Source organism: Molossus molossus, unplaced genomic scaffold, assembly GCF_014108415.1.
Source record: "Molossus molossus isolate mMolMol1 unplaced genomic scaffold, mMolMol1.p scaffold_m16_p_12, whole genome shotgun sequence".
Lineage (NCBI taxonomy): Eukaryota > Metazoa > Chordata > Mammalia > Chiroptera > Molossidae > Molossus > Molossus molossus.
The window spans coordinates 43,752,141-43,824,229 of NW_023425347.1; the positions used below are offsets into that span (position 1 = coordinate 43,752,141).

A 72,089-nucleotide genomic window follows, 5' to 3' on the forward strand; every position below is an offset into this window, starting at 1 on the left:
GATAAGACAAGTCTTCCTCAGTGCCGTCATGTTCCCAGCTAACCCACCCCCTCTGGAACTGCTCCTCCTTTTTCTTCCTCCCTGTGTGGTCTGTCATTCTCCTCCCCACCGCCCAGGTCTCATTGCCTGCTATAATCTTGTCTCTTGTTGGCCACACATACTTAACATGGTTGAAGTAATGAAATGATATTCTCGCCTCTCTGGACATACCGTCGTGTCATTTGAGCCTGCAAATGACCAACTGAGACCAATTACAGATATCAGGTACATCACTTGGTCATTTTAAATGATGTGTGAAAACAGAGTAAACAGGGACTGATTTTTATATCCCACTTTGATTCTACTCAGCTGCAAATTTTGACAAAACTTGTTTTGAATAGAGAACTAGGGGAAGATGAGACAAAATCAGAGAAAGACAGTTTGTAACGTATTGGTGCCTTTATGTATATACTTTTCCCACCACTGGCTCATCCAAGATACTTTTAAAATCAAATTATATCGCTTATAACCTATGTGTATGAGGTAAATATTTTACACAGTTTTAACTTCCTGTCCCATATATGCAAATGTTTACATCAGGATGTTTGTAGCTATATTATCATAGAATTTTAGACCTGGAAAAGAGCTTAAAATTAATCTTCTGAAGTCCAAGCTTCTAATCTTACTACTACTAAAAAAAAAATCTAAATGTTACAGAAGTAAGGAAATTAACTTCAAATCACAAAGTGATTTCACAGTCCTGAAACATGTTGACTCAGTGCCTCCAGATTTTAACCCTGCCCCTTGGGCCTCCAGAAACTCGCCCAGCACTCTGCACAGTGGGAGGCGCGTGGACAATTGTCGTGAGGGATGAAAGGAATCAGTTCTCTTGAATACAAGTAGGAGTGCATTCCTGTAACTTAACATTCACGTGGTTTTCAGGATAAACATATTTTCCATGCATATTGGATGCATAGAAAACGTAGTAGCCCAGATGAGTGCTTAAATGTTACAGACAAAATATGCCTGGAAGGGGAGCAAAATTAGAGCAGTACAGGAGTGACTCTCAAAATCCCACAGTCTGAGACCATTGAAGAATATCCCAACTTTGTGGAGATTACAGAATAGTTGCAAGTCTCTAGCTACTGAGATCTTGGAACGACGGAGGCATGTATGTTGAAATGCCTGTCCTTGACCTTGCTATGATGTGCTTAGACTGTGTCATATTCATCCAAGCTGGGCTCTCCATACCCCGATCCACATGCCTAAAAGGAACCGCCTCACTATCCCAGCAATCACTGCGGCCAAACTTTGTGCTGAACTGACCTTCCTAAAACACTTGAACAGATCATGGCACATGAATTCTCAATAAAAAGTGTTGCTCATCAGGTGAACTAACTTTACCCAGAATACTGGAAAATTTGCAATTTGATACACCGGGAAATATGTAGATTGAAGCTACAGATACACATGGCCAACTCTCACATTGTGTTAATGAATCAGCTTCCATACCATTTGTAAAGGAAAAACACACTGGTCATAACTTTCTCACCCTCCATAGCCTTATCTTAAAAAAGAGATGGAAAACGTCTCTGAATTTGGGAGAAGAAAAGTATCTTTTTAAAAATTTTAATCCACTCATGCCAGCGATGGTGGATTCTACAAAAAGAGTAAGATCTTGACATCCACTGTAGCTCCAGCCTCCCCATGGCTCAGGGAGAAAGTTTTTGCCACCCGGTATCTCTGAGTTAATGGAAGTGCTGGTTGGTGTCCAGACAAAGACAATGTATGTCTTAGGCCCTGGGCTGTGAGTAGAGGTAGACCACCTCGGGTAATGCCCTATGGCATTAACTCATAGTCCACACATTTTGGCACTAAAGAAAGTATTGAGCCCTGGCTGGTTTGGTTCAGTGGTTAGAGTGTCGGCCCTTGGACCAATAAGTCGCAGGTTCAATTCCGGCCAAGGGCATGTACTTCAGTTGCAGTTCAGCCTGGCCCTGGTCAGAGTTGTGTAGGAGAGGAGGCAACTAATTGATGTGTCTCTCTCACATCAATGTTTCTCTCTCTCTCTCCCTCTCTCTTCTCTCTCTCCCTCCCTCCCACTCTTATCTGATGATAAATGTATAAAGTAAAAATAAAAAAAGAAAGTATTGAATCTGGGGATTTTTAGTTGTTAAGAGAGGAGGACACAAACATACATTATTATAATGTAAATCAAGATTTACTACCTCGAGAGATGTATAAAATATTATAAAGTGTTGATGAAATTCTTTAACTGATAATGTGAGGAAAGTGATATAATGGTTTGGCATTCGAACTGAGCTGTGAACAATTTGTGGAATTCTAATGGGAAAGAAACACAGCGATTGCTTGTGTCCTGTGCTGCAGGAGTAGTAGAAGCAGGAACGTGTATCCTGTGTTTAGGAATGGAGGGAAGACCAGAGACTGAAATGTAAATTGTGGGGCAGAAGAGGGGTTATAGGACGGTCCACTGAACTTTTGCCTCCAGATCTGTTCTTCAGGCCGGCACCCAATTCCATTCCAGACCACAGAACAGCCATCCCCTGCACACCGCTTTGCCCAGGCTCCATCCACCTCAGCGGCTTTATGTTGGCCAGCAGGAGATGGTACTGAGATTGGAGGGCAGGAGTGCAGAGATCCTGGGTATGTCTGCTCCCCTCACACTCTTGAGCACGACCTTTAGCAGCTGCTGTGTCTTCTTCATGGCTCCAGCTTCCATGGACAGCCCTGCCCTGTGCGGTTTCACTTCTCACCAGGAAACCCTCACTGTGGTTGGCGTTTCATCTGAAAAGCTTTGGCATCTTGGTACTGGTAACACCATCTCATCACATTCTCTCTACCCTACAGGTGATAGTGTCTTCCCGTTTTATCCAAATGTGTCACCCAAAATATGCCTCTTTGACATAAAAATTATTTTGAGCTAAAGGCAATTAAGAAGGAGGAAAAGTTTTTTCTACCCTCTCCTTTTCTGCCTAAAAAAAAGGATATAAATTCTCCCTTTACTGGAGACACATTCTTATCAGCCCAGAGCAATCCACAGACAAACCTTATTCCATCAGTTCACTTAAAAATATTACCGCCTTTCCACTCTTTGCCATTCTTGGAAGCCCTAAACTGCTTTCCTCTGTGCTGAGATTTCTCTACAAATTTATTGTTCTTTGTTGAAGACGGTATATGAGCTAGAGTTCTAAACCACAGCTTTGAGTTATTTTGGCTGGGGTTTTCCCCACATGATGTGCACTATATGTTTAATAAATTGTTTTTCTCTTATTAATGTTTTTTATTTGAAGAGCCCAGGTAAAAGCCTAGGATTAGTAGAGGTACAATTTTGCTCCCCCACCCCCACCCCATGACTTATGTGTGGCTTTCTTCTCTACCCTTCATTTGACTTCTTAGTTTCCCCATCACTTGTGTAGCCATATTTCTACGTTAAATTACTGCTTAAAAGACCTGGATTTGCTTCTGTTTTCTGCCTGTAGTCTGATGGATGGCCATTAAAACTGACCAATAACAGCAGTAATGGCTTCAGCTTCACCGTTCTTTGCCTTTTCCTCCTTTAGTCCTCTACACTTAAATAGAGTACGTTTTGCTGTTGCTCTCAATTGGCTTTTAATGAATCAGGTTCACATCCTATCAGCCTTCATAGGTTTTATAATCACTTCATTTACTCTCTCAAAACACTATTGAACATCTATTATATGCAGAATCTGTAGTAATTGAACTCCTGCCCACAAAAGGCAGTATGCCATATACAAGGCCATGTAGCTAAATAATTAACTTACAGTATGATGTTTGATGGGTATCTACAGAGAGTCAGAAGAATGCAAATGACAGAGAAAGCAGTTCTTGATTGGCAAGTAATAAAGGGGTTTGGTGGGAATATTACAGAAGGAAGAGCAGGAAAAGATGAATAACGATAACAGGTATTTATTTAGTGTTTACAGTGTTTCCAACACTTTTTAAAAAGTGCTTTACATATACTCTCTCATTTAATCCTCGAAACAACTCTCCGAGGTAGGTACTATAATTAGTCTCATTAACCAGATAAGAAAATAGGGTAAATAGAAATTAAGCAACTGCCCCAAAGTATGAACCAAAGCATGAAGACAGGAAGATGCATAAAGTAGTCAGGTAGAGAAAGTCACTCAGTGAAGTTCTTGTTTTATTGTTTGAGATCAACAATATTCCAGATTAGGAAAACCATCCTAAGAAGTTTGGACTTATTTCTATGTAGCTGAAAGGACTCCATTTTATTTATTTATTTTTAAATATGATTTTATTCACTTTTTGGGGGGAGAGGAAGGGAAAGAGAGATAAAGACATCCAGGTGAGAGAAACACCAATTGGCTGCCTCCTGCACGGCCCGCACTGGGGTCGAGCCCACAACCCAGACATGTACCCTGACCAGGAATTGAACTGGGACCTCTCAGTTCATGGCGTGACGCTGAATTCACTGAGCCGCACTGGCCGGGCAAAAGGAATCCATTTTAAATCTGTGAAGAAAACAACAGCAAGGAATCAGGGCATATTGTCATGATTTTTTACAAAATTACTATAGTAATTATTTTGCAAACTCTTGGCTCTTAGGGAATAATCCTAAATCAAATATAAATTAAAATAGAGGAAATGAGGCCCTAGAAGCAAAATGTTTCCCCTATTCTGCAGGTTGTAATTTGCCTGTACAAATGAATGCATATACATACAAGTAGGTTCAAATTTTCATTATTCAGAAGTCATGTAATTTGGGATCACATTTATAAAAAGCAAAAGGCAAAAGTACTCATTTTATGTGTTCATTGGTCACCATTAGCCTTGGTAACAGTACATTCAAATTCCTATTTTGCAGGTTGACAACATGCTACAATAACATACACTTATATTAGCTTGAAATGCAAATATGATTGAATGTAATAACAGAAATAAAATAAAAATTGTAACAGAGCACAGCATTTCCGAATACTATCACATACTCAACACAAGGAGCAAATCACTTTCCGTTTAAATATTGCATACTTTTTACAAAATTACATTTTTAAAAATATTTGTTGTGATAGCTCTTTTACGAGGTAGAAGCCTTAGCAGTTTTCATTCCACTTCTCCAGTTGTAACCTTCTTCATTTAGTAGAGCATTGGCCACTAGGGGGCAGACGTGACCAAGCCATTTCATATGCTTCAATTTGCTATTTTAAATTTTGAATTTGAGATACGGTATGATCTTGAAGCCAAAGGTGCATTTTTTTAAGTGAATATCAAACAAGAAAAATAAAAACTTTGATACTTTAACTTTCAGCCTCTTTCGTTTTCTTGGAGCTGCTAGTCCAAGTCTTATCTTCGTTTTCAAACAAAATAAAATTAAATTTACAATAGATATTGTAAGTTTTCAGTTTGCTGTTATATAGGATTAGTAATGTTTATCAGCACCTGACTTTATGTTTCTAAGTGTCTACTCTGAAATCTAGTTATGTATATCGTCCAATTTAATTCTTACAGCATATCTATGAATAAAGTGTTACCACCTTCATACATATGATGAAGAAATTAGAGATTTTAAAAGATCACAAATTATGAGGCAGAATAGGAATTCAGACCCATTTTTTATTATTCCAATGTTAGTGTATAATATGACTTCTCATTTTATTTCTGTTTTAACTATGAAATATGAAATACATGCAGAGAAGTCTATAATATACAAACATACAACTTAGATATAATTGTATTGCAAATATCCCTTTCACCACCACTCTGTTCAAAAGAGGACATTTTTCGCTTCTGCAGATGCACCAGGTGAGCTGCTCACTCTTTACAATCTCTTCCTCTTGAAAGGTGATCACCTTATTATAGTCATCATTTTCTTTCTTTTACTTAGAACTCTGTGAAATGTATATACATCAATTCATAACATATAGATTCATATATATCTTTCTTCTTTTGGTCAATATTATATTTGTAATGTTTATCTATAATGTTGAATACAGTTATAGTTCTTTAATTTTCATTGCTAGATGAAATTAAATGCTCTATGTAATATACCACAATTTTATTATCCATTTACCATTTATGGGTATGTAGATTGTTTCCAGTTTTGGATTATTATGGACAATGCTACTACAAAAATGTTTATACATGTATTTTAATCCACATATAAAAAGTGTCCCCAAGATATATAACTGATAGTCAAATTACTAGTTCATGAGGTCTATCTGCATATCTTCAGCTTTATTAGAAACAATCCAAAAGTCTATTGACAGGTGAATGCAAAAAAAAAAAAAAAAAAAAAGTGATATATCCACACAATAAGCACTACTCATCAATAAAAAGAAGGAATTATTGATACATGCAACAACATAGATGAATCTCAAAATCTTCATGCTGAATAAAAGAAGCCAAACAGAAAGAGAGTACATTCTGTATGATTCCACTTCTATAAATGCTAAAAATGCAAACTGACTTAGAGTGACAGAATCCAGTGGTTGTATGAGGACCAGGATAGGAGTTGAAATGAAGATAATAGATTAGAGGGCACTGTGAAACTTGTGGGTGATGAAAATATTCGTTACCTTGATTGTCAATATGATTTTACAAACGTATTCATATTTCAGAACTCATCCAAAATTATACCTTAAATATGTGCAGTTTGTGGTGATATGTCAACTAAAGCTCAATGAAGGTTTAAAAGAATCAAATTATTTTATTTGGATATTGTTTATTACTAAAGATTTAGAACATTTTTCCTCTGTTACTGGAATTTAAATTGATTCTGTCATTTGAATTTCCTTTTTCTACAGAGTGCCTTCTTTAGTTTTTTGTCCATTTTCTTTTATAATTTATTTTTCCTCTAGACCTGTAGGTGATGGGACCACCCTTCTCCTCAGCAACAGAGCAGCACTTACAGTCAGTCCTCACTTAGACACATAGGGTGAGTCACTGTCACGTCCATTTTTTCCTTTCCAGTATGAAAGTCAGATTCAGAGGGATTGAAATCATTTCCTGAGTATTAACACCTGCCTCTACTCAGGTATACTATTGTAGTACTAAATCTGATACAACTGAATCTGGCAAGATCAGAGAGAATTTCTGTTGGAAAAGAGTTGTGTGCTTGCATCATCCTTCTTCTCCTGATCCCCACAACCTCACACCACGGAACGCCCCAATTAAGCCAGCAGATCATTCCTGTCTTTATCATCCCCAGTTTTTAAGAATGGATATTTTAATATTCCAGTCCAGCCCTTAATCAACTTGCTACTAATATGAATAAAATAGAATTTGATAAGTCCATATGATGTTAGGTCTCTTAACTCATTTTTGTACATAAACGACAGCGAAATATACATTTTGATTTGCTAAAATATAACCTAGGGGACTGAGTTTATTTACATTGCATCGTTCCAAATCTCTAATAGTGTCCTCAGCCATTGCTACACACAAAAGATAAGCAAAGTCAAAGTCTAATATGTGTTTCTCCTTGTCAGGACCCAGCTGAAGTCACTTGGGGACTGCATTAATGGCCCTACATTGTCTACTTGCCATTTCTTCCCCTCAAGGAATCTTACCCAAAGTCACCTTTGGTAATTACTTTCCTATTAGCATTCTGGAGGGTGTATTGCCACATTGGCAATTTCCATAAAGGAGTATGACATGGTCCTACCCAATATTTATAGCTTGAATAAAAATATCCCTACTTATTTTATGTACCCACATAGATACAGCCAAGAAATGGACAATGCATCAGTCTTTGTATTCTAACCCCTTATAAGGCAGAAGCCAGTTTTGTTCTGGTGGTCATTGACATGGACCTTTTTCATCACTTTAAAAAAAAGATTTTTTTTTCCTTTATTGATTTCATAGAGAGAGGAAGTGAGAAGGAGAGAGAGAGAGAAACATTGATGAGAGAGAACATCAATTTGCTGCCTCTTGCATGCTCCCCACTGGGGATTTGGCCCACAACCTGGGCACGTGTCCTGACTGGGAACCAAACTGGCGACCTCTTGGTGCATGAGTCTACGCCCAACCACTGAGCCACACCAGCCAGACGACATGGACCATTTTAATTCTTCCATGGAATTCCCACACATTTCCATAATGTAATACTCCTCACAAGGATATTATTAATTTTCCAATCATGTAGATCCCATCTGCACTAAATACAGATGATGACATGGGGCTGTTTCATCTTAGCTATTGTAAATAGTGCTGCTATGAACATAGGGGTACATATATTCTTTCTGATTGCTGTTTCAGACTTCTTAGGGTATATTCCTAGAAGTGGGATGACTGGGTCAAATGGCAGTTCAATCTTTAACTTTTTGAGGTAACACTATAGGGTTTTCCATTGGCTATACCAGTCTGCATTCCCACCAGCACTGTACTAGAGTCCCCTTTTTCCACACCCTCGCCAGCACTTGTTGTTTGATGATTTGTTGATGGCAGTCAGTCTGACAGGTGTGAGGTGATACCTCATAGTTGTTTTAATTTGCATCTCTCTGATGATTAGTGACATGGAGCATTTTTTCATATGTCTCTTGGCCATTTGCATGTCCTGTTTGGTGAGATGTCTATTTAGGTCCTCTCCCCATTTTTTAATTGGGTATTTTGTCTTCCTTTTGTTGGCTTCTATGAGCACTCTATACATTTTGGAAATTAACCAGTTATCTGATGGATCCTTGGCAATTATGCTCTTCATATAGTGGGTTACCTTTCAATTTTAATGGTTGTTTCTTTTGCTGTGCAGAAGATTTGTAGTTTGATGTAGTCCCATGTGTTCATTTTTTCCTTTGTTTCTCTTGTTTTAGGCCTTGTATCAGTGAAAATTCTGCTGCGTATGATGTATGAAATTTTGTTGCCTATATTATCTTCTAGGATTTTTATGAATTCACAAGTTACACTTAAGTCTTATATCTATTTTTACTTTATTCTTGTGTATGATAGAAATTGGTGGTCTAAGTTTCATTATTTTTGTATGTATTTGTTCATTTTTTCCAACACCATTCATTAAAGAGGCTTTCTTTACTCCACTGTATGCATTTGCCACCTTTGTCAAATATTAATTGAGCATAATGGCTTGGGTCAATTTCTGAGTTCTCTGTTCTGTTCCATTGATCTATATGCCTTTTCTTGTGCCAGTACCAGGCTGTTTTGATTACAGTGGCTTTGTAGTATAACCTGAAATCTGGTATTGCGATCCCTCCTATTTGTTCTTCTTTTCAAGATTGCTGTGGCTATTTGGTTCCATATAAACTTTTGGAGTATTTGTTCTAGTTCTGTGAAATATTGGTATTTTGATGGGGATTGCATTGAATCTATAGATTGCTTTGGGTAGTATGAACATTTTAATGATGTTAATTCTTCCAATCCATAAACATGATATATACTTCCACCTTTTTATGTCTTCCTCTATTTCTTTTTTCAATAACCTGTAGTTTTCTGTGAAGAGATCCTTTACTTCTTTGGTTAAGTTTATTCTTACATATCTTAATTTTTTGTTGCAGTGGTAAATGGGATTGTTTTTTTAGTTTCTCTTTCTGTGAGTTCATCATTGGTGTATAAGAATGCCGTTGATTTCTTGATGTTAATTTTATGTCCCGGTACCTTGCCAAATTCATTTATTAAGTCTAGTAAATTTTTAATGAAGTCTTTAGGGTTTTCTATGTACAACATCATGTCATCTGCAAATAATGACAGTTTCATTTCCTCCTTTCTAATGTGGATCCCCTTTATTTTTTCTTCATGTCTAATTGCTGTGGCTAAGACTTCCAGTACTATGTTAAATAAGAGTGGCAAAAGTGTGCATCCCCATTTTGTTCCCGTACTTAAGGGGAATGCTTTTAGTTTTTTCCCATTGAGTGTGATGTTGGCTTTAGGTTTTTCATATATGGCCTTTATTATGTCGAGATATGATCCCTCTATTCCCAGATTGCTGAGGGTTTTTATCAGGAATGGATGCTGGATTTTGTCAAATGCTTTTTTAGCATCTATTGATATGATCATGTGGTTTTTATTCTTTATTTTATTTATGTGGTGTATCACATTTATTGATTTGCAAATATTGTACCATCCTTACATGCCTGGGATGAATTTCACTTGGTCATGATGAATAATTTTTTTGATGTATTGCTGGATCCGATTTGCTAATATTTTGTTAAGGATTTTGGCATCTGTATTTATCAGGGATATGGGCCTGTAATTTTCTTTCTCTGTAGTGTTTTTATCCGGTTTTGGAATTAGGATTATGTTGGCCTCATAAAATGAGTTTGGAAGTGTTCGTCTTCTTGGATTTTTTGGAATAGTTTGAGGAGATGGGGTATTATATCTTCTTTTTATTTGAGTTCTAGTTTCATTAATTTGGGAACATGGGAGACTATGTCCACTTCAGATTTTGTCAGTCTAGCAAACCAGCTTGTCTGTACCCCAGATAATTCAACTAAAAGAAAAAACACTAAGGTTCTTAATCTACAACTTTAAAAGATGGAAGCCCCTAAACAAAACCCACCTGCCTCTGCCATTACTATAAACAAACAAAAAAAACCCCACAATATATTGGAAAATGGACTGTTATAAATTTCAGCACTCCAGACACTTCTATTCCCCTAATCAGTCCTCCCAATGCTACTAGTTGAGTGGACACACCACATAATCAAAACTCAACTGGCAAAATTTATGGAAACCTTCCAAATACTTTGGCCATAAGCATTGCCGTTAGTCCTTCCAAATCTTAGATTCAGCCCCTTTGGAGCTCATAAACTCTCACACTTTGAATTAATTATTGGGCACACCATGCTTTTAACTCCTGTCTCTTTTGATCCAAAACTAATTAAAGCAAACATCCACTGAAAATAGCCATGTTTTAGTAGAGCAATGTTTTCATAATGCACACCCAGGAGATGAAAATCTCAAACACCACATTTTACAACGTGGAGGTTTTGTTTATTGTAAAAGACACCTCCAAAGAGACTTCCTTCCAAGTTCCAAGGAACAGATTCTTGGATTCATGTTTTACACCTGAAGGAAGCTCCAAAACCCAAATAGACTTGCACACTGACCTATGATCTAAAAAAAAAGTAAAGATTTTCAAGACTTAAAACAGACAACATCTGAGGCAGGAAGCTCTCCTAAGATGACGAGACCAGACCTGTATATCCATTCTTTTTTTCCTTGTTTATCTTATTTCTAATGCTGCTGCTAATTTCCCCTTGATGTTACTTATACAGTAAGGCTCCCACACACAAAGTCCCCCACACCCTGCTTCAATCAAACTCTAGCAGTAGTCTTATGGGCACTACCTGTCTGTGGCAGATGGAACCCTCAATGGCCCTATGAATGGCTAGATAGTTGGCAGATCAGAGACCATGCTCACTGAGAGTGTTGATTATTCCTATTGGCATCCATAATAAATCTGAGGCCTTCCATTCATCTTCCCATTGGTCCTCCCACTAGACCTTGACAGCCACCTTAAATGAGAACTCCCAAGAGATAGTCAGATGGTCTCCACAGGGAGATCATTCTTTCTTCTTGTTGGTGTGCATGCCAATGAACATTTAATCATAAATCTTTCTCTGACACTGGGAAAACTTGCCAATTCCACCAATGAGGCAATAGCTGCCGATTCCTTAACCAAACTAGCTTTAGACAATATAATAGCTCCTGATTATTTACTTAGGAGGCATATGTGCAATCGCAGAAACTACCTGTTGCACTTGGCTAAATTCCTCTGGGAAAGCAAAAACTTAATTACATAAAATTAGACAACAAGCCCATTTGTTGCAAAAATCTTTGCCTAATGAACCATGGTCTTTCTATCTATTTAGCCAGTTGCCTTCATGTTTGGAATCTTGGTTGAGGGTCATTTTACAAGTGGGATTTATTATTCTGCTCCTCAATTTTCTTTTTTTGTATAACCAATTTTAAACTCTGTGCCTGTTGCCTATCAAATCCCTGTAGAAACAATGTACTGAATAAGATGGTCTTAGCCCAGCAGTTGGAGATGATCTCTGATACTTAAAAGATATAAACGTTGATTGGGAAATGTCTGAGAGTTCCCTCTTCTATCTTCCTTGTTATTTAAATGTGGCCTTAAATGGTTTCCCATCACTATGTACTTTTCCTCTGATGTGGGACATGGCAACCAGGGAAGGTCCTTCCTGGCACCATAGAACAAAACCACTAAATGCAGAAAAACTTGACTCTTGATCAGCAATGCTTTCAAAGAAAGATCTTGATCAAAGGGGGGAAATGTGAAAATAAAGACACCCTAATTTAAAATGGATTTGGAAAGCCCTGAAGGGAGAGCTTTCACACACTTATCCTTCATCATCTATGTAACCAGCACCTGAAGCTTATACAATCAAAAGGAAGAAGGAAGACTACCCCCCCCCCCCCCCCGTTTGCCAGCAATGACCAGCTGCCCACTCTCCTTCCCCAGCAACAGCAATCAGCCACCACCAGCTGGCAATAAGAAACCGCCACAACCTCTCTCCAATTTTCTTCTAAAACTCAGTAAAAGCTGACTTTGTTTTTGTCTCCTCAGACTTGTCTGTGGTTTGCCATAGTATGTATATCTTCAGCAATTATCAAACTCAAGTGCTGCTTGAATAATCTCTGATGTTTCATTGAGAGAGAGAGAATGAATTGCTTAAATCCCTAGATTCATCTCTGAGGCCAGTTTAATTCAATCCCAGCATTTTCTATGGTTTCATTACTTGATCCAATGCTACATTCCTCTTTTTTGTTTTTTATTCATGTAGTTCAAGTTGAATTTTGTCATTTAGAACTAAAATATTTGTAATTTCAGAGCAATCAAACTATAGTTTCTTTCAGTTTTAATCTTATGGACCTCATTCATATTAATAGCCTCATCCTGCAAGAGGGGTTCAAATATTAAACAAAACATGGCTTTAGGTTAAAGAATAAAACATTAATTGGGGACCCAAAGAGAACAAAATCAAATACTTTAAAAATGAAATAAGAAGGCAAAATTAGGATGACATGGATCAAGATCAAAAGATGCTGACACGTCATATTAAAATAAACGTTTTCAAATCACACACACACATACACACACATGAGCCAAGTTTTATAAGAAGAAACTTTAATTTTTCACAAGTACAGAACTAACATCCAAAAATATTATGATTGGGTTTTTTTTACAACTTTAAATCCTGCTATTCTAGATTATTTGTAGGTATTGTCATGTTTTGTGCATCTTCATCCCGGCTATAAGTAAAATACACTCCCTCAGTTTTGGCTACTTCTCTTTTTCCTGTGTTTTCTCACTTCTCCATTTTTACTCTTCTCCAATGAGATAAAATTAATTAATATGTGAAGTGTTCGTGTATTTGTTTTTCTGTTGCACACATGGTAAGTGCTTTTCTTCAGTTATCTGAGAAAGGAAAAGCAACCAGAAAGAAGAGAAACATTGGGCTACTGAAGGTCTAAGCCAATCCTGACTTCAAAAGTGCATGCACCATGAGGAGAGAAGAAATGGAGACACCAAGATGGCACAATCAGGACAGCAAAGCCAGCAGTTCGAGAGTTTTCCAGTAGTGTGTGAGTGGAACACTAGGAAGGATATAATATTCTATTTTGACTTCACAAACTAAAGTAAGATTTGAGTATAAGCTGAAGCTGTCTCATCTTGGGTTGGACCAGTGCACTGCATACCGTGCGCAGGTTGGGAGCAGGGACTACGCGTAAGGCTGCAGGCTCTGCCTCTGAAAGGCAAGCGTCTCATCTAGCACCAGCCACACTGCATTGGGAGGGATTCAGACGACAGAGAATTTTCAAAAGCCAAGTCAAGGAGACAGACACATAAGGTCTCAAAGAAGGGCCAAATAATCAAAGATCACATCTGATCTGGAACAATGAGGATCCAATCCAGTTCTAGGTCCCAAGCCAAAATGCACATTTTAGTAGATGAGGGCAAGGATTCAGCTTGGGATGTTCAGACAGTGGGAAATGATAGAGCTGCGTCATTTTAAAACTTTCATCTTAAAACAAGACTAGGGGAAGAGAAGTAGTGAAAATTCTCTAGGTTGTACCTGGGTGGGGATGGAGGGATCAGGCAATGTGAGGGGAGAAAACACATCCTGCCAATGCATTCAAGGGCAGGATTACTCACAGGGCAGCAACTCACAGAGACACAGAGAACGGCCATGTACTCAATAGATGCAAGCAGGAAGTAGCCACAAAACTACACCTTCAAGTTCTCATACTATTAAATGCATTCACCTATTTCCTCAGGAGGCAAATCCTCTAAGAAGTCATCAGCAACCCACAGCAGCTGTCTCAGTGCAGAGAGATTCAGAACGTCCTTTATAGGATCCAGAGCCCACTCTGAGGTATAATTACAGACCACAAAGATGTCAGAAAGAGCAAATCCAAGTTCTCTGTGGACTGCCTCCATCTGCAACACAGAAGTTAAAACCCAGAAATCTCAAAACAATGAAAAACACTATTTAATGTCAATATAAATGGTAAAAGCAATAACAAAGGCAGGCGCTTGCAGTATTGTTCCCATTGCGGTAATGGAGAAAGAGATGTGGTCCACAAAGCACTTTTTCTAAAGAACGTCACAAGTCAAGCTCTAACTTCACTGCTAATTTTCATTTAGAATACATGTAACAGATTCAATATGAATTCAAAGCAAAGGTGATTAATTGTTCTATATAAACTACTTTGAAACTGAAGCATTTTTAGTATAAGTCCACACTTTCCCTCAGTTTTCTTTTAAAAGTTTATTCTTTGGATTTTACTAGCTTAATGCTAATATTCAATTCTTTTATTAATTTTATATTTCAATTACAATTGATATTCAATATTATTTCATATTCATTTCAGGTGTGCAGTGCTGATGTTTCATTGTTCTCTAGATTAGTTTTTCTGCGAAACCAGATTGCCTGGGATCAATATAGGGCTCCGTCACTTCTTAGCACCATCAATAAACATTAGCAAATGCTTTTCTCTTTGTGCTTTTGTTTTCTCATCTATAAATTATGGTAATAACAATACCCATTTCATAAGGATGTTTAAAGTATTGAGTAAGAAAATCAGTCACATAATCAGTGCTTAACAAATATTAGCTATCATAAAATTCTTCCAACTGGTGTTCCCCCTTCTGTGATCTTTTTCACTCCAATCCATTCTTTACATAGGTGCCAGACTAATTTTTGTGAAGCTGAATTTGGTCACTTCACTACTCTTTCAAAAAGTTGCTATGATTCCCCATAATGCACCTGAGTAAGTAAAATCACCTCATGCAAATGTTACTTTCTCACTCTATCTTTCCCTACAAGGATCCAGCCCTCCACTAAACTCAACAGCTCCATGTTTACTGAAACGCTGTTTTTCCCTGCATTGATGTATTTATTCACTTATGCTGTCCCTCTGGCCTGAGAGTTTCCCCTTTTTTTCTTTTCACTTCCTGAAGTACTCCTCTGCCTTAAAAGCCACTTTCCAGTGCCATCTCAGTGATGAAATCTTTTCTTATGCCCTTTAGCACAATATTTTCCTTCTCTGAATTTTCAAAACATTTTATTTTTAATTAGTTCATGATATCTATTATACTCAATCATATCATATTGCTTTGTCAAGTTTTTCTCATCTCATTCCCTTATCCACTCACCTCCATCTATAAAATTGCAAGCTCCTTGGTACAGGGAAATTATTTTAATTATCTGTGGATCTGATTAGAGACTATCACACTGGCGCAACCATTACAGGTAATCAACAAATATTTGTTGAATTGAACCTAATTGAATTAAATTGTAATAAATGGAGTTATCTGTGTCAGTGTAAAAATAAATAAATATTTCATATTTAAAACTCAGGAAATAATTCTGAATTATCCAAGCAATTGTTTAAAATATTCTTACACTCCATAGGTATTATTTTTATTTTTATACACAGTAATATCATATGATTATAGTGACATACCAGAAAATGTGTTTACAAAAGACATCATTCATTACCTTGAGCTTCACAGGCGTACATCTGTATATGTCTATAATGTCTCCTCTCCTAATCAGATCCATGCTATCCACACAAGTGAGCAAAACCAAAGGTACCACACCTATGCCAAGCAGATACATATTGTTTTCATTATTATAAGCAGCATCAGTATTTTTTCAGTTAGTCAGCTATCAATTATGCAATAGATTATCTATGGAACAATTTCAGAAATTTGGGGAAATCCCCTACCCCCTAAAAAAAAAAGTCCTCCTGAACTACTCATTGGTATCTGGGATTTTTCTGACATAGGAAATCCCCTTCATTGCCTCTCATGGTAGGAAATCAGGCTTCCAATGAAATCACCTCTTGGAAGAGGTCATTAAAATTTATGCTACAATATTGCTGATTGCTTTTATATCCTATCCAGCAGTTGTGTTTTTATGAAGACTAGAAAAAAGACCAAAGGGTTCTAATAAACAAGATTGAGAAGAAAAGGCCTCAAGGAAATAGAATATGTTAAAATATTGCAAATAAACTGCTCCTATGTCGCAATGTTAGTAGACACCTCCCAGCACACCACCCATGCATGGTTTTAAATTTCATTGAGCAAGTAAATCAATCACTCCCTACTTCTAACTTCATCAAAATTGTGATAAACTGGCTCTTTCCCAAACAGAATGGATAATAAAGACAAAAAAGCCTAGTGAGGGGCACCTTAATTCCCTAATCCTGCTTACCTTCTCCAAGGCCTTTACACTACCTCTCTACCAAACATCTTACTTCCCTGTTTCTTTTTCTTACTAAAATGTTTTTTCCTCTTTCTGATCCTTTAAGGCCCAAGGGGAAGTCTAGAATTCTTGGAAAATAAACTTTTCATATATATTAATTTGTTTAATCCTTTCATTAAAATATCCATTGTTATGCTAATTATATAGATTAAGACATTGAGTCATAGAAAATTTAAATCACTTGCAGCAAGACATACAGCTAGGGAGTGCTTGATTTGAATGAACTACACTGATGGGCCAGGGAAGATTCAAATATGCACTTTCTTAAATTCTTCATCCTGTTCAAAAACCATTCTACAATATAGTCTAATCTATTAGTCTTGAAAGTAATATGGAATGAAACTCACCACATTTTATCGTCTCCCTTCGAGCTCTTCTGATCTTTGTTACCATCTCATTAGAGAGGTTTTCAATAGAGTTGGCATCAAACACAAATGCCACACAATGGATTCTATCCTTCAGCAATGGGAACTTAATATAATTACTATTAGTTTGTGTGATTGGTTTCATGCAGTCAAACTGTATGGTAAACATAAGGGAACATATTATTTTAACAAATATATGTAAGTACATACAGTACCATGCCCTGTACAAGTAAGTGAAACAGTGAATAAAACCAACAAGTCTCTAATATTTTGAGGCGAACAATAGGGTAAGGAAGACAGTCATTATGCAAGTAGCTAGCAATCCTTTCACATAGGTAAAGCTTCTGTGAAGAAAGGACATGTAATATGAAGATAAAAAATAAAATAGGTGAGTTCATCTGAATAAGGGAATAATAACATGGCAGAAAGTATCCTAGATAGAAGCAATGTGGACAATGGTGAAGGTAAAGGCATTCAGAAAGAAATCTGCACAATGCAAGTGGGGAGGAATGGTACAAAATGAGAGGATTTACTCTTAAACCAGAAATTCCTCTGCTGGGAATCTGTCCCACAGATGTATGTACAAGACTATGAATTTTAGAACTATTTGTAACAGCAAAATTCTATTATATTAATAACATATAGCATTCTATCACTTCTCTAAAAAAGAGGAAACCACAGATCTGTATTTTTAATGTATTAAAAAAGAAAAGTAAATCACAATTTTTTATGTGGTTACTTATAGGAAGAGAAGAGAACATATTTGAAGGACAAAAAAGAAAGTGGATTCTTTGAATATACCTTATTTTGTAGATTTGACTTTAGAATCATATAAATGATAGCATAAATATAAAACAAAATTAATTTTAACAAGAAACCTTTAAATCAAATTAAACCAGTAAACTTTTGCATCCAATTGGAGTCATAGCTACAAAAAGAAACTATTTCTGATTGACTTTAAAACACAGTTCTTTGTATACCCCTACTACATGATATGTTCTAAATACAATGTAAAAAAAAAAAAAAAAACTGCTAAAATTTTTAATTATTTCTGATTTTTATTGTGATTATTTTTATTCTATTGATATTAAACATAATTATGATTGGATTGTTCATGGTAATGTCAAATAATTTATTCTGAGCCCAGCTAGTGTGGCTCAGTGGTTGAGCACCAAGCCATGCACCAAGAAGTCACAGGTTTGATTCCCAGTCAGGGCACATGCCCAGGTTGTGGTCTAAATCCCCAGTGGGGGGCATGGAGGAGGCGGCCAATCGATGTTCTCTCTTATCAATGTTTCTATCTCTCTCTCCCTCTACCTTCCTCTCTCTCTAAAGTCAATAAAGAAAAAATAATTTTTTTAAATAATTTATTTTGAAATTACAGTGAATATTATGTGTGATAAAGCAAATTACTTGTAACATATTTTTTCATCTCTGATGTCCTTGAAATTAGAGATTCTCTCTTTGGACAAAGCAGATACAGATGCAAGATAAAAGAAATTAAGTAAAAATTATCTAGTCCTGTATTTAAATGTTTCTGTTTCTGTGTAGTTTTATAATATATCTTATCATTAAAATATATATTTCTTAGATCTGTACAATAAAAAAAAGAAAAACAAGAACCAACAATCCACCAAGTAGCAATGAACAGTTCTAATGACCCAAACCAAAACTTCTTAAAAAAATAACTGATACAAAATCTGGGCTGTAAATATATAAGATATGGTTTAACCTTATAGTCATAACAGAAATCAAGGAATATAGCAAATTTTTATGTCAACAGGACTCAGAATCCAAATTGTAGCAGCTCCTAGTGGTCGAAAATGGTACATTTGACATCAGTATGGAGAGAAATTATAGTGCATTGAAACATATCAAATATGTTCAATTCATGAGTTCACAATGATAATAAAATAATCACTGGTCAATATTAGCAGATGCAAATAAACCAACTTATTATTTCAGAAACATAAAAAGTCAAACAGATATCCTGCACGTTCTATATATTAACTGTACTATTTGATTACTATTAAGTAATTACTTAATAATTACTTGCTCAGTAATTACTTAATAGTAATCAAATAGTAAATGAGAAGTTTGTCTTTCACATGTGAAATAAAGAAGGAATGATAGAGATAGAACATCACTATTTTCATACCCTAATAAAAAAAGGATCTAGGTGTTGAACATTAATGAAATCCATATTATAAAACTGAGAAAATCCAAAATTGTGTGGCTTTCATGGAAGAACACTACACTCTCTATAAAGTAGACCTGAATCTGAATATGTCTCTACATTCATCTATCAATTTTCAGGATACATAAAAACTATAAAAAAACTACATCAAGTGGTGAAAATGGCAAATTTCAGACTGTAGGGAAGTCTGCAAAATAACCAAACAGATTTCTTAAAAAACAAATTGCAAGTAAAAATGCCAAAAGAGATAGAGGCTTTTCCTTCAGAACAGGAACAAGACAGGGATGCCACTTTTACCACTCTTATTTAACATAGTACTGAAAGTCTTAGCCACAGCAATTAGACAAGAAGAAAAAAATAAAAGGGATCTAAATTAGAAAAGAGGAAGTGAAACTGTCTTATTTGTAGATGACAAGATATTGTAATAGAAAACCTTAAGGATTCCATCAAAAATCTACTAGAGTTAATAAATGAATCTGGCAAAGTAGCAGGATACAAAATTAACATCAAGAAATCAATGGCATTCTTATACACCAATAATGGACTCACAGAGAAACTAAAAAAAAAAAAAACACAATTGAATTTACCATTGCAGCAAAAAAACTAAGATACCTATGAATAAACTTCACCAAAGAAGTAAAAAAAACCTGTTCTCAGAAAACTACAGGACATTGAAAAAAGAAACAGAAGAAGGTATAGTTCAACCAGTGCAGCTAAGCGGTTGAGCATCAACCCATACACCAACAGGTCGCTGGTTTGATTCCTGGTCAGGACACATGCTTAGGTTGTGGGCCCAATCCCCAGTCAGGGGCATGCAGGAGGTGGCCAATTGATGTTCTCTCTCATCGATGTTTCTATCTCTCCCTCCCTTTCATTTCCTCTCTCTGTAAAATAAATACAGGGAAAAAAAATTTTTTTAAAGGTAGAAGTATACACTTTGTTCATGGATTGGAAGAATTAACATCATTAGAATGTCCATAGTATCCAAAGCAATCTATAGATTCAATGCAATCACAATCAAAATACCAATGACATATTTCACGAAACTAGAACAAATACTCCAAAAGTTTATATGGAACCAAAAAAGACCCTGAATAGCCACAGCAATCTTGAAAAAGAAGAACCAAGTAGGAGGGATCACAATACTGGATATCAGGTTATACTACAAAGCCGTTGTAATCAAAACAGCCTGGTACTGGCACAACAACAGGCATATAGATCAGTGGAACAGAACAGAGAACCCAGAAATTGACCCAAGACATTATGCTCAATTAATATTTGACAAAGGTGGCAAGAGGATACAGTGGAGTAAAGACAGCCTCTTTAATGAATGGTGTTAGAAAAATGAACAACTACATGCAAAAAAAATGAAACTTAGACCATCAATTTCTATCATACACAAGAATAAAGTAAAAATAGATAAAAGACTTAAATCTGACTTGTGAATCCATAAAATCATAAAAGAAAATGTAGGCAACAAAATTTTGGACATCACACACAGCAGAATTTTCACTGATACAAGGCCTAAAACAAGAGAAACAAAGGAAAAAATGAACACATGGGACTACATCAAACTAAAAAGCTTTTGCACAGGAAAAGAAACAACCATCAAAAGGGAAAGAGAACCCACTATATGGGAGAGCATAATTGCTAACGCTATATCAGATAAGGGGTTAATCTCCAAAATATACAGAGTACTCATACAACTTAACAAAAGGAAGACAAAGAATCCAATTAAAAAATGGGCAGAAGATCTAAATAGACACATCTCTAAACAGGACTTACAAATGGACAAAGAGACTTATGAAAAAATGCTCAATGTCACTAATCATCAGAGAGATGCAAATTAAAACAACTATGAGGTATCACCTCACACCTGCCAGAATGGCTACCAACAACAAATCATCAAACAACTAGTACTGGCGAGGGTATGGAAAAAGGGGACTCTAGTACACTGCTGGTGGGAATATAAACTGGTATAGCCACTATTGAATACAATATGGTGTTTCCTCAAAAAATTAAAAATTGAACTGCCATTTGACCCAGTGATTCTACTTCTAGGAATATATCCTAAGAAGCCTGAAACTCCAATAAGAAAGAATATATGTACCCTATGTTCATAGCAGCACTATTTACAATCTCTAAGATCTGGAAACAGCCCAAGTGTCCATCAATGGATGAGTGGATAAAAAAGCTGTGGTGCATGTACACAATGGAGTACTATGCAGCTGTAAGAAAGAAAGATCCCTTATCCTTTGAGATGACATGGAGAGACCTGGAAAGTATTATGCTAAGCAAAATAAGCCCATCAGAGAAAGACAGTATCACATGATCTCACTTATTTGTGGAATATAGTGAAGAAAGTGGACTGATGAATGAAATAGACATAGAGACATAGAAGTAGGGTTCAGATTGACAAACCTCAGAGGAGGGTGGCAGGGCAGGGAGGGAAGAGATAAACCAAAGAACTTACATGCATGTATGAGTAACCAATCGACATAGACAACAATGCAGTGGTGGGGGAGGGGGCAGAATCAGGAGAAGGGTGTCAATGGGGAAAAAGGAGAAACATCTGTAACAAAAATTAATTAATTTTAAAAAAAGAGATAGAGGCAGAATGTGCAGATAAAATAGGCTGAAAATTTTTTTGAATCATTAAAAAAACTGTTTAAAAAGACACATAATGTGGTTCTGGCCTGTTTGTCTCAGTGGTTAGAGTGTGGGCTCATGGACCAAAGAGTCGTGGGTTTGATTCCGGTCAAGGACACGTACCTTGGTTGTGGTTCATTCCCAACCCTGGTTAGGGTCATGCAGGAGGCAGCCACTCAATGTGTCCCTTTCATGTCAATGTTTCTCTCTCTCTCTTCCTCTCTCGCCCTCCCACTCTATCTGAACAAAATATCAAAAAAATGTCCTCAGGTGGGATAAAAAAAAAAAAATCTTAAAATCAAATAATAATATAGAAGAGAAAGTGAGTAGATATGGATGAAACAAGATTGGCTTTGAGTAAGAAACTGTTGAAATGAGTAAATGGGAATTCATTAAATTGTTTTGTCTATTTTAGCATAAGTTTAAAGTTCTCTATAATAAAGATTTTTGTTTAAAAAAGGACTATTTAAAAATAAACTTAACTACCTCTACAGGATAGCTCTATGCTAAAGAATAAAAGAAATATAAATATAAAATGAAAACATTCTGTGTTTCTTGACAGAAACACTGGATATGTGAAGATGTGAAACAACTTTGAATATAAAAGTTTAACAAAATTTTAATCAAAGTACCACCAAATAAAGCATAAACAATCAAATGAAATGCAAATAAGCTCACTTGGAATAGTGGTCAAGAAAAACAAATATGAGAAATAAATATTTAGTATGATTTGTCCAGTGAGTTATCTATCAAGATGTAATTGATTGCTATAGTAATTAAAACAATTAAACAGTATGGTAATGAATATAATAAGGAAATTTATAAATACATCAATATTTATAGAATAAACTAGAAGATACAAAAATCAATCCCTATTTTTGGTAGGAAAAAGATGCAAAGGTGTTAAATGAGATGTTGGCACATAACTAGTCATTTGGAACAAGGTAAATTAATGAATAACTCAAGATCTAAATATTTACAAAAATAATTTGAAAAATTTTTTAAAAGGCAGACCAGCCCTTCTCTTTAATCTCACTTTTTCTCTTGCCTGGAACTCTAACATTGCTCAACATGAGCATCTTGAGAGCAGGGGGAGGAAAGCCATATATGTCTTCGTCAGCTTGGGCTGCTATAACAAATCACAGTAGTCTGTGGTTTAAACAACAAACACTTATTTTTCATAGTTCTGGAGGTTAAGAAGTTCAAGGTCAAGGTGCTGACAGATTTGGTGTCTAGTGAGAGTTCCCTTCCTAGTTTGTAGACAGCCACCTTCTTGCTGTATCCTCGTGTGGCTGAGTGAGAGATTATCTCTCTTGTATATCTTCTTATAAAGACACTAATTCCACTCATGAGGGCTTCACTTCATGACCTAATCACCTTCCAAAGACCCCACCTCCAAATATCATCACATTGTAGAGTAGGACTTCAACACATGAATTTTGAAGGGACACAAACATTCAATCCATAGCACTCCATGCTGAAGATCTCAGAACAGAAAGTCATAAGGACCTTGAAATTAATTAACTCGAAGAGCTGGCACGCTGGTCCAAAGCTGCCTACCTCTAGGCTTCCTGCTACTTAAGAAAAATTACCTACATGAATAAGTCGATGTGTTGGATTTCTCTTTTGCATAGCCAGAAACAATTAAATGTGTAACAACGTTCAGAATTATAATGGCAGCTATGATAGAAGAAACCTTTGAACATTTTAATTCTTTGTAAAATAAAATATCAAAAGGAAACAAAGGATCTTGAACGAACATAGTTTAAGAAAATAAATGCAGATGCCCTAACTAGAGTCTTTTGTTCTCTATAGTGGGAAAATATAAACGTTTTTAATATCAATGATAATTCTTCAATAATTAGCCAAATTGTACCTGGTATCTGTCAGGAACATGGCCTTTTAAGATGTGGTGTATGTCATCCATGCACAGCCCACCTTCCTCACTCAGCCCCATTGAGTCACACAGCATAAAAGGCAAGGGGCTGCCATCATTCTCAGCCTTAACGGAATATGTCCTGTACTGCAAAAGGAAAAAGGGAACTGTAAGAGTTCATTTTTTTTTTTTTTGAAAAGGTATAAATTGAGATGAAATCTACATAATGAAGTTGATCAGAAAATAAAGCTTTTCAAATCTAACTTGAACAAAAAAAGCAAAGGCTGAGAATGGACTTACCTGCTCAGATGTCCCAGTTGTGCCAGAGCCCACCAAAACCTGGTGGGTTACGCAGCCTCTGAAAACAGACTTTACTGAGTTGAAAAAGCTAGACTTCCCAGCTCCAGTTGGACCCAGGAGCAGAATGCGTACTTGGTGAACCAGGTCTCTATATGGTTTGTAAGTTCTTATGGCAGACAATAAGCTCTCCCTAAGCCTGTTCAGACAAGACAATTTTAACAGATGACTGAGGTTAGATCGCAAGACCTTACAATAAATTTTCCTTGAATGTATTTTCTTTCTTATATATTATTATTTATTTTCTATTATCAACTTGCCTTCTTGTATAAGAAAGCATGAAACTATCCTACCTCAAATCCTAGTGTAAAAGAAGGAAAAACAAAAATTACACTTTTAACTAAGACTGATCAGACATAAAATATTTCAGATTTAAGCATAGATTTAAGTTGATAGAAATACATAGCAACTATATTAAACATGAAGATAAATGATCTATAATAAAAAACAAAACCACACCATAATAAGTGACTTTTGAAGTTTATAGCAGGAGACCACCCCTTCCATAGCAAGAATTCTTAGCAAAAATGTAGACATACAGCCAAATAATTATTTTCCTTCAAGTATGTAAAAAACTAGAAATTTCTTTTCTGGTCAGTGTTCTTTTTTATATATATGATTACTATTACCATTTAGTTTTATGATTATAGATATTGTTATAGTTTGTTCTTAATAATCCACAAGTTATCTGTCATAATAGGTTCATATTAACAGAGCCTATAATAGAAAAAGTATAAGATAATTAACAGAATAATAGAACTAAAAACTTTGACTCACTCAGTAACTCCCTTCATCTTCCTTGTGTCTAACAAATCTGAGGAAATAATCAAAGAATAATGAAGATTATAAATTGTTCATCAATTGGCTGACTGAATGAATGTCAGTGAATTCACTAGAAAAAAAATACCAAAATAACCTTTTTGTGAGAATAGTGCAGTATAGTGAAAAGTGTGTGAAGAAAATTATAGCAAATATCCTTAATACCACCTCATTGGAAGAGGCTAGGGCAAGACTATGATGCACTGCAAGACTATGATGTCTACAGATAATTTCTCACCCAATCACTCAGCAGCAGGGTGTGGCCTGCTCCAATGTGGAGAAGAGGGTGGGTATCCCTTCTGAATCAGAGAAGCAAGGCCTAGAAACATGGACAGGCAAGGAAAGACCGGGAATGCTCTAATTCCTCCTCCATAGTCCAATGTCTGAAAGGGGTAATGTGCAGAGACACACATGAAAAAAAACCACAGGTACCAGATATGTTCCAAAAGGTATTGTCAATAACTGGGGCTTCTGGAATTTATAGTCCAGTTGATTTTATTCCTGGTTTCAGAAGAGTAGGTGCTACTCATGCCTATCTGATCAGAGCACAGTAAGTGGTTCAGTGATGGGCTGAGGACCTCATTTGGACCAATGAGACTCAGGCCCAGAATTATTTTGTTGCTTAGAAAAGGCGACTCTTTTACAGTAGATTTAAAATTGAAATAATTAGGTGCAAATTGATGATAATTAGTCTCTAAAAAAGAACCATATGGTGTGAAACATTTATAAATATAGCTATATATATGGTTACAAAAAAAAACCTCTTTAAATTACCAAAAGTAGAAATAGTAAAGACTGCACTCAATGGCTACAATATAATAAAACTAGTAAAGAATGGGTGTAAGCAAACAGAAAAGTAAACTCTTGGAAAATTAAAAAAGTATTCTCTTAAATAACTTTAACATCCAAAAGGGAAAAATATGCAATTGCAATTATGTATAAAAAGTAACAATATAAACATTTTTATATCAACTTTAAGGTAAACGTACATTTCATTAACAACCAAGAAAGAAGGAAAGTCTTGAAAATGGAAAGGGAAAATAATAAAGAAACATGTCTTAAAATATAAAAAGAAAAAATTACTGAAAAACAAAGACCAATTTTATAAATTAAAAAAAAGATATATTATTATAAGAATTGACTCGTTTAAAATATAAATATATAAAGTGCTAACGAGTTTAATCAAAGAAAGACAAATTCACAAAATGCCATACTACCAGACGCATGTTAGACTTGCTACTCTATAGTATTGGAGAAGATTGAGTTACAGAAACTTCCATGCACTGCTTGTGGTAGTGGAAACTGGTACAACTGTGTTGGAAAACTTTGTCATAATCAACTGAAGCTGAACATTCTCAGACCCTTGACCAGCAATTCCATGCTTATATTCTTTGAAAAATATGTATAAATGTAAACCAAAGGATATGTACAAGAATGTTTATACAGTAGTATTTGTAATAGCCCCAAACTGAACAATCCAAATGTTCACCAACAGTGATTTGATTTTTAAAAATAGTGTGACATAATCATTACAATGGAATACTGTAGGAAAATTAAAAAGACAAATTACTGCTGCCTACAGTAACATGGATGAATCACTAGGGAGGCACCCCTTACTGAGTAACACTCTCAAGCAAAGAAAGAAATGTGATCCAGTCTGATTTTCTTACAAATATGCCAATAATATTATTTCCGGATAAATAGACAAATGTTATTTGCTACAAGAAAAGTACTTATCTCTTGAAGTCCTTAACAGGATGTCCCTGGCTAAGAATTACTTTCAGTAAATAAATTCAGATTCTATGGCTTTATGAGGCACATATTCCTGGAAAAGTGCATGTAAATTAGTTGTCTTAGTCCCTCGGGCTGCCATTTCACTTTCGACCTGTTCTTGAGTGAACATGGCTAGAAAGAGAGCCCCTGGTGCCCCTTTTTTAGGGGCATGTATCCTATCAAACCAGGGCCGCACTCTCATGACCTCATTTAATCTCAGTTACTTCCTCAGAAGTCCCATCTCCAGATATTCCCATATTGGGGATTACAGCTTCAACATCTGCAGTGTAGGAGGACACAATTGAGTCCCTGGCTTTGGTATGTCAATGTTCCAAAACCTAACTATTCTCCAATATATAAGGTGGTGCTACACTTTATTTAAAACCCAGGCCTGTTGTTCTTAACCAGAAATCATATAACTAATGTGGGGAAAAAAGGATCTGGGAGCCACACATAATATCCTGGTACTCTTTCTGCCTTCTCTGAGATTTTTTATTGCCTTTATCCCTGAAATTAATGGTAAAACTTGATATTAGTAAGAAATCTGATTTTTTTCAGGGTCTGATTTTATAATCTAATCCCTTGTATTTGCTCAATCTTTCAAACGAATGAAAGAGGAGAGACATAAAAGAGCACATACTGTGGTGAGGTTCTATTAATATAAAATTCAAAAACAAGAAGTATTAACTAATGTTGATATGAGACAATTTGGTAACCTTTGGTTGGTTACTGGGCAGAGATATAAAGGAGTCTTCTGAAGTGATGTTGATAATGCGGTTCTTCATCTAAGTAGTGGTTACATGAGTGTGTCCAATTTGCAGAAGTTTATCAATTGGTACACTCATCAGTTGTGCATTTCTCTGTTTATGTATTATACTTCAATAAAAGCTGTCAGGGGTAGGTGGTTGGGGGCTGGGTGAGATGGGTGAAGGGATTAAGTAAACAAAAAAAAAGAAAGACTCATGGACACAGACAATAGTATGGTGAAGGAAAGGGTTAAAGGGAGGCAAAAAGGGGTAAAGAGGGGATAAATGGTGATAGAAGGAGACTCAACTTTGGATGATAAACACATAATATAATATACAGATGATGTATTATAGAACTGTATACCCAAAACCTGTATAATTTTATTAACCAATATCATCACCCTTTTCTAAATTCAGCTTTTAGAAAAGTTTACTTAAATGACACGAGATGGTAAACATCATGACATATCCAAGTAGATTTACCAGACATCAACAAAATTTTTTTAAATGTTTGGGAACCCAGGATGAAAGATCAAATCACTCAAAAGGATACAATGAATGAATGAATGAATGAATGAATGAATGAATGACTAAAGCTGGACATAGGTTTTCCACAGCAATATCAATGCTGTGAAAACATTATAATATCTTTAAAATAATATGTGACCAAAGAATAATGTAACCTGATAGATATTCAAGTGGAAAGATCACAGATTTTCTGTATGGAATATACAACTCTCAGGGAGTATTATTCCCAGGAGCCTGTCAGGGGTGCGGAGTGTCTGGCCTACAGGCCATATAAGGCCCACAAAATCAATACCAGCTATCATCACACACCTCACCAAATCAGCCTGACCAAATATAACAGGCTAATTTTTAAGTTGATAATTTTGTATAGCCTGTGAACAGTGTTATAAATATCCAAATGGCCATTGGCAGTAAAAAGGTTCCCCATCCCATAAACAAGTATTTCATAGAAGAAATGTAAATGGCCAATATACATAAACTTGTTAGTGATCAGGGATAAGCAAAACACATACAGAGAGAGAGAAGGGAGAGACACCATCTTTTGACCATCAGAATGGCAAATTTCCTAAAGTTTGATAATATCAAAGATTAGCAAGGATATAGGGAAATAGGCATTTCTACAACACTCTTGGGGATAGTATAGACAACTGAAGCTTTCAGAAAGTGCCTATAAAATTGTAAATGTGCCTGGCTGGTATGACTCAGGAGGTCACTGGTTTGATTCCCAGTCAGGGCACATGCCCAGGTTGTGGGCCCGATCCCCAGTGGGGGCATGCAGGAAGTGGCCAGTCGATGTTCTTTCTCATAGATGTCTCTCTCTCTCTCCCTTTTCCTTCTTCTCTCTCTAAAATCAATAAAGAAAAAAATATTTTTTTAAATATAAATGTACTTACCTGTTAAACAATTACAGTTCCAGGAAGTTACCCTAAAGAAGTATTTTTGTACAGAGTTTTATGCATAAAGATGTTACAGGAGCATTGTTTACAAGAGCAAATATTAGAAAAAATTTAAAAGTTCTTAAGTGGAAAAACAAGTAAGTGAATTTTGGTCTTTTGCTATAATGGGAAATTGCATCAGAAAGGATCCAATACCAATCAACAGAAGTCCAACTTCTGGTTTCTTTTCAAGAGAATCTCACAATCTTGAGATGCAAATTATTGATTAATTTTTGTTACAAATGATTCTCCTTTTTTCCCCCAGTGATTCCCCCCTCCCCCTTCCCTCCCTGCCCCTTCCCCCGATTGTTGTCCATGTCCACTGTTCATGCCTACATGCATATAAATTCTGTTGTTCATCCCTCTCTCAGCTCCCCACTCCTTAGGGGATTGTCCTCAAACTGTTATGTTCATTATATTCCAGAAATCAGTGAGATCATATGAAATTTGTCTTTCTCTGCTTGGCTTGTTTCACTTAGGATGATACTTTCCAGGTCCCTCCATGTAGTCTCAAAGGATAAGAGATCTTTCTTTCTTACCGCTGCGTAGTACTCCATTGTGTATATGTACCACAGCTTTTTAATCCATTCGTCTACTGATGGGCACTTGGGCTGTTTCCAGATCTTAGCGATTGTAAATAGTGCTGCTACAAAGATGGGGGTACATATATTCTTTCTGATTGGTGTTTCAGGCTTCTTAGGGTATATTCCTAGAAGTGGGATCACTGGGTCAAATGGGAGTTCAATTTTTAATTTTTTGAGGTGACACCATATTGTTTTCCATAGTGGCTGCACCAGTCTGCATTCCCACTTGAGATGCAAATTAAAACAACAACGAGGTATCACCTCACACCTGTCAGAATGGCCGCCATCAACAAGTCATCAAACAACAAGTGTTGGCGAGGGTGTGGAGAAAAGGGGACCCTAGTACACTGCTGGTGGGAATGCAGACTGCTGCAGCAACTATGGAAAACAATATGGTGTTACCTCAAAAAATTAAAAATTGAACTTCCATTTGACCCAGTGATCCCACTCCTAGGAATATACCCTAAGAAGCCTGAAACACCAATCAGAAAGAATATATGTACCCCCATGTTTGTAGCAGCACTATTTACAATAGTTAAGATCTGGAAACAGCCCAAGTGTCCATCAGTAGATGAATGGATAAAAAAGCAGTGGTACATATATACAATGGAGTACTATGCAGCTGTAAGAAAGAAAGATCTCTTATACTTTGAGACTACGTGGAGGGACCTGGAAAGTATCTTCCTAAGCAAAACAAGCCAAACAGAGAAAGACAAGTATCATATGATCTCACTTATTTGTGGAATATAATGAACATAACAGTCTGAGGAATGGGGTACTCCCAGAGATGTGGAAGTGGGGTACAGACTGACAATCCCCAGAAGAGGGAGTGGTGGGGGAGAGATAAACCACAGAACTTATATGCATGTATGCATGAACAATGGACATGGACAACAAAGCTGGGGACAGGGCAGGGAGGGAGGTGGAGGGGGGAATCAGTGGGGGGAAAAGGAGAAACATCTGTAACAAAAGTTAATTAAAAAAATAAAAGAGAATCTCACAATCTTGATGTTCACTTCTCTCCTATTTCCACCTTACCTCCTCCTCACCAACCCCTTTCCCCACATAAACACACTCCAAAAAACATTATATATGCTACTTTTGACCATGGTTATCTCAGCCTGCTATTTGTGGCCAAGTTCTAGTCTGAGTCATCTGGAAATAAGAACAAGTGAAAAAGGTCATTTTTCCCTAAAGAAATCAGTCAGCTCCAACCCTCCAAGTGTGCAGGAGAGAATGCTGTAGATTATCTAGTCAAACTTACCTTCACATCGAAAAACTTCACATTCTTGAAAGGAAATTTTCTGATTTTCAGGTAGTTTTAATTCTTTAATTGTACCTAAGCTCATCTTTACCGTTTTTTCTGATAGATCTATCAGGAAGTTTGAGATCTTATTCCGATCATACCAGGAACAATAAAAACAGTGTGGTAAACGTGGTCCTATTTCACATCTTGAAATTTCAGTCCCTTCCAAGACCAAAAGGGTGATGCGAACGGGCTTGTTTTCGTGGTAATTCTCTTGTATATATGCCCCAAGAATACGATCAAAACTATAAATCACTGTTATAGTGGGTCCTTGATTGTAGCATGTCTGAAGCAAATCTTTTGCAGAGATTGCACGAACACTAGCCTTATAGAGAAGGCTAAACTGCTTTTCTCCCAAATAGTTTTGCAGTTTCTTTTCTTGCATCCATGTCAAACGAGTGGTCACTGCCATATTTCTCAACCTAGAGGAAAATCAAATATATTCTCCATAAATACTGAAAAACAGATCATGTGTGCTGCTGCAAAGCTTGCACGCATGCCTCTTATTTACTCTACATTCCACATAGAATATGTAAAGAGAGGGTGGACAGATAGGGAGTAAAAAAAACTTTCTAAAGTATTATTTTTGAATAGAATTTTTTGCAAAAGGCGGTGTGTACAAGTGGGTGGGAAACGTGGAAAGCAGCAGGTCTCTTACCAGTTTGTAGAATCTGGACAAGGGCTGAAGCTGAGAGAAGTTGCTCTGTCTGGACAGCGCAGCAGGCGTAAAATGAGAGCAGACACTCAGAGAAAAGGAAACCGAAAGTCACTGTGGCCCAGCCCAGTTGGCAATGTGCCAGGGTAGCATAAACACATCCAGTTCATTTTAGATAATGTATTAATATAAAAACAGTACTGGCAGAATCAAAGAATCAATGTCAAATTTTTTTAAATCTCACAACATTTTTAAGTGACTTTTTAAGGACTTTTAAAAAAATTCAATCAATTTTTTGTATATGGACATACAAAAAAAAAAGTGGTCTATTCTAACTCCAGGACAAGTCTCAAATTCATCCACTTCTCTTGATCTCCACTATCAGTTTATTCTAAACCGACATATTTCCTTATGTAAATTGTTATTGTTATAATAGCCTCCTAATTGTTTCCTTTGCTTTTCTGCTTGCCCCCTCTCCAATCTATTCTGCTGAGAATAGCCAGAATCAACTTTGTCTGTAAAATGTAAAGTAAATCATGTAGTTCTCTAAAACCCCTAACTTCACAAACTTGTGGCTAAATACAACCTGCAAAATTGTTTTTGCAGGACCAACACAATTTCTTTCCCTTCTTTTTATTTTATTTTAAATGTGAAAGCTTTTACTTCATTGTGCATCCACTGTTCATTTTTCCATTGTCCTCACAAATCCCCTATTCTTGCTTGTGATGAATTTATTTATTTATTTATTTTTTATCCTCACCCGAGGACATTTTTCCATTTTTTTGTTCAGATAGAGCGGGAGGGAGAGAGAGGAAGAGAGAGAGAGAGAAACATCGATGTGAAGGGACACATCGAGTGGCTGCCACCCGCACGACCAACCAGGGCCGGGGACAAACTGCAACCAAGGTACGTGCTCTTAGCGGGAACTGAACCCGGGCCTCTCTGTACCGCAGGCCAACGCTCCAACCGCTGCGCCAAACCGGCCAGGGCGCTTATGATGAATTTAAATTTCCTACCTGGCCCAGAAAGAAATTTAAGTTTTGTGTCTATTAAAAATCAACAATAACATAAATTTAAAATATAGAGTGTCCCCCAAAAAATGTATACACATTTTAATAGCTGATAACACAATTAACTCTCCCTCTTTTTCAGGTTTAGCTGATTTGAAATAATGAGTGAAGATAGACTAAGCTTTGAACAAAGAAAATTAATCCACTAGACTTTATATGGGGATATATAAAAGATAGAGTGTACAGTACAAAACTGGCAACAGCCCGGCCAGTGTGGCTCAGTGGTTGAGCGTCGACCCATGCACCAAGAGTTCAATTCCTGATCAGGGCACATGCCCAGGTTGTGGGCCAAATTCCTAGTGGGGGGCATGCAGGAGGTAGCCAATCAATGTTCTTTCTCATTGATGTTTCTGTCTCTCTCTCTCTCCCTCCCTTCCTTTCTAAAATCAATAAAGAAAAAAATATTTTAAAACCAGCAACAGTCGAAGAATTAGGAGCAGCTATTGAAAGAGAAAGTGCACAAATACAGAACAAAATAATGCTTGGTGTTTGCTATTCCATTGCTTCATGTCATCAGCAGTGCCTGGACCAGAATGGCCATCAGTTTGAAAACAGGCATTGACAATAACAAATAAAAAAATTGTTTATTTCTGTAGATTCTTTTATATTTTGAAAATGAACTGTATGTTAATAAACACTGACCTTATAATTATTGAAACTGTGTATACATTTTTTGAACACCCTGTATTTTAAACAGCTTTGGGGTACTAAAGCTAAAAAGAAAAAAAAGTTGAAATTAGAATATGGTTACTATTTATTAAACACTTTGAATGTATCTTAATGTTAATATTATCTCCAGTTTTCAGGTGAACAAACAGAATTTTGGAGATAAATTATTTGCCAAAGATCACTCTGCTATTGAATTTCAGAGTCAAGATTTGAACTACAATCTAAGTGAAAACAAAGGGATGATGGTTTTGCAGGTACATACACTTGTCAAAACTAGTCAAATTATACACTTCGAACATGTTCAATTTAATATCTCAATTATGCCTTACTATAGTTGTTTTAAAAAGTACACACTTGTCTGGCTGGTGTGGCTCAGTGGTTGAGCATCAACCCATGCACTCAGAGGTCGCCAGTTCAATTCCCAGTCAGGGCACATGCCTGGATTGTGGGCCCAATCCCCAGTGAGGGAATGCAGGAGGCAGCCAATCAGTGTTCTCTCTCATCAATGTTTCTATCTCTCTCTCCCTCTCCCATCCACTCTTTCTCTGAAATCAATAAAAGAAAAAAATATACTTAAAAAGAAAAAGTCCATACTTCCCAAACAATATATAGTAATACATTTTCCTATAATTTAAAGAAGTTTGTGATACTATTAAACTGCCTGGTCACAGTTTAAGGGCAATGACATTAAAAAAAATATTTAAATAGTTTATTTCATTAATATGAAAAATAAAATATCAGCTAAAAAACCACTGACCTTCCACTTGAGGAAAGCTGTTCACTCCAATGGTTCTAGTTATATAGGATAAGTATCCTATTTGTGTTGCAAACTGTGGTTCCTTCATTCATTTTTTTTTTCTTCAATAAAAACTGAAAAACAACTATGTGCCTCCACTGTTCTGGAGGCGAGCAATATAGCAATATTAAGATTAAGTTTCTGGCCCTGGCCGGTTTATCTCAGTGGTTAGAGCCTCGGCCTGTGGACCAGAGAGACCCGGATTTGTTCCTGCTAAGGCATGTACCTCGGTTGCAGTTTGTCCCCAGCCCCAGTTGGGGTTGTGTAGGTGGCAACCAGTCGAAGTGTCTCTCTCACATCAATGATTCTCTCTCTCTCTCTCTTTCTCTTCCTCACACTCTATCAGAAGATAACTGCAAAATAAAAGTGTCTTTGGGTGAGGATTAAAAAAAAAGATTAAGTTCCTACCCTCATGAAGCTATATTCTTCTCTAGAAGGCAGGTGGTTAACACAAATGTCATCTAGAGAAAAGTGCTATGAGAACAACAAATGAGAATAAGAGAAGAAAGAGGGAAGGTGTCTGCCACTTGAGATGACATGGATCAGGGAAGGTTTATCTAATGATACCACATTGGAAAGGAGGCCGGAGGGGAATGACAGAGAGTCACAGAAATATCTAGGGAAAGAGCATCATAGGCCGAGAGGGGCAAGTACAAACAACTCTGGGTGGCAGTTTGTTGCAGTAAGGACATCGATATGGCTGGAGTAGGTCTGGAAGAGAATGAGATCAGTGATCACTCTAGTGAGGGAAAGTACAGGGTAACGGAAGGCTGTTGCTATATCCGGTGAGAGATTAGCGTCCTGTAGGCTCGAGTGATGGTGGAATCAGTGAAAAGTGGTCAGATTCAGGGTGCCTTTAAAGATAAAAGAAAGTCAAGAAACCCTATTGCTGGACTAGATATAGGGTTGGGGGGTTAGGGATAAGGGAAAAGAGAGAATTTAGTATAAACCCAAGGATTTTTGGCTTGGGCACTAGGAAATGGTAGAGCAATTTATCAAAATACATATATTGAAAGATGATTTTTTTTAGAGGAAATCAAGTATTCCATCTTCCTTTGAAATCTATATATGGATACATAATACAGGTAGTTGGGTGTATGAGATTAGAAGCCAGAAAAAGGGTCAGGATTGGAAATTAAATTTGAGTCATCGACATCAATATATACAGTACATTTCAATGAATAAGAGAAGTCCTATGGACAACTCCCTACCCTTCCAATGACATTCGGAAGTCATAATTATTAAAATTGTCTATCCAAGAAGACTAAGAAAGTGTGTCCAGAAATGTAGAGAAAAGCAGAAGAGTGAGTTACCCCAGGAGCCTAGTGAAGAAGGAGAAAGGGATTGGCTGCATCAAAGGATAGAACTCTTTCCTTCAAAGCCTCCACCATTTATATGTCTAGAAAGACTCTTTCTAAGAAGCTGGAAATCTGAGGAATTGTCTTGTCTCACCACAGGGAGAGGGCATATGGGTAGTGGTAAATATCTCCCTGTGATGGAAATACTAGGAAGTGCTAGATGTGAGAATATAACTCTACTGGAAGGGAAAAAAAAGAGAGTAAAACTGTAGAAAAGCTGTCACCACAAAGCTGAGTTCCAGACTGTGGTCTGTTGCTAGCAAGTAATCTCAGGGTCTCCTCCTGCCCACATGAACCATCACGAGTAAGCAGTTTTATTTCCTTATTTTCGTGCATAGTAGAGAAAACCTCTTGCCAAACAAATTCGCTTTTGTTTTCCTCATCAGGGCTTGCTGCTTTATAGGCTGCTGTGGGTAAGGAAAATCTTGAAGCTGTATCCAGCAGAGAATCGTGAGCTTTCCGAGGAGCTGTGACAGATGAAGAGCAGTCTCTAGCAGAGAACACTGAGAAATACATAAGATTTTCAGAGATCCAAAGTTCCACCATCATCTGAATGCCTTATATGGTCAGGTCCTATTGTTTCCTGACAGGCTCCAAAGAGCAAAGGTCCTCTCTTTCCCCAATTTAAAGACTGTCTCAAGAACTCAGACAGGAGCAGGAGAGGCTAAGATGACCTGGCAAACAACTGTCAATTCAATAATAATGCTGAGAATCTTAGTTTAATAGTTGACAAATTCCCTGTATTATCAAGTGAGCTGAAATAAACAAGGCTTAGATACTTAATAATAAAGAAACAAGACATGGAGCCCTGGGCAGGTGGCTCAGTTGGTTGGAGCACCATTCCCTTTACCAAAAAGGACGCAGGTTCAATTTCTGATCAGGGCACATGCCTAGGCTGCAGGTTCCATCCCTGGGGAAAGGGGTACGTACTAGAGGCAACAGAGAGAAGCTCCTCTCTGTTGATGTTTCTCTTTTTCTCTCTCTCCCTTTCTCTCTCTCTAAAATCAATAAAACATAATCTTGTGTGAGGATTTAAAATATACAAAATAATCAAGACATAGAGATGGGAGGAAAGATGACTTGGAGGTCTGTACTTACCTGCTATTCTTTTAAAAGATACCATAGAGTGGCATTTATTGAGACATAGTTTCAAACCTGTCCTTTATTGCCCCCCAACATAGACAATAATCCAATAATTTAAGTAGCCCTTGTTCATAAATTGTGTTATTTGAATGAACCAGCAGTTCAAGAACTTGATATTTCCGGCTCTCCTTTCTTTGAGACTTTAGAAGACCGTTGCTTCCTATGAGCTCAGAGGTGTGACAGGTCCCATTCTGTTGGTCCTTTCAATGCCAAGGACCCATCTTGTATTTGGGGAGTATTCTAAGTATTTCTGGTCTGTATAAAGAAGGTATGCTCCAACTGTCTGACATTCTAAACTAAATTCAAAACAGAGATGAGTTATTCTATTGGATAATCTACAGATGACAGGCCATTATTAATAAAAGTCCCATAGGTCACATTGACAAGACTGACAGATAACATTTTTCTCTACCACGTGAGGTATGGGGCTTCCTCAAATGAAGATGAAGATTTTGGACACGTTGCTTTGACTTCTGGCGGTGTCCTAGCTCTGACCCTCTCACTCAGTACTCAGAATCCCCCCTACGCTGACTACACTCATCCCCTTGGTCCCCCCAGCTCTGTTCCTCTCTCATACTTCTACCAGTTATGTCCAATTTCTCCTCTCTCTTTCTTCCCAGGATGGGTCACTGTCTTATAGTTTTTTGTTTTGTTTTGTTTTTTGTTTTTTGTTTTTTTGTTTTTATCGTCCTCACCCGAGGACATTTTTCCATTTTTTGTTCAGATAGAGCGGGAGGGAGAGAGAGGAAGAGAGAGAGAGAGAAACATCGATGTGAAAGGGACACATCGAGTGGCCGCCACCCGCACGACCAACCAGGGCCGGGACAAACTGCAACGGAGGTACGTGCCCAGGTACGTGCCCTCAGCGGGAACTGAACCCGGGTCCCTCCGGACCGCAGGCCGATGCTCTAACCGCTGAGCCAACCCGGCCAGGGCTGTCTTATAGTTTTTATAGAAGTAGGAATGGTAGACAGCTTTCCCTCTGTTACCTCTTTGATCCATTGTAATTCTGTAAGTTCTGTGTTCTGATTCTTTCATGGCCTGGACTCCCATGGGTCTATTACGGAGGTTAAAACATCTGAACATGTTTCAGGACACATTATTTTTTATCCCCTGGTTTAAACCATCTAATTCTCTGAAGGACAATGTGACTGAAAAGTGAGGAAAGAACTATATACAAGGAAGTACAGAAAAATATAAAAGTTGTTATTTTAAGAAATTTTCTAGCTACACGCAGTGTCCATTTGAAATATGTGAAATCGTACCATGCAGATGAATCACTTTTTTCGCTCTCTACTCCTCAGTCATGGGGATTTGAGCATCCCCTCTCCATAAATCCAGCACTGAGAGTAGAACTCCTGATTATCCAGCAGGCAGAACAGGGTCTCATACCCTCAGAATAACATATATGCATTTATATTGGTACTCTTATTTAAATTGTAGTAATTCATTTACATGTGAATTACTGCCACAACACACCACTGACTGAAAGACAAATAAATGAATTCAAAGGCTTGAATATAGGTAAAATATATATGGTTCCTTGCATTTTAATGTTAGACAGGCATTATTAAATGTGCAAAAGAAATCAACTCTTTAAAACATTACAATTATTTATGCACCATTGTTAGCATAGTTTATTGGCTTTCTTCCCCAACCCCTCGTGCATTGCTGCACTCTCCACCTGAAGTTTTGCTGATACTGCCGTCTCAGTCGTGAAGGCTGGGATATCTTCTATCTGTTTTTGTGAGCGGTGTTGGGGAAAGACATGGGCACATGCAGCTGTGTTGGTTATCATCCTAACTCCATGGTCTGGCTGTTTCTGTGGCCTGCATTTTCTTCAACACCAGAGAAAGATTTTGCAGGGTTTTAAAAACTGGTGTGCAAGTTTCTATCTTGTTTAGATTGATGGCAAAAAACAGATCAACAATCTGCTATCCTTCATAAATGGGCCCCGAGCCTAGTCGCATTAAGGATGGGAATTCCCACAGTTTTTAGGTAACTGTGAAGATTTCTTTCTTTTTTTTTATTAATTAATTTTTGTTACAGATGCTTCTCCTTTTTCCCCCACTGATTCCACCCTCCTCCTCCCTCCCTGCCCTGTCCCCAGCTTTGTTGTCCATGTCCATTGTTCATGCATACATGCATATAAGTTCTGTGGTTTATCTCTCCCCCACCACCCCCTCTTTTGGGGATTGTCAGTCTGTACCCCACTTCCATGTTTCTGGGACTACCCCATTCCTCAGACTGTTATGTACATATATAACTGTGAAGATTTCGATGAGCCCTGCCATCAAGAGGCTACTGTAGCATCGGATTGAGTTTTGTCCGACAAGAGGATTACTCATCAGCTAGTCTCTAAAGCTTCTGGGACTTACTTGAGTCCTCCAATCGATTTTGTCATATTAGTTACGGACTTGCCTTTTTTATTAAGAAGAAAAATAATTTTTAATTAGTTTTTTAAAGAAGACACAGGCTTACACCCACCATAACTACTCATCTTGGTATTTCATTAAGGTGGATGCTGGGTAATTTGTGTAATGCTACAGACTTCTGACAGAAACAGCCCCTTTTGCTGTTTTTTTTTTTTTCCTTTTTTTCTGCTTTATTAAGATATAATTGATATATAACATTATGTATTTTAAATGTTGAACATGATGATGTGACACATATATACACTGCAAAAAGATTACCATGATAACATTAACAAATCCATCATTTAAAATAATTACCTTTTTCTTATATGTGATGAACCCATTTAAGATCTACTTTCTTAACAACTTTCAATATAATACAGTATTATTAAGTATAGTCACCAGGCTGTAGATTAGATAACAGAATTTATTGATCTTAAAACTGCAAATTTGTATGCTTTGACCAGCATCTCCCCATTTCCTCCACCCCTCAGCCCCTGGCAACAGCCAGTCTACTCTCTGTTTCTATGAGTTCAGTTTTTTCAGATTCTGCATATAAATGAGATCAGACCATATTTGTCTTTCTCTAACTTATTTCATTTATCATGATGTCATCAAGGTCCATTAATGTTGTCACAGAAAGATTCCACTCTATTTTATGGTTGAATAATATTGCGTGTGTGTGTGTGTGTGTGTGTGTGTGTAACATCTTCTTTATCAATTCAATGGACGTTTAGATTGTTTCCATATGTTGGCTATTGTAGATAATGCTATAATGAACATTATTGGGAATTGGGGATACATATATATTTTTGAGTTAGTGTTTTCATTTGTTTCAGATTAAATACACAAAATGGAGTGACTGGATTACATGGTAGCCCTATTTTTAATTTTTTTTTTTTTTTTTTATCCTCACCCGAGGACATTTTTCCATTTTTTGTACAGATAGAGTGGGAGGGAGAGAGAGGAAGGGAGAGAGAGAGAGAAACATCGACGTGAAGGGACACATCGAGTGGCTGCCACCCGCACGACCAACCAGGGCCGGGGACAAACTGCAACCGAGGTACGTGCCCTTAGCGGGAACCGAACCCGGGTCTCTCCGGACCGCAGGCCGACGCTCTAACCGCTGAGCCAAACTGGCCAGGGCCCTATTTTTAATTTTTGAGGAACCTCCATACTGTTTTCCATTGTGGCTGCACCAATTTGCATTTCTACCAACAGTGCACAAGGATTCCCTTTTCTCTGCATCCTCACCAACACTTAGTTTTTGTCTTTTTGATAATAGTCTTTCTAACAGCTGTGAGGTGACATCTCATTGTGGGTTTTTTTGTTTTTTGTTTTTACATATATTTTTTGGTCATTTGTATGTCTTCTTTAGAAAAGTATCTATTCATATCTCCTGCTTATTTTTTAATATATATTTTTATTGAATGTATTGGTATGGCACTGGTTAATAAAATTAGGTAGGTTTCAGGTATACAGTTCTATAACACATTATCTGTATATTGTATTGTGTGTTCACAACCCAAAGTCAAGTCTCCTTCCGTCACCATTCATTCCATTTACCCTCTTCTTCCTGCTCCCACCCCTCTTCCCTCTGATAATCACCGTACTGAGGCCTGTAAATTATTTTGCTTAATCCCTTCACCTATTTCACCCAGCCCCCCGACCCCACCCTACAAAGCTGTCAATCTGTTCTTTGTATCTATGAGTCTGTATCTATTTATTTGTTCGTTTGTTTGTTTTGTTCATTAGATTCTACACAGAAGTAAAATCATATGGTATAGTGTTTCCTTTAAGATCAGGAACAAGACAGGGGTGTACACTTTTACCACTTTTATTCAACTTAGTACTGGAAATTCTAGCCAAGGTAATCAGAGAAAAAGAAGAAATAAACAGCATCTAAATTGGAAAATAAGTAAAACTGTCGTTATTTGCAGATGACATGATACTATATATAAAAAACCCTAAAGAATCCACCAATAACTATTAAAACTAATAAATGAATTTAATAAAGTAGCAGGATACAAAATTAATATTCAGAAATTGGTGGTATTTTTATACACCAGTAATGAACTATCCTCCTCATTTTTAAATCAGATTGTTTGTTTTTCTGCTAGTGAGTTGCATGAGTTCTTTTATATATTTTGTATGTTAACCCTTTCTCAGAAACATGGTTTGCAAGTATTTTTCTCCCATTCCATAGGTTGCCTTTTCATTTTGTTTGGTTTTCTTTGCTGTGAACCAGCTTTTCAGTATTATATAGTCCCACTTGTTTATTTTCTCCCTTTTTGAGAACCTCTTCCAGCCACCTTTTCCAACCTAAATTTGAAATATACATTTAACTCCATTGGTTTTTTTTAAATGACCCCAAAGTAGTATAGATCCGAAGAATAGAAATTGTGACATCATTTATCTAACACTGTCCTTTTTAGTACAAGAAGAGAAACTTTTGGTAGCCTCAATACGTTTATGCTCTCAATGTTGGTTCACCTGGATTCTCCCTTATTTTTTTCCCTTGATCTCTATGTTACTCCTCTTCCTTTCAGAGTTTTCATCTCCTTCATAAGGGTACTCCAGGCTAATAAGTAAAGAACTTCCACCTGAATCAAATGAATCACATTTTGCATCTAGCAAAAATTACTCTGCCCAGATCTTTGCTGATTCCACTCTGGAAATGGATTAGTTATGGCCCCATAGTTGGTGAGCACAAATCACCTTGAATCCCTCCTCAAAAAAACAATGGTTATGGCTCCCCACACCCCTGCCCCGGATTACATGGAGACAAGCACACCTTACTGACTGGGTCTGTTGCTCCCTAGATCCATGTCATAACCATTCTGGCTGCCACCTTACTTTTGTTCCCAATATCTATTTCTGGTGCTACTCCTCAATATCTATGACTATTCTATTTCTAGATCTAAAGACCCCATTTATCGCTTCCATGGCTCCTGAATATTCATTCGAGCACAGCTTCACCTGCAACTTTGCTTTAGGAATTTTTTTTTTCCCATAACTATCTCTACGGAATGCTTGCCCTTATAATGCCCAGGACTTTCCAAAGAAGACAATAATCTGATTAAATATAAATTAAACTGTTTTAATATATAACTACTGAAGCAAAACATATTCATTTGAAAAGTCTGAGAAATTTGGAGAAAAGAGTGAAGAAGGCTTTGGGAGAGTAGAAAACTAACATATCTCTTAAAAATTTTTTTCTTTATTTATAGTCCTAACTTTTACAGCTGCTTGGAAGATGTCAGAATCACTTGGGGGCACTTATATGCAACAAACCTCTTACTGACTTGCACTAGTAATCTTATTTTAATACTCTACTGTGGAGACATGGTTAGAATTGTTTAGAATTAATGAAAATCAGATCAGACATGGATTCATTAAAGGAAGAAAATTTATTTATTTATTTTTACATACAGAAAACAAGTCCTTCAGAAATATTTGCTCTTTTCAATTAAATTCATATTTTTATTCAGAAATAAGTGAAACATTCTCCTCCCTTTATTTCCATCTCTTCTCTCCAGCATTTCATTCTTTCCTAGTCTTCCCTTTTACAAGGAGAAGAATTTTAAATACATGTTATCACTCTGGGGAGGTTGAAAGGGATGCATAATGACAGGTATGCTTGCTTCCTGCTAGACCCTATGTTAAGTTCTGTGAATACAAAGGTAAGTACAATCCTAACCTGGCTTCTTAAAGAATTCAGTCTATTTAGAGAAACTGATATCTATGTAATAATTGTATAATTATTGTCTAATATGATTACTACTCACATACAGTTTTAAACAAAATATTATAGATGAATAGATAAGGGAATAGTTCATTTTGCTAGGGAGATTTAGGAACATGTCACACAAATTAAATTGCAAATGGTACAGCAATATGATGGGTGGTTTGCAGTAGAGATATCCTGGCCCCACACTGCTCAGAGTTGGCCTTTGAGCTTGAGAATGAACCATCAGTTAGATGCTGTCAGGGACAAAAGGCAAAAAAGTAGATGAAAGCAGAGACCCAAGGAGGCTGTCAGCAGAGATCAGCTCTAAGTGAGATGGGTCGATCCAGGCTTGGGCCAAGTGACAGAGTCAAGGCAACTAATCACATATGCTCAGCTGGGACACTCTTGCAACTTCATCTCAAAACAAAACAAAAAAGTGTAGAAACAAAACATATTAATATAGCTGTTAAGAATAGGGCAGGCAGATGGACACCAGCCATCCAACTGAGGTATAGTTTAGGGTTTTTCAAAAAGAACCAGTGCTTAATGAAAGAACTATAAAGAAGCCAGATTACCTGTTCTCTGAGGAGGCAAATCCTCTAAGTAGTCATCTACAGCCTGTAACATCTGCTTCAGCACAGAGAGGATCAGAATGTCCTTTAAAGGGTCTGGCTCCCAGTCTGAAGCATAATTGTCGACCAGCAAAATATTATAAATAGGAATGTTAAGTATTTTTTGGACTTCCATTATCTATAGGAGAAAAAATGAATTTAGTAAGAATAAACCTTATGTCTAAAATTTGATTGAATTTAAATACAATTTAAAAACACAATGGTTTGATACATTCTCTTCAGAATGTAATTATAATTCAGATAATTATAGTTTTTAATGATGTATGAACTTGATTTAACCAGGTAATTGATCTATTTTTTATTTACTTGTGAAGATGTAGTGTGAGCATGTCCACGTGCACACACACACACACACACGTACACACAGAGTATAACACTATTATGATAACAGGTGGTTACAAACAGTGTTCTTTACCTGGCTTTGAGAAGTCACAGATTTTTTCATGTTTAAAAAGTTGTCCTGAAGAACTTCATGGTAATTTTCCACTTTAGTAAGCAAGGCTACCTGTGCTACACCTATATCAAGTAAATAAATCAGTTATTCTATATCATGATCAGCAACATGTCAACAAGGTAATTAAATATGTACAAAATTGGTTCTCTGCAGGATGGTTTTAAGATTTGGAGAATGAAATATCCCCAATATATCTCAATATGGAAACTGAAGTTCTTCTATTAGGAGAAATAATCTTTTTCTTCCAACACAAGAGATCGCTTCTAAATGCAACTAAATTTTACTATGTTGTAATCGTCTACTATTCCATTCAAATAGTGTATTTTAAAGTGGTTGGCCAGGGTGACTCAGTTGATGGGGTCATAGTCCTGTACACCAAAGTTTCAATTCCCAGTCAGGGCATGTGAAGGAGCAGCTGATGAATAATAATAATTTTAAAAAAATAAAGCAGTTGGGTGGGAGTGGTTTCTGGACCTTGAGAATTAAAAGGAACCCCAAGAAAGAAAGTGAGAAGGGTTTGTGTGTATATTTATAAAAGCAAAATGCACTGTTTTCACATTTCTAAGGACCTCTTGCCTTCACCCTCACACCACAGGGATCAATAAATCTCATTCGGCTTCTAACCCCAGGAAAAAATATTATAAAGTTGAAATGTCCAGAATGTCTCTGAAACTCCTTTAGCAGAGCTTTCAGAATTTCCTCCTAGAGAAATCGTGTTTGTGATTCCATTTACTATACGATGGCCTTCACTATCTTCTCTTCATTCATGTCCCAGATGAATAAGTAGTAAAGTTGGCCATTTAAAACCTGGCCTCTGACAGAGGGCAGGACTCAACTGACAGGTATAATTTTTTTCAACTCCTGTTGCAATGTAGTTCTTCTCTCTCCAAATGTATGCAGTATCTTCTTAGAGACTCTAAGTCAGCACAGTTGCATGCATTAAGCATTACCACCCAACGTGGTATGGAGACATGGGTCCTTTAAAAACTCATTTCTGCTCAGTAGTTAGAGCAAAGGGTTTTGGGTTCAATTCCCAGTCAAAGGCATGTATCTGGATTGCAGGTTTGATTCCCAGCCTCAGTCAGGATGCATGCAGTAAGCAACCAATAGATGTGTCTCTCCCACATTGATGTTTCTCTCTCTCTCTCCCTCCCTCCCGCTCTCTAAAAATCTAAAAAACCTCACTCTCTAAAATATCCTCAAGTGAGGTTTAAAAAAACTCTCCCTGGACGGTTTGCCTCAGCGGTTAGAGTGTCGGCCCATGGACCAAGGAGTCATGGGTTCAATTCCGATCAACTGCATGTACCTTGGTTACGGTTCGTCCCCAGCCCTGGTCAGGGTTGTGCGGGAGAAAACCAGTCAATGTGTCCCTCTCACATTGATGTTTCTCCCTCTCTCTCCCTCCCTCTCTCTCTCCCACTCTATCTGAAGATAAAATAGAAAAATATCCTTGGGTGAAGATTTAAAAAAAAAACTCATTTCAAATCTGAACACTTCTGTAATTCAGTCTTATCCCAAATCCACCATAATTTTAGATCTGTTAAATGCTTATATACTTACATTGAGTATATCTAATGTCTATTACAACCTTTAGATGCAGAACTTATTGTTCCCATTTTACAGAAGAGGAGACTAAAGTTCAGTGCACTTGAGTTAACTTTCCAAAGATCAAAAATTATGAGTTAAAAAAAAATCTAGATTTAGCCCTGGCCAGTTTGGTTCAGCAGTTGGAGCATTGGCCCGCAGAACAATGAGTCTCAGGTTCGAGTCTGGTCAAGGGCACATACCTTGGTTACAGTTCATCACCAGCCCAGGTTAGGGTCGTGTGGGAGGCAACCAGTCAATGTGTCCCTCTCATGTGGATGTTTCTCTCTCTCTCCCTCTCTCTCCCTCCCTTCCATTCTATCTGAAGATAAATGAAAAAATATCATCAGGTGAGAATTTTTTTTTTAATCTAGGTTTACTTAGCCACTAAGACCATGGTCTATACATTAATCTGCTTAGATTTTTTTTCAGAAACCTAAATATAAGTGGTCTTTCTATTAATATACTAAACAATGAGGCTCTGGAGTATATATGTCCTAACAAGTCTTACACTAAAATGCTTTGGAAGTTCACTGAGAGGACTTCCATACAGTTCTGGATCAAATAAAAAAGACACTCTTCAAGAAAAAGGCTCCAGGCCCAGATAGGTTCATTAGAGAATTCTACTAAATATTAACACTACACAATCTCTTCCAGAAATATAAGAGGAAGGAACATTTCCCAACTCATTTTATAAGTCCAGCATTACCCTGATACCAAAATCTGACAAAGAAAAAAAGAAAACTACAGACCAATATCCCTCGTGAATATAGATGTAAACATTATTAATAAAATATTATTAGATAAGATTCATCAATATATGAAAAGAATTATGTGCTATGAATACATGGGTTTTATTCTAAGATGACAAGGCTGACTCAAGATTCAAAATCAATCAATGTAATCTACCACATTAACAGACTAAAGAAGAAGAAAATCCCATGATTAGGTAAATTTATACAAAAAAACTATTTGACAAAAATTTAACACCCATTCATGATAAAAAATAAAAAACTCACAGAGAATTGGGAATAAAGAACTTTCTTATTTTGATAAAGAACAACTATAAAAAGCCCATACACTAATATTCATGGGATCTTTATTTGCAATAGAAGTAATCAAAATGTACTTTGCTAGAGAATGGTTAAATGTGGTATACCTATGCTGTGGAATACTACTAAACAATAAAAAGAAACGAACAACTTCTAAGGATATGAGACTGAGTGTAAATGTGTCAAAAAGTGATATACTGTATAATTCCATTTATATAACATTCTTAAAACAACAAAATTATGGAGTGAGAGACTAGATTAGTGATTGTTGAGAATTAGGGATGGTGGGGGATTAAGGGGTACCATAAGGGAAATTTTTGTGGTGATTGGCTACTTCAGTATCTTGATTAATGTGGTCACATGAATCTCATGATAAAACAGAATAGAGCTATACATGCCAATTAAAAGAGTGTCAATTTTCTGGTTTTGATCATCCTGGTCTAGTCACATAATGTGGGAGGTGACTCCCCTATCAAGCTACCAGAAAATCACACATGACAAAAATGTGTCAGGACTGAAGAGTAAGATTTAGGGCTTTTCCTTCAGTCAAGGCTGTGGATGTTTTCTGCCTGTTCTTGTCACCAATCAACCCAGGGCTTAGGAAATAGATGAAGGGTACATGGCACCTCTCTGTACCCTCTTTGTAATTTCCTATGAGTCTATAATTATTTCAAAATAAAAATATATATATTTATAAGTGCAATGAGACTCACCGGAGTTTAATACTTCTTCTTTAACTTGTTTTAATTTTACCACCATTTCAGAGGTGAGATTGTTGATGCAGTTGATATCTAAAACATAAGCCACGCAGTGAATCCTGTCCCCCAGTGATGGAGAGGTGAAGTTAGGATGCCTGGATGTAATTGGTTTCTGGGGATTAAACTGTTAGAGAAACATAAGGTAACATTTAGCTAGTTTCTGTTGAATTCTTTGAGACAAAATTCATGCTTCAAACGTAACCACCACTAACCTCCAACCCAAAATGCTCCCCCCTTGCAGCTTCTTCTTCCCCAGATTTATTAGTGGTGTCTTCCTCCATATTTCCTCTCCACTGTGAGCACAATGCAATCTATTTTTTCTTAATAGTAAAACCACTTCATTACTTTTGTAACAAATTATAATTACCATAATTTACATCACCCATAATGGAACTATTTTAGGAAAGTACAAACAATGTTTTATTTTGTTTTTGTTTTTTTGTTTTTTTTAAAAAGCTAACTTCAAATCCCAGTCTCCAAAAAAAACTACCATTATCAATGTTACCCACCATTTAAGACTCCTCTCTAAACATTTTGCAAACTCAAATGAACTAATGAATAGAAAGGAAAGGAACGAGAAAATATACTAAAAATTTGATTAAAAGTAAAATACTATAATTTCTTTTAATTTTACAGAAAAAAACAAAAAACACACTAAGGTAAAACAGAAGAATTACCAAATTTCAAGTTCAAGTTAATATCTCCTTACTACAAGACAATAATCATTCTAGGATTAGGAAAATATATTACAAAACATATATTACAAATCAGTAAAAGACTGATTCGTTGTTTTTTTAACTATGTTGGACTTGGACAGAATCAATTCATTGTTCTCCACTGTGAAAAATGAAGATGGTGGTATGCTCATGATTTTTCTTTCTGTTTTGCTCCTCCTCCTTGTGTCTTTATGTCTTCTTAAATTGTGAGCTCCATGAAGATAAAAATTATGTTCTTATTCAACTATGTGCTTCTAGTATCTAGCATAGTGTCTGACACAAATTAGGTTTTAAATAAATGTTTTTTTAATATGAGTACATAGTTACAGTTTCCAATCAAGCACAATTGAGGCAAAAGAAGTCACTGTTTAGAAATTGAGGCTCATTGTATTATACGCAATACCTAAAAGAAAGGTGATAATAATAGGGAACTTTCTGAGAATGTAGAGTACATCAGCTCATTTATCTTTTCAGCCACCTTATGAAATAGGCAATATTATTACCTACAAATACATTTCACACATGAAAAAAGCTAAGACTTACAGAGACAAGTATATGATATGCTATGGGTACACATCTAAATAGTGGCAAAGCCAACCTATAGATCTAGGTGTTTAAGTAGTATTTAAGTAATGAAGTATTTATAGTATAGCCTCATGATTCAACAACAACAAAAAAAAAAAAGCATGATTATTTCAATGTTTTGTCTAAGTGATCAAAAAAGTGTGAGATTAAACTACTATTTTCTTGTAAATATACATTGTAGTAAAGAGTGGTATAAACACAATCTGCTCCTGACCTTTTATTAGAAGCAGAATCCTGCTTTCTGACTATATTTCTTAATTCTGTAGAAAAGAAGAACAGTTACTCTCCTTATATGAATATTTACTCATTTAAAGTACAGGGTGTTGATTAATGTTGAAATCACCTAATGACTGTTGAAACTGCCTTATGGAGTAAAAATTAAACAAAAAGCATAATAAAAATTATTTGAAATGTTTTAGAGACTTAAGAGTTCTTACGTGATATCTGTCTGGCATGCAGCCTTTTAGGATGTGGGGTATGTCATCTACGCACAATCCTACTCCCTCTTTCTCATCCAGCCCCATGGTGTCACACAGCATAAATGGCAGAGATGTGCCGTCTTTTCCATCTTTAATAGAATATATCCTATACTAAAAAAAAGGGGGGGTAAAATTGCATTCTTCAACTAGTATTCAAGACATGACAATAGGAAGACCAGAGACTGGTTAATATTTTAACACTATTATCCTCAAACATTTAGGTCTCAGAATCATCTTAGACTCTTAAAAATGATTGAGGATCCCACAGATATTTTATATGAGTTATATTTATTAATATTTAACAGTAATTAAAACTGAATTTTAAATATTTCTTAAATCATTTTAAAATGCAATTATAAATCCATTACGTTAACCTAAACAAAAGTTCTGTGAAAAAAATAAAATTACTTTCCAGAAATATAAAGAAGTTACTTTTTTCAATTTTTTTCTAATATCAGAATTAATAAAAGAGAGCTGGATGCTCCTGTCTGCCTCTGCATTCAATCTGTTGTGCTATATTGTTTTGGTTGAAGTATATAAAGAAAAACCTGGCCTCACACACATATATGTAGTAGGAACAGGGAGTGAGTATTTAATAGCTTTCAGAGATTTTTATATATTCCTCATTAATATGCATGAAAGCTCAACAAGTGATAATTTCTCAAAGATTAGCTGCAATATGGAACCTGTGCCATTTTCATACTCCGTTACATTAAATTACATTTTCACTTTGAAAATATATTTTATCCACACATGATTTTGTAACCTGATGCATTAGTCCTTTAAAATATCAGTTCATTGGATGGCTTATTGAGATTTTCCAAATATTGGCACATTTCATTGCACAACATTAAAACATCAAATCTGTTAATACCACCGTTAATCTCATCAGATAATTGTTAGAAAGTTATCAAGCTCAAAGTGGTGTTTCTTAAAGTTCTAATATTTATTTAACAGCGAAAATGTTATCATTGGCAACCAGCACTGTTGGTTTTCCTTGGAGTGATAGGTTTCCTTTGTGCAATTTCCAAAAATTGTCTGCCAAACAGGCAGCATGACTAAGCAAGTCTGTCAGTTGTCTTTTTGATTAAAAATCTGTTAGAGGAGAAAAGTTCAGCTCACAACTCAATCACACTCGTGCCTTTGCCCACCATCCACCATAATGTGATATGCATTAAAAGCGCTTTATATGTACTTCTCATCTCGTTACACAAACTATTAAGATGATGTGTACCCAGAAGTTAAGTTTAAATAAAATTAATAAATGTTACTGATTTATCAAGGATAATCTTGCTCTTATGTGAAATGCGCTGTTTGTTTCTACAGCAAGCTCAGTGATGAGGAAGAATAGTGACTGCTAGCAGTGCTTGGTGCCATTGCTTGATGAGTGCTAAGGTGCCAATTGATAAAACTAAGTTTGTATGGTCTGTTCAAACGTCAATACACTAGACAAGGCAAAAACCATCTCAGTATTGTTATAAAAATAGTTTTAAACACACAGATCCTCTAAAAGGGTCTCAGGAGCGACCAGGGGCCTTACAAACCCCATTTTGAGGAGCACAGTTTTAACAAACTTTTCCTAGATAAACACACTCAATCTGATCCCAAAAGAGCTTTTCAGTAGCACCCTGAAAAAAAAAAACCTGTATTTATTGGTCAAACGCTCTTTGAACATAGACACAACTATGGGAGCTTTGGGAAGAATTACCAAAAATAAAAGGGTGGGGGTGTGGTCTCTCAGTGACACCAGATGGCACTCTAATCACAATTCTCCCATTTCAAACCAGGACGTTCAGAATCCCTCTACGACCTATTGTAAACTGTGACAATGTCAAGGGCTCCCACCAGTCCCTAAAATGTCTAGAAGTGGTCCCATTGGAGATTGTGATCTAAGTCAATGGGACTTACTGGTGCCTCAACATGAAAGGAACTGCACGCACGAAGCGTTAGAGTTACATACGTAAGGACATTTACATTTTAAGACCAATATGCACATTCATGGTTTCACTGACCATTAGTTTGTTTCCCTGATTTTTACTGGGAACTTCAATTCTTCAGAGAGAAAGGTCTTTGAGCAATAAAATATCATTTCCCTTACAAATATTCTGCCCTGTAGCCCTTCAATTTATACAGTATTTGCATTTCATTTGGAGTTCAGGATCTACGTTTTTATCTTAAAGCAATGCCTTTGGAGTTTTCAACGTAAAAGGAAGGGAGAGAAATTCTGTCCTGATGAGTACCTGTATTACAGCATCTATTACACTGAATGATACTTACTTGTTTACTACCTACACTGGTCTCTAAGGTCCTGTAGCAAAGGCACTAAGTATTGTGTTTACTCAGGTCTCTATTGCCAACATAATATTTACCAAACACAACATTTCAATCAAATGTTGAATGTATTGAATTGCTGTAGCAGTACCTGCCTCAGCTTCTGTTACTAGGCTGATATATCAAAATGAAGCCACTCTGGATTCTGGATAGAATCTAGACAACTTAAAAAACAAAATGTGATTCTAGAAAATGCTCTCAGTTATTGAATATGACATGACATAAACGAGCCATTACTGTTTTATGCTAAATTTTACACTGACAGTGCATAGCATATTCCTAATCGGAAGAAAACAGTATTAGGTTGTAGCAATTTTAAACACAGCTTGGCCATGAAATTTTATAGTTACTATTTTTATTATTCTTTGTATGATAACATTTGACAAGCATAAAACAGAATTTTCTAGATAAACATTGCACCATAATTTATAGATATTTGGAGTAACAGTTTTAAAATGGCCTTAGTGTTGATTTCCTTAAATATATTTGTTTACAAATAAGATGATGTTTGCAGGAGCATTTATAGATTCTCCTTCTGAAGGTTAACCCACCAAAGTGTTCTGTTGTTCATTATCATTGCTTATAGAATGGTCTTATATAATGAAAAATTACTGTATTACATAGTTCTCATTGTGTGTTTTTTTCATGAAAAGAGAAAATCATTTCAATCCAGATAAAGCCATGTGGGACATGAGTAAAAATATACATTAAATATGATGAATAAGGATTTTCATAAAGTTTTTACAATTTTGTTCCTGTTTTCTAAAACTCCCCCAAATCATTCTTTATATAACTACTTCTTGCCCCCATAAAAATGGAAAGCATTGTTGTATAATATAACTTCATGGAGGCAATTCTCATTCCATTTTTACTCCTGTTTTACATTTAAGTTAGCATTTGATTATTTGTAGATTAAGAGGTTACTGTTCTAAGAGAAAATGGCAAAAAATATATATTTTGAATATATATAAATATATATAATATATAATATCAGCAAACCTAATAACTATAATTTATAAAAATTCTCAAGAAATTCTGAGATAACTTACCAGTTCAGTAATGCTGGTGATATCAGACCCCACCGCGGCTTGGCGAGTCATGTGGCCTCGGAAAACAGACTTCACTGAATTGATAAAACTGGACTTTCCAGACCCAACTGGACCCAGTAAGAGAATATGAATTTCTGAAACCAAGTCTGCATAAGGTTTATAATTTCTGAGTTCTGCTAGGAGCGTACTTCTGCGCCTGTTAAAATGCAGTGGTTAAATACAATGGTCAAACTTCTACAAACAATAGTGCAATTCTTCTGCAGCTTCTTGACTCCTGTTTTAAACATATGTCTTAATTACTTGGTTATTATTTTTATTTATTTATTTATTTATTTATTTATTTATTTATTTATTTATTTATTTTAATCCTCACCCGAGGACATTTTCTTTTCTTTTCTTTTTTTTACATTTTTCTTCAGATAGAGTGGGAAGGAGAGAGAAACATCGATGTGAGAGACACATTGAGTGACTGCCACCCATACTACTCAAACCAGGGCCTGGGACAAACTACAACCGAGGTGCCCTTAGTGGGAACCGAACCCGGGACTCTCTGGTCCGCGAGCTGACACTCTACCACTGAGCAAAACTGGCCAGGGCTATTTATTTATTTTTTTAATCCTCACCCAAGTATATTTTTCTATTTATCTTCAGCTAGAGTGAGAGGGAGAGACAGAAAGAGAGAGAAACATCAACCTGAGAGGGACACATCAACTGGTTGCCTCCCACACGACCCCAACCAGGGCCAGGGACGAACCGCAACTGAGGTACATGCCCTTGGCTGGAATCAAACCTGTGACTCATTGATCCACGGGCTAACGCTCTACTCCTGAGCCAAACTGGGCAGGGCTTGGTTATTACTTTTACGTCAACATCTTCTATCATATGATTTGAAAGGTCTAGGTTATGTACCTTATGCTTGAAGAAAAAGCATTTATCTATGTCTGACTAAAAGTTAAACATTAACCATCAACAAAATAATTGTCAAACTATGACCATTAGACCACATAAATCTAAAATAAGAGATATCAACAACACTGAACATGAATTATTATTTTCAGTAATAATATTATATTAAGAGAAAATGGAAAATAAAATATATGCAATGCAGATATGAACCTATAAATTGGGGAAAGACGGCTTTGTTTTGAAAATTTACTGATGTTCTCCAAAAACTTTATTGAGGAAAACTTCAGAGGCATTGTCTAAAATAATCATCTAAACTCTATCTGGAAAACTGAATATAACAGGTCGAAAGTAAAACCTAAAGTTAAATTGTCATCAAATGGATTTTTAAAGTTGCACAGTTGGTTGTGCTTTGTTTTTGATGTTGGTCTAGACTGCCTTGAACACATTATGTCAATAACATTATAATTCATTTGTATCATTTCAAGTGATTTTTATCTCTTTATTTCATTGTCCATAAATGATTATACAATTGGTCTAAATGAAATGAGTAATAGATAGTCCAAGAACCTAACTTACTCTGTGGCTCCTGTTATCCTTCTTATGTAGCCTCCATCATCCTTAATTCCTAGAGGGAATAAGCACAGCATCATAATTTTTTAAACTCCTTTAGTTCCCTTCAAAAATCTAATTAAATGTGGCCAAGTCTACCTTCTAAATAGGGCATTAACTGTGCTTGCATAACCCAGGGCTTAGCTGATCAGTTAGGAATTTGTGTCAGCAGCATAACAAGAAGAGGAAAAATTATCTTCTCAAAGACAATAAGAAGCTGGGAAAATTCCTGGGCAAATGGAACTGAGAAACTAAGACGAGAAAATTAAACAAGGCCAAACAATTTAAACAACTTACACCCAGCTAGTGAATGACAAGAATGTATCTTCCCTAACCAAGGGAGCAAATGGTTTATACCTTTCCTCCCTAAGCACTGAATAAATAGCTTAAATCATCCTGGTCAGGGAGATAGAGAACAGAGACTCAATTAATGCCATTTATGCCACCCAAACCCAAGGATGCTTGAAGTCAGGGGAACAAATAACAAAAACCCAATTAAAGCTAGGCAAACCCAAGATAAAAGTAAAACAGTAAAGCAAACCAAAGAATAATTCCCAACCCCACTATAAGCTCATTTTGATGCATCAGCATATTAAAAACACACCTGGAAAGCCAATGAATATTCTGCTGAAACCCTCCCCTAAGATTCTCACCCACAGAAGAGAGATAAAAACCCTCAGGACAAAAACCAGGTGGAGGCTCACTCTAGGGCATGCCTGCGCCCTTTCTTGGGCATGAACTTTTTACTTCCTCCTGAGCTCTAAGGGTTCCCACAAGATTTGCAACCAGAGGAACAGTGGGCAGCAGCAGCTCTGACTTTCCAGGGAACTAAAAACATCCCCGCCTGCGCTCACGTCTTCCCTATAACCTTTCTAGGGAGCCGCAGCAAAGCACTGCCCCCCAGGCTTTCTTTTGTTGCTTCTTCTACCCTATGTCCTTCCTTGGTTTCACTGTCCCAACCCTCACACTCTAAAAATCACCTGGACTTGCCCTGGCCAGTTTGGCTCAGCGGTTAGAGCATCGGCCTGCGGTCCGGAGAGACCCGGGTTCGGTTCCCGCTAAGGGCACGTACTTCGGTTGCAGTTTGTCCCCGGCCAACCGTGCGGGTGGCAGCCACTCGATGTGTCCCTTTCACATCGATGTTTCTCTCTCTCTCTCCCTTCCTCTCTCTCCCTCCCACTCTATCTGTACAAAAAATGGAAAAAATCCTCGGGTGAGGATAAAAAAAAAAAAAATCACCTGGACTCCTGTGGTGAAGTCTTTTCTACAGGAAGTCAAGAACCCACACACTGCAGGCCGGCCTGAGGCAGAATGGCCCTATTCCCATCTGGTAACATCCACCCATTGACTCACTCTGGAAACATTCAGGGAACTAGGCCTAAAAGTTTTAGGACTGACCAAAAACAGGGATCGTGTGTCAAAAGAGACCTGCTCTGATAGTGAGGTCTCTCTTCTCTCTCTCACTCTCTCTCTCTTCCCCCCCACCCCACCCCACCATCTCCACCTCATCACTCACACTTCCCAACTTAGTTTGCTCAGAGCTACCTATACTTTCCAGCCTCCCAGGTTTCATCTGGAGTCTATGAAAGAGGAATTTGATGGCATTAAATTTGATTGTTTCTCTCATTTTTCCTTATGTTTATAATCAGTTATAACCAACTAAACGTAAAGACTAGAATGAGAATGGAGGATTATCTGATTTAACATACCTTCAACTCTAAAAACTTCACATTCCAAATAGCCAAAAACACCGGGTCTTACTTTTAATATTTTTGCTAACAATGTAGCAAGAAAAAAGTGGCATTTGTGTGGAGTTAAGGAGAAAATTTTGTTATAACCGGAGGAATAAAATGTCAGTTCTTCAGAAGTAATTTTTGGTGCTGTGTTTAAAAATGCAGTTGTTATCTCAGTTGTATTCTTTTTAAATAAAAAATGGAAAGAAGAAGTTTGCTTTTCAAAGTCTCTGTCCTCTTGCGGGTAATGCCCAAGTATAAAAGCCCCAATAATAATCTTGTCAAGGTAAATCACCGTCACAGTGGATCCCTGCAAAGTGCACCTTTCCAGCATGTCTTTAATGCTACATCCATGGACACTAGACTTATAAAGAAGACTCAAGGAGACATTTCCAAGCAGCCTTTGCAGACCTTTTTCCTCATTCCATGTCAATCTCGTTGTCACTGCCATTGTTCTGTATCTAACAGAAAAAACAATAATAGGTTAACAGGAACGTATAGCATAGTGATTTAAAGTACAGATTTCTGCCCTGGCTGGTTTGGCTCCATGGTTAGAGTGTCGGCCCGCGGACCAGAGAGACTCCGGTTTGGTTCCCACTAAGGGCATGTACATCTGTTGCAGTTTGTCTCCGGCCCCGGTTGGGGTTGTGTAGGTGGCAACCAGTCAATGTGTCTCTTTCACATCAATGTTTTTTTCTCTCTCTCTTCCTTCCTTTCTCCCTCCTGCTCTATGTGAAGATAAATGCAAAAATGTCCTCGGGTGAGGATAAAATTAATTAATTAAAAAATAAATAGATAAATAAAGTACAGATTTCTGTTTCTAGTTCCAGTAGTTATTTTTCTCTCTGATCTAATGAAAACATGTTATTTGAATCATAAGGCAATAGAAATGGAACAATAATAGATAGATATTAAATATAGGTAATTTAGATATAAAAATATAATTAAAGTCAGTAGACAAAACAAAATACATACTGGATAAAGAATGTAGAAAAAATAATAAATTAGAATAGGGATCAGCAAACTTTTTCTTAGTGATGATGATTAGTAAATATTTTACGCTTTGTGTCCATATGGTCTTTGCCACAGTTACTGAGCTTTGCCAGTGTAATGAAAAAGCAGCCATCAATATGTAAACAAACAGCAGGACCGTGTTCCAATAAAACTTTACAGAAACCGGTGGCTGGCACACAGGTCACAGTTTGCTAACCCATAAATTAGAAGATAGAAATGAAGAATTCATACAGAAAAGAGCTTAAAAACAAAACAAAAAAAACTAGAACTATGAAAAGTGTTAACAGGCATGAAGGCCCCAGAGTGGCAGAACAGACCATTAGCCATCGTGCCAATTCTTTCAATGAGAAAAATTAGAAATGCAGAATAAACTGTAAAATACATAGATCTGAGCCCTGGCCAGTTTGGCTCAGAGGTTAGAGTGTCGGCCTGCGGACCAGAGAGTCTTGGGTTCGGTTCATGCTAAGGGCACGTACCTCAGTTGCAGTTTGTTCCTGGCCCTGGTTGGGGTCATGTGGGTGGCAACCAGCTGATGTGTCTCTCTCACATTGATGTTTTTCTCTCTCTCTCTCTTGTCCCCTCCCTCCCTCCCGCTCTATCTGAAGACAAATGCAAAAATGTCCTCAGATGAGGATTAAAAAAAAAAATACATAGATTTGAAATCATTGGTGAGCTTCCAAACCAGTGAAGAATTACTTTATTGGTTAAGATTTGGAAAAGAAATGAATACAGAGAGGTAAACTTGGCATTTCGGAGCACATTTCCCTGAGATGCATCTATCAACTTTAGAAGAGGTAACATGAGATGCTGAGAAATTAACCTGAGTGTTTGCCAGACTCATCAAGTTAAGGAAACATGGCACAGCAAGGAAGATGCTGTGGGTAAGGATCCTGAAGAGATACAGGGAAGAAGTGAGGATGGGTGAGCTGGAAGTAGATAGACATAATCCCATCTTCTAGGAATCTCAATCTATGACAAGTTTAAGATAAATGAGAATTGCTAGTGGCCCTAGAAGCATGATGTATGCAAAATAAAACCTTGTCTAAATGAAGACAACATTGTTTAGCCTCAAATTATCTCTACAATCTTTTATTTTTAATATTCAATGCCTCACACTAATCATAAGCACTGGGGACTAAATACAACATGATAAAAAGCCAAGAAGAAGAAAAAAAGAAAGAAAAGGAAATAAAAACAAGCCCATACGAATAATGGAGTTACCCACAAAGATTTTTTTTTTTTTGAAATGCAATCTTGCGATTTTATTTGCTTAACTATTAAAACAACCTCTTTAAAAAAACTTTATTGTTGAAAGTATTACAGATATCCCTCCTGCCTTTTTTTCCCCCATTGATGGCATGGAGGGACCTAGAGAGTATTATGCTAAGCTAAAGAAGCCAGTCAGAGACAGACAAGTGTCACATGATTTCACTTATATGTATAATCTGATGAAAAAAAATAGATCCAAAGACGTGGAAGCAGGGAACAGATGCAACTCAGAGGGAAGAGGGAGGGAGACAGAAAGAGGTAAACCAAAGAACACATATATATTTTAAAATAATTATGCTTGCTTTGTTCAAATAATTAAAAGTTAAAATTGAATGGTTGAGAGCAAAATTTAAAAAATTAAAAAGACAAAAATAAATTCTGGACTTAAAAATTTATAAATTTAAATTTTTTCTTTTTTTTTTTATTCTCACCCGAGGACATTTTCCACTTTTTGTTCAGATAGAGTGGGAGGGAGAAAGAGGAAGAGAGAGAGAGAGAGCAAAACATCTACGTGAAAGGAACACATCGAGTGGCTGCCACCCGCACGACCAACCAGGGCCGGGGACAAACTGCAACCGAGGTACGTGCCCTTAGCGGGAACCGAACCCAGGCCTCTCTGGACCGCAGGCTGACGCTTTAACTGCTGAGCCAAACCGGCCAGGGCATAAATTTAAAATTTTAAAAGAATACATTTAACAGCAAGTTATACACACTGGAAGGAAGAATTCATCAGAAGAAAATACATCAAACTAAAGAATGAAACAAAATATAAATCTGATCCAACTATATGGAGATTATACTAGAGTAAATTTATTCTTTATTGTTCCCTGTGTTCACAATTTTCATTAAAAAGCAAAACATGCCCTGGCCGGTATGGCTTAGCAGTTAGAATGTCGGCCTGCGGTCCAGAGACACCCAGGTTCAGCTCCTGCTAAGGGCACGTACCTTGGTTGCAGTTTGTCCCCAGCCCTGATTGGTCCTGCGGGTGGCAGCCACTCGATGTATCCCTTTCACGTCAATGTTTCTTCTCTCTCTCTCTCTTCCTCTCTCTCCCTCCCACTCTACTTGAACAAAAAAATGGAAGAATGTCCTTGGGTGAGGATAAAAAAATAAATAAATCAATAAATAAAAAGCAAAACATATGAAAGACAAAAGTAAGATCATTAGCAGCAGTTCCATTCTGAAATTCTTTTCCTAAGAAAGAACAACAGGCTATTTTCTTCACACACACAACTGGGAAGGAAGCAGGATGCCACTTACCTGGCTTTAAGAGTCTGATCAGGCTTAAATGGAGTAGTATCTACTATCTGGCTTCTGCGGCAGCCACACTTTGGAGACAGAAAGTTCTGCTGAGATTATTGACTTCCCATCTGAAAGTTTAACTCAAAGCAGCAATCAGCTCTCAACATGCCAAGTGCCATTAAGTTTCTTTTTCCCTGCGTCAGAGGGAGAAAACGAAACCAAAACAATGAGACTCTTGCTGAGCACATGAAAATGAGTTTTGCTTCCTCATATAGCCTGCAAATATTAATTTTAAAAATTATAATAAAACTAATAACTACCATTTCTCATGCATTTAGCTATGTACTTAGCACCGTGCAACTACATGCCTTTTTCTAGTTTCTCCTCAAAACAATATTATTCAGTAAACACTGTTAGTATCCCTATTTCTCAAAGTATAAGAATGAAACTTAAGGACATTAAGTGACTTTATGCAAAGTAACTCAACTAAGAGAGTGGTGAAGCTGGCTAGTATTTAAAATCAAGTATTTCTGCACTGGAACAAAGAGATGAAGATGCAGCTTTCCTGAATTCATTCAAATGGCACTACACTGCTTTTTCCCCCATTTATACATCTGTTCATTCAACACTGCCTAGATCCTGGGGGAGGATAATGCTGAATAAGATAGAAATACTACCTTCAAGGATCATGCCGTGTACTCAGAGAGACAGTCAGGTACACAGACAATTATATTGGCAATAATGGAGGAGGAAAAAAAAAAAAGCATTGCCAAGAGAGTCACTTAAAATACAGTAGGGAGGCTTTTGAGGAAGAGAGGTCTATGCAGCACATCTATGTCTCAGTTCTCAGAACTGCTATAAAGTTGCTAACCTGTTGCTAAACACCCTGGAACATATATGGACTTATCTGGTGGTCCTTATAGGTTTCCTCTCCCTCATTTGCATATTAGAACTAACCAGTCCTTGTTAATCTAGCCGGGAATCCCTCATTTGCATGGAAGACCTAAATGGGAACTGCACTTGTGGTTTTTGCCTTTACAAACCCTGCCTTTCTTATTCCCTTCAGAGCACAATTTAGGTGGCTAAATGCTAAAAAAGCACTAAGTACAAGATTCCCTGGGAATCAAGAGAATGAACACATCACCCAGTCTTAGGGTACTAGTAAAAGCCTTGCAAGCAAACCAAAGTTTAAACTGAGATATGGAGTACAAGGAGGAAGTGAAGCAAGAGAGAGCATCACGTCGTCAGGGACCTCCAGTAGTTCAGTCGGGCCGGAATGGAGCGACAGCATCGGATAGGCAAGCAACATGCCAGGGAGGTGAACAGGGCCTTAAAAGTCTTTAATGGCTTCTGGTCAAGATTTCTAAATAGGTAATCAAAATTACAACTAAACTACAAGACAGTCAACATTGAGAGTCACCTGACATCTAGCTGAACAGAAGTCTTATAACTAAAGATAGAAAAAAAGAAGCCATGTGGAGCCCTGGCCGGTTTGGCTCAGTGGTTAGAGCGTCGGCCTGCGGTCCTGAGAGACTCGGGTTGGGTTCCCGCTAGGGGCCCGTACCTCGGCTGCAGTTTGTCCCCGCCCTGGTCGGTTGTGCAGGTGGCAGCCACTAGATGTGTTCCTTTCACATTGATGTTTCTCTCTCTCTCTCTCTGTTCCTCTCTCTCCCTCCCACTCTACCTGAACAAAAAATGGAAAATGTCCTCGGGTGAGGATAAAAAAAAAAAAAAAAAGAAGCCATGTGGAGACTGGTCGGAGGGACAGGCCCCACACCCACATGGCAGTTAAAAATTGAGAGGGATAGCTCGACTTCAGAGGTCCCCCCTGAAGAGTGAGGAGTCCCAGCCCCACACCAGGCTCCCCAGCACAGGGTTCCAATGCTGGGAAGAGAAGTGCCACGTAACTTCTGTCTGTGAAAGCCACAGGAGACTGTGACTCCGTGAGATGGTAGGCTGCTGGAGTCCCAGGCATTCCTCTTAAAGGGCCTGTGCATGGACTGACTGACTTGGACTCACTCATTCTGAGCTCCAATACTGTGGAAACATCTGGGGAAATGCCAGGGACACATGGGGAGGAACTGGCAGACAGTAGTGCTGGCAGAAGCTATTCCTTCAATGAGCCCTTCCCCTTCAGGCATAGGTAAACACCATATCTGAGTCTATATCCATCTGCCTAACACTGTTTGCCCAGCCCTGGTGATTCCTTGAGACCCAGGCCCATCCAAGCCTCTTCCAGTGGCTTTTCCATACAGTCTGTCTTGACTCATGCTGCTGACTTTCCTAAAATCTCTCAAAAGTTCACAAACCCCAAGTAGAAAATTTCTCTAACTTGGTGAAGGAAATAGACATACAAGCCTCTGACCTGGGCATACCACACCTGCTTACGAAGTGGCCCTAGGCCTGGCACTAGCGGCAGTCAGCCTCGATTCCCTGTTTGGTCTCTTTCGGGCACTTCTAAGGCCAGCACAATTAGCAGACATCTGCAGATCACTTTGTAGCTCATGCCCGGTGACCCCAGGTAGGACACAGACAGTAGCCAACCTTGGTCTACAACTCTAGTGGCCCCACAGACAGCACACCCAGTGGACAACTTCAGACCACACCAGAGCACCACCCAACCACCTCCACAATCAACACATTCAAAGAAAGACTCAGTGGACACCAGAGCCCCACTGAAGAGGGTCCTGCTCCTTGGAATTAACCCCTGCGCAGCAGCTTCTCCACTGTAGTTGTGACAGGTCCTTGCAGCCAATCAGCCTCAGGTTCAACCCTGCTATTGACATGCCAACAGCAATCAAGGCTCAACTACAACAAGAAGGTGCACACAGCCTACACAGGGGGAGCAGGGGGATGCACCTGGATGCCCAGCTGAGGTTACCAGAAAGGCTGTGCCACTGGGACCTACAAGATACCCTATACGTAAGGCCACTCACCAAGACTGTGAAATGTAGCAGCTTTACCTAATACATAGAAACAAACACAGGAAAGCAACCAAAATGAAGACACACAGAAACATGTCCCCATTAAAGAACAGAACTAAACTTCAGAAACACATAACAAAACAAGACCCCTACACACGTTGCCTACAAGAGAATGGGAATACAAACTGGGACAGCCTTTCAGGAGGTGAATTGAACAATACTTAAGAAAATTACAGACGCCCTTACCTTTTGGCCAACAATCCCACTTCTAAGAATCTACCTTAGAGATATAACAATGCAAAAAACACATATATACAGAGTTATTCATTGGTGCATTATTTGTCATGGAAACAACCTAAATGTCCATACATAAGAGCTCAGTTGAAGAAATGATGGTACACTTCACAGTGGAGAACTATGCAGAATATAATGTTGTGAAAAAAAGCAAGTGCAGAAAAAGAGTATTTATAGTAATCCAGATTTCAAGTAAGAAAACAGATAATATACATGTATTCACTCATTTGTGCAAAAGAAATACCAGAAACTAGAGAGACTGGTTACTAACAAGTGGAAAAGGGGTAATGAAAGGGGGACTAAGAAAGAGGTAGTAGGGACAGGGAAAAAGCATCACTTCTCGAAGTATACCCTTTCGTATGGCTGTTACTCTTAGAACTATACTAATGTTTCACCACTAAATAAATAAATAAACAATTAAAATCAATGAAGATGTAGGAGGAAATCAAAGTACAATAGAGTAGTTCCACCCTTTATCTGCAGTTTCACTTTCCACTGTCTCGGTTACCTGGGGTCAACCGCAGTCTAAAAGTACTAAACAGAAGATTCTAAAAACAAACAATTCACAATTTTAATTGCATGCCATTCTGAGTATGTCACTTCATCTCATCATGTAACCATTGTATCATCTCACATCATAACAAGAACAGTCAGTACATGATGATAAGATATTTTGAGGGAGAGAGAGAGAACACATTCATATAACTCTTATTCTAGTATATTGTTAGCATGGTTCTATTTTATTATTAGTTATTGTTGTTAATTTCTTATTGTACCTAATTTATAAAACTTTGTCATAGGTATGTATGTATTGGAAAAAATATGTGTATATACGGTTTATTTAGTATTATCCACAGTTTCAGGTATACAGTGGGGCTCTTGGGACAGATCCCCTCTGGATAAGGGCAACTATTCTATAGACAGTAACAAATGAACCTAACAGTGTGCCCATAAATAATGTAACAACACTGAAGGAGAGGAATGAGGAGGAAAAGAACTAATCTAAGTAACTGCAGAAAACAGTATTTTGACTATATACTATAAGGCTAAAGACAAAAAGAACTGTAAAACACCGTGCTCTGGTTGTGTTAACCATAGGGATTTGGGTTAGCAACTTTGAAACAAATTGTTCACACTAGAATTGAAGAAAAAAAATAAATACATTGTAAATTATAAGAGCTAGGCCTCTCTTTGTCAAAGAAATTACAAGTAAGAAAAAGAAGGCTAGCAGGAATCCTGCGGGGATGTATCCAAATTGCAGGAATTGGTACAAGCACACACACAAATAGATAGATACAGAAATGAATATAGAAGTTTGTGTGTGTGTTGATTAGTATGCAAACATATATTTCTAGATCTCTCCACTGAGAAGGCAATAGCACTGTAGCCGTGAGCATGCTTAGACTAAGACCTAGGTTTCCACATACAGTCATGCACTGCTGAACAATAGAGATATGTGCTAATAAATGCATCATTAGGCAATTTTGTTGTGCAAATATCATAGAGTGTACTTTACCAACCCAGATGGAATAGCCTACTACACACCTAGGCCACATGGTGTAGACTTGTAGCTAGGCTACAAAGTTGCGTAGCATGTTACTACACTGAATGCTATAGGCAATTGTAACACAATGGTAAGCACTTGTGTATCTAAACATATCTAAACATAGGAAGGTACGGTAAAAATATGGTATAAAAGATAAAAATGTCACACCTGTATAGGGCACTGACCATGAATGGAGCTTGCAGGAATGGAAGTTGCTCTGGGTGAGTCAGTGAGTGAGCAGTGAGTGAATGTAAAGACCTAGGACATGACTGTACACTGCTGTAGGCTTTATAAACATTGTACACGTAGACTACAAAGTTTATAAAATAATATGAAATTAAATCAAGCACAAGAGAAAATGATGCAATCAAGAGTCACAGTAACAATGTATGAAGCTGCTGCCAGCCTAACACAACATACTGCTTTACAGAAAACTTCTATTTTGTTAGTAGAAAGCATACATTCTAAAATAACAATAAAAAGTATAGTATAGCTGCCCTGGCCAGTTTGGCTCTGCGGTTAGAGCATCGGCCCACAGGCCAGAGAAGCCCTGGTTCGGTTCCCGCTAAGGTCACGTACCTCAGTTGCAGTTTGTCTCCGGCTGGGGTTGTGTGGGTGGCAGCCACTCGATTTGTCTCTCCTGCATCGATGTTTCTCTCTCTCTTCCTCCCTCTCTCCTTCCCACTCTATCTGAAGATAAATGCAAAAAGTGTCCTTGGGTGAGGATTAAAAAAAGAGTATAATATAGTAAATGCATAAATCAGTAACATAGTTGTTTATTATCATTATCAAGTATCATGTACTGTACATAATTGCACATGCTACACTTTTATACCATCTACAGCACCATAGGTTTCTTTACACCAGCATCATCTCCAGAATGTGAATAATGTGTTGTGCATATCGTTACCACATCTATGACATCATTCGGGGATAGGAATTTTATGGAACTACTGTAGTATATGCGGTCCATTGTTGGCCAAAATGTAGTTATGGTGTGCATGACCATATCATTCTCCAATAAGAGGACCCAGATCTCTTTGTACAAGTGTTTTATTCAAGGTCAGGGACAGGAAAAATACAAAATGAACCTGGAGTATGGTGGGGTGCAAGAAAGTAAAGAGGTGCTCAAAAAAGGGGGGTGCATATCAAAAAGACACAGTTTGACCAAAAGGGGAGTAACTTGAGAAACAAAATAAATAATGGCAGTATTGGATTGCAACCTACAGAACAAAACAAATAGGCATGAGTCCTGTGAACTGATGGTTGTTGGCACCAACTCAACGTCAACGAGAATCTCCAATTTGGGATGCAGTGAAGATGGAAAATTTTTCAGTGCAAAACAGCTCAGTTGTGACACAGCATGGCTGTGGAAAGAGCATGGCTGTGGAAAGAGCATGGCTGTGGAACGGGTCTGGGGCAAGATCCCTCTCTGCTCTGCTCCACATTGGTCTGCTTTACTCTGCTCTGGTTAGATAGCTTCAGTGTTTCAACTCAGCCAAGGAGACAGAGTGTTCATTCTTCAGGGGAAAAAGAAAGTGCATTCCCCAATTCAGAGGGGAGTTGGCTTATAAGGACAAAAGTCCCTCCTCCTGGTCCCTGAGTGGTCAGAAGAAAGCCACTCTGATTGGTTGGAGCTGCACAGCTCCATTTCAATGGTGAAAGTCACAGTTCTATTGATTGAAGGAGGATTCGAGGAACTCCTTTATAATGGCAAAAACACAGTGCAGGCGGGAAGTTCAGTGCATCCTTCTCCATGAAGGGCAGTTTGCATGAGGCCCTTGTACAGAAATGGTTGCTAGGCTATTTTTTGTTTTTTGTTTTTGGTATTTTTTTTTTTAGTTTAGTTAGCCACTAGGAACCCTTCTTAGTATGTCCCCACAACTCAAGGTTCCCAGTCCATAGTGATATAAATAAATAATTTAGCCTAGCCGATGTGGCTAAGTGGTTGAGTGTGGACCCCTGCACCAGGAGGTCACGGTTCTATTCCAGGTTAGGGTACATGCCCAGGTTGTGGGCCAATTTCTAGTGTGGGGCATGCAGGAGGTGGCCAATCGATGTTTTCTCTTATCCATGTTTCTATCTCTCTTCTTCTCCCTTTCTCTCTCTCTAAAATCAATAAAGAAAAAAATTAATAAATAATTTAATAAATTTAAAAATGAGTAATAACATAGAGCTCTAAATTCCAACTAATACATGTAGAAAAAGTGAGGGAAATTTCAAAAAATCAATATTAGGTGAACTCTATAGTAATCATTTTTGTAGAATAATCCACTAATGTATGCTAAAATTAATGTGTGTAAGTTTGAGAAGAAATAGGGATATTTACGGAGTCTCAAAGTAACATTGGGTGCTGTCCAAAATAAATACAGAGATTTTTGGTCCACACAGAAAGGTTCTTGATATTTGCTTTGTCCAATATGTCCACACTTCACTTAGAAAATGTCCCTGGGTTCAAAAAACCCATAATGTTTATTTCGACTTTTGCTTTATAGGAGTCATACCACAAAAAAATATTATCATGTTTTATTGGTCCAAAAATTATGTTTTGGCTGTATTGCCAATTATAACCCTCGTCATCTGCATAGCCTAGCTGGTAATAGCATATGGGTTAAAGTAAATGGGTTAGCGTGGACCAAATGTCTCCATCCATGTTGGAATAGGACCAAATGTCCTGCAAGGCTCAACGTTTATCCCCCACGATATGTATTAATCTTGAAAGAAAAAGTAGTAATTTAAAGTAGAAGAATATTGTAGACACCACCTTAACTAAGTGATTAAGGTTAACATTACCAGGATAGACCTATTATATCATGTACTCCTAGTTATCACTCACTGAGAAAGGCACATCACTTCTGTCTTGCCAAAAATGTGTAACCTTTACCTAACCTTGAGAAGACATTAGACAAACTCAAACTGAAGGATATTTTACAAAATAACTGATCAGAATTATTCAAAAGTGTCAAAGTCATGAAAGACAAGAAAAGAATAAGGACATGTCACGGACTGAAGAAGATTAAGGAGTCAACTAAATATAATGTGGGCTTGTATGGATCCTTGGACAGACAAAGAAATTAGTAGAAAAACTGATGACATTTGAATGGCGGCTGTTCTTTAGTTAATAATATTGCACCAATGTTATTTCTAGTTTTTATGATTATATTATGGTTATAGGAAATGTTAATATTAAAGGACAATGGGTCAAAGGTATATGAGAACTCTGCAGTACATTTGCAACTTTTCTGTAAATCTAAAATTATTGAAAAATAAAAACTTAAAGGAAAGCCTATGAACAAAGGAAATCCCAAACAGGGTGGCTTTGCTAACAAATTCTTTTTAAATATCAGAGAAATAAGTAATAATAACTTTACACAAACCCTTTAAGAATGCATTCCAGCTCGAGATCAGGTTAACTTCTACACAAAACTCAACAAGGACATTGTAAGACAAGAAAGGAAAAGAATAAACCAATACCAACATATATAAAAATCTTTTTTTATTATTAATTTATTTATTTTTGTTACAGATGTTTCTCCTTTTTCCCCCACTGATTCCCCCTTCCCCCTCCCTCCCTGCCCTGTCCCCAGTTTTATTGTCCATGTCCATTGTTCATGCATACATGCATATAAGTTCTGTGGTTTATCTCTCCCCCACCACCCCCTCTTCTGGGGATTGTCAGTCTCAGTCTGTACCCCACTTCCACATCTCTGGGTCTACCCCATTCCTCAGACTGTTATGTTCATTATATTCCACAAATAAGTGAGATCATATGATACTTGCCTTTCTCTGTTTGACTTGTTTCGCTTAGGATGATACTTTCCAGGTCCCTCCCTCTATGTCATCTCAAAGGATAAGAGATCTTTCTTTCTTACAGCTGCATAGTACTCCATTGTGTATATGTACCACTGCTTTTTTATCCATTCATCTACTGATGGACATTTGGGCTGTTTCCAGATCTTAGCTGTTGTAAATAGCGCTGCTACGAACATGGGGGTACATATATTCTTTCTGATTGGTGTTTCAGGCTTCTTAGGGTATATTCCTAGAATTGGGATCACTAGGTCAAATGGAAGTTCAATTTTTAATTTTTTGAGGTAACATCATATTGTTTTCCATAGTCGCTGCACCAGTCTGCATTCCCACCAGCAGTGCACTAGAGTCCCCTTTTCTCCACACCCTGGCCAACACTTGTTGTTTGATGACTTGTTGATGGCGGCCATTCTGACAGGTGTGAGGTGATACCTCATTGTTGTTTTAATTTGCATCTCTTTGATGATTTGTGATGTTGAACATTTCTTCATATGTCTCTTAGTCATTTGTATGTCCTGTTTGGAGAGGTGTCTATTTAGTTCCTCTGCCCATTTTTTAATTGGGTTCTTTGTCTTCCTTTTGTTGAGTTGTATGAGCAATATTGGAAATTAACCCCTTATCTGATATATCATTGGCAATGATGCTCTCCCATACAGTGGGTTGCCTTTCTATTTTGATGATTGTATCTTTTGCTGCATATACAAAAATCTTAAGCACAGTATTAGCAAACTGAATCTACCAATAAATAAAAAGGATAGTAAATAACAATGACAAGTTTATGGTAATAGTGCAAGGTGCTTTCACAATAGAAAAGCAATATAATTTGACATATTAATAAACAAAAATTATAAAAATAATGTAATACCAATATAAGAAGAATACACTTAATAAAATTTGCCAATCTCCCATAATTTAATAAAATAAAAATGTTAACAAACTAGGAATAGAAGAAACATCCTTAATCTGGTTACTAATAATTAAGTTAATTAATTAATTAATGCCTAATGTATGCACCATACTTATGATGTAATATTGAAAAATGTTTGCAAGATCAAGAGCTATTACAAGCTCTATTCAACATTATACTGAAATTCTTAGTTCAGACATGCAATAAGTCAAGATATAAAAATAAAAGACATAGCCCTGGCCAGTGTGGCTCAATTGGTTGAGCATCATCCCATCCACCAGGAGGTTGCTGGTTCAATATCTTATCAGGGCACATGCCTGGGGTGCAGGCTCAGTCTCCAGTAGGGGATGTGCAGGAGGCAGCCAATCCATGTTTTTCTATCACATCAATATTTCTCTCTCTCTCTCTCTCTCTCTCTCTCTCTCTCTCTCTCTCTCTCTTCCTCTTCTTTCTCCTCTCTTTCAAATCAATAAAAACATGTTAAAAAATAAAAGGCATAAGAGTTAGAAAAAAAATAAACAGATATTTGCATAAGCATGATTGTGTATGTGGAAAATACAGAAGAATAGACAAACACACTGGTAGCCTTAATAACGTGAGGTGAGCAAGTTCAGTGGATAAAAGGTAAATTGCCACAAATTAATTAGGCATAAGAACAAAACAAAACTAATAATAAAATATTTATAATACCATTTACAATGACATCAATATACATGTAAAACTTAGGGATAAATCTATCATAGGATGTTTAAGAATAAAACTAACTAAATGGTCAAAACATACCAAGTTCAGAAATAGAAGGACTTTATCATAAAGATATTATATCTGCCTGGATACAATCAAGAGGAAAAAAAAAACGCATGGTAATTTGATCTGGGAAAGTTTAATATAAAGAACTATTTATAACAACAGACTATTGCAGCAATGAGGAATTGTCTAAAAGTAAAAACTCCAGTAGTTAGCAGATAAAAGGAGTAATCTTGCCCTTAGGGTGAAACAGAACACACAGGAAGAGCTCCCAGCAGGGGTAAGATCTATACCTTGGTTATGGCCATGGCTCACTAAGAAGTGAAGAAGGGTATGTGTTGCTGCACTTGTGGAAATTGATAGAAATTCACCCTCTAGCGTGCTGGAGAAAGCTGCTCAGAGAGGTTTCTCACTGGAGTCACGCTGCTATAAAACCATCCAAGAGAGGGGAGGGGGATACTAGGGAAGGTGCTTGCCACTGTGCCCTGCCAGGAGCCTGGCACTGGAATAGCTGTGTGTTCTGCAGGAGCCGGACCCTGGAGAAGCCACACATGCTTCAGAACTTGCAGAACCTGGAAGCAACCCCTTCTCTTGTAATGTCTCTCCAGTGCCCTCTACTGACAAAGCTTAACTTCATGCCATCTAGCAAAAAAAATTTAAAGAAATATTTCTATTTTCAAAGACTAGACAACAGAGTAAATTTGGAGGTAAGAGGCAAGAAGTTAATAACTGGAACAGAAGATCAACAACAAAACTGGAGAACTCACTATCATAAAACTATTTTAAAACCACCACAAATATGACAGTGTGTTACTGATGAAAGATAGACAAACTGACCAACTGAACAGAAGAGTCCAAATGCAGACTCACCTACAGAGTCACTTAATTAATGACAAACACCCACTGCAGTACAGTGAAGACAGGATGGTTTATTCAATAAATAGTTCTGAGTCAATTGGATAGTCATTGGAAAAAAATATAATTCTGATCCATATTCCAAAATCAATTCTAAATGGATTGCAAATTTGAATATGAAAGGTAAAACAATCACACTTTTAGAAAAAAATTGTATAACAACATTTGCAGGCCCTGGAGTAAGCAAAACATTCTTAAATAGGATATAAGAGTGCTAACCATAAAAAAACTAAAAAAGTGAAAAATATTAAAATTAAGGATTTCTTATCCAAGACGCACTATCGGGAACAAAAATACATTCCACAAACTTGAAGAAGAGATTTCTATCTTATATATTGACCAGATAACTCATATCCAGACTATTTCAAGAACATTTACAAATCAGGATAAAAATCCAATAGAAAAATGAACCCTTTAAAATGGCCAGTAGACATATGCAACTTTATAAGTCATCAAGAAGATGAAAATTAAAACCACAGTGAAATACCACTACTCACCTATTAAACCAATTAAAATGAAGAAGACCAACCAAGTGTTGGCTAGAATGCGGCACAATGGAGATTCTGGTTGTGGATACAAATTAGTACAACCACTTTAAAAGCAGCAGTCAATTTCAGTGAAAGCTGAGCATATGTGTACCTATGACCCAGCAATTCCACTACCTATACATTTTCATATGCATATTCATTATAGGACATGCACAAGAATGTTCTTTGCAATACTGTTTGTAATTGTCCCAGAACACTGTACAGCAGTAAAACAAAAGAACTGTATGTACAACACAATATGTGTAAATGAATCCCATAAACATAAAGTAAAATAAAGCAGATGCAAAAGGAACATATACTGTATGTATACTGTATGATTTAACAAAGTTTAAGCATAGTCAAAACCTACCTGTGGTGTTAAAAATCAGAATAACGGTTGCCCTTACATGGGTAGTGACTAGAAATGGGGACAAGGGAAATGTTCTGGGGACAAGTTATATTCGTATCCTTGTCTGGGTGCTGGTTACATAGATAAGGTCAATGTGTTGTGATTCATTGAGCTATACACTTTTGCTTTGTACGCTTTTCTGTATGTGCTATATTTTAATAAATTGTTTTTAAGAAGTATAAAAGAAAAGCAAACAAAAACACAAACATGATAGCATCAAATTAGTGAATATGGTATAATTAATTTACAATTCACATGTACTGGGCCTATGAAAAAAATCTAACTAGCTCTAGCTACAGTCTTCATTTGGAATAAATGTTCTCCTGCCACAAGGGGGTTCTCTTGCTACACTCCTTCATTTATTACACCACATATTTTCTAGATCTAGGTGTTCTAATGAGTTTTACCTATTTATTTTTAAGGGTTTAATAAGGCACACTCTGCTGAAATCTGTAAACCTACAGAATATAATATAAAGCATGAAGTCTCTCCACTATTACTCTGAAAATGATCATCCAAAAAGTACAGGAAATTCAAAAAGTTAAAAATGTTTAGCTTTAGATATATAGTTAATAGGTGTGGTAATCAATGCATGTAGAAAACTATTGCTTCAGTGACGGGAAAGTATGACTGGACCTGCCCTGACTTCAAGAGACCTGCAAGCAATTTGACCTTTGTGCCCAGGAGGGCTGCAAGTGACCTGATGGGATATCTGAGCCATTGTGCTCCAGGCAGAGAACTTCCCCCACCCAGGGTGCAGGTCAAGAATCACTGGGCAGCAGACGAAGGGATGCTCGGAAAATCGCCGCACTGCAGCTTTTATCTGATTACTCTTTTTCCCTGAATTCCAAACCCTTTACCTACACTTTTCTTCTCTTTATAAAAAGGGTTGGCTCGAGC

The 72,089-nt window shown here is 37.1% G+C and overlaps 2 protein-coding genes across 8 annotated transcripts; both read right to left on the reverse strand.

The window, feature by feature from the left end:
• Positions 1-4,381: 4,381 nt before the first annotated feature.
• IFI44 (interferon induced protein 44) lies at positions 4,382-31,622 on the reverse strand. 3 transcript variants are annotated; one of them, XM_036257131.1, is made up of 9 exons: positions 31,521-31,622; positions 30,821-31,284; positions 24,949-24,985; positions 24,115-24,310; positions 23,815-23,961; positions 17,075-17,246; positions 15,960-16,060; positions 14,221-14,395; positions 4,382-4,493 (listed from the first exon to the last, which is right to left on the reverse strand). In XM_036257131.1, the coding sequence occupies exons 2-9, from the start codon at positions 31,272-31,274 to the stop codon at positions 4,432-4,434; spliced, it is 1,344 nt and encodes a 447-aa protein (XP_036113024.1). In that variant the 5' UTR covers positions 31,275-31,284; positions 31,521-31,622; the 3' UTR covers positions 4,382-4,431. The 3 variants fall into 3 exon arrangements, with proteins under 3 accessions (XP_036113024.1, XP_036113027.1, XP_036113025.1); XM_036257132.1 differs by lacking the exon at positions 4,382-4,493 and adding an exon at positions 13,099-13,372; XM_036257134.1 differs by lacking the exon at positions 14,221-14,395 and having other exon boundaries at positions 4,396-4,493.
• A 10,778-nt stretch (positions 31,623-42,400) lies between these two features.
• Positions 42,401-59,298, reverse strand: IFI44L (interferon induced protein 44 like). Of its 5 annotated transcripts, none has more exons than XM_036257300.1 (9): positions 59,129-59,298; positions 55,562-56,046; positions 53,820-53,868; positions 52,338-52,533; positions 48,916-49,068; positions 47,133-47,301; positions 43,745-43,845; positions 43,273-43,447; positions 42,401-42,951 (listed from the first exon to the last, which is right to left on the reverse strand). In XM_036257300.1, the coding sequence occupies exons 2-9, from the start codon at positions 56,034-56,036 to the stop codon at positions 42,941-42,943; spliced, it is 1,329 nt and encodes a 442-aa protein (XP_036113193.1). In that variant the 5' UTR covers positions 56,037-56,046; positions 59,129-59,298; the 3' UTR covers positions 42,401-42,940. The 5 variants fall into 5 exon arrangements, with proteins under 5 accessions (XP_036113193.1, XP_036113192.1, XP_036113194.1 ...); XM_036257299.1 differs by having other exon boundaries at positions 42,401-43,114; XM_036257301.1 differs by lacking the exon at positions 48,916-49,068 and having other exon boundaries at positions 42,401-43,114.
• Between the last annotated feature and the right edge of the window lie 12,791 nt (positions 59,299-72,089).

Excerpts from the sequence above, each read along its gene's own strand:
- IFI44 (XM_036257131.1), bottom strand. The coding sequence starts at position 31,274 with ATGGCAGTGACCACTCGTTTGACATGGATGCAAGAAAAGAAACTGCAA. Across the intron at positions 23,962-24,114 it reads CAACTGGGACATCTGAGCAG|TACAGGACATATTCCGTTAA; the intron begins GTAAGTCCATTC and ends TTCCTTTTGCAG. Across the intron at positions 17,247-23,814 it reads ATGTTCCTGACAGATACCAG|TTTGACTGCATGAAACCAAT; the intron begins GTACAATTTGGC and ends TTTACCATACAG.
- IFI44L (XM_036257299.1), bottom strand. The coding sequence starts at position 56,036 with ATGGCAGTGACAACGAGATTGACATGGAATGAGGAAAAAGGTCTGCAA. Across the intron at positions 53,869-55,561 it reads TGAAGTTTTTAGAGTTGAAG|GAATTAAGGATGATGGAGGC; the intron begins GTATGTTAAATC and ends TATTCCCTCTAG. Across the intron at positions 47,302-48,915 it reads GCATGCCAGACAGATATCAC|TTTAATCCCCAGAAACCAAT; the intron begins GTAAGAACTCTT and ends TTTCTCTAACAG.